Here is a 72,089-nt window from a genome sequence, read left to right as displayed (position 1 = left end):
GTTCGTATGGTAGATAGGTCTTTAAGGGCCACCCACACACTTTTTAATCAATGGTGCAGCTCACGTCACCACAACAACAGGTGAAGCTCTTAGTTAACCACCTTGCTGCCCTCCTCCTGCGTCGACCTCCGGTTGGCTTTCAATCTAACAAGAAATCTTCAATGGGTGATAATTAGGATGTTTCAGGGCTCTCAGTTAGATTTATTGAGTGCTTGTTTACATTAACTTACACTAGTTAAAACAAATGCAGATCATTAGTGGATTCCTGCCAATCCTGACTAAATCCATAAAAAGGTCAGTACGTTGAGAGAGACATCCTTTCAAATGGGATGAAGAGCCATTGTGAGGTGTTTCAAATCAATTTGACTGATTGCATCTTTTCTAAGCGGTTCTTGTTTACAAGGTGTGCATGCATCCCTGTGTGGAAACTTCATTAGGGAGACCTGACTCACTTGTTTAGACGTCATGACTTAACACACACACACACACACACACACACACACACACACACACACACACACACACACACACACACACACACACACAATGCTTTATCAAAGGAAAGGCTAAGCTGTTGAAAATAACCACTTTCCTTTCATTGGTTAAATGCCAGTACCATACACATTTTATATAATGCCTGTGTTATATATATTTTCAAGGATTAACACACAAGGACACTGTGACAAGGATGAAACACACACACAGTAACTTCGGGTAAACTGGAGGATAATTGGAGACACCAATTAATCACTTTTCTTTCTATGTTTATTTTTCTCTTTCAATTTGCAATGTCCTTAAAACATGTTTATTCATCCTGCCTTCGGTGTTTTTAAAGGGCCCAAGTGACTAAACAATGAGTAAGAGTTGATTAAAATTAAAGAAAAGTTTGAAATGGCAACAAGTGCCTGTTTACTTTTTTAAACTAGTGCAAAATACAGCGCAGTTACCATGCAAAGTAATCAAGATAATGTCTGATTAAAATGTATGAAAAGAAAATGTAGTTCTTGGAATCTTTTTAATTGGGAAAACATGCTTTTCTTTTCCAGGATGTCAAATGTAATTCTTTGTCCAGTCAAATCCAACAATAACAATAAAAAAGGCCACTGAATCATGAGATTGAGCACCTTTTGTAATGACAACAGGGAACAAGCTCAGCTAGGGTGAAGTCATCAAGAGAAGCCTTGTTCATATTTCATCTGTTTTGTATCATAATATAACAGTTCATCACAAGGTCTAGGGCTATAGTGCGCTGCATAAACTGGAACAAAGGTTGCTTTTCAAAAAGGTTCTCTACCTTATGTTAATGTCATATAATAAAAACGTCAAATACCCCTTAAAAAGGGAGTTTACTTTCTGGGAAATCTGTTACCTCACCCGATGACTTATCACACGGTTTGGAATCACTTCTCTCCTCCTTCCACTACAAATAAATCATGCCTTTCCCATCTGATATTCTGTTGATTCACTGTTATGCATTTCTTAAAATGTAAAATGTGTTCTCTGGCATTTTATTATGCAATGTTTGCATGACTTAAACTAAGTGTCAAAATATATTCAAACTTTTATTTTAACAGTTTCAATACCACATTTGTACCACTTACTACTTTCAGCATCTTTTTATAGTAATACTTTGATTTTCTGAATATCATCTGCATACATTTTCAAATTAAAAGTGCTGCTGTAACCCCACATCTAGAAGAAGTGAATTATGATAAAAACAAATATTTAAGAGCGTGATGCTAGTAGAGTACCAATGGTTAAAACAATAATGAGAATAATATTTAAAACCTGGACAGTCTGAAGTGAGAGTAATTCACTCTACTCCCTCAGCAACAAGTGCCAAAGCCTCAAAAGATTAAACCCACTTAATCTCCATGCATCCAGTCCTCTGCAGGTGGTGTTTGTTCTGCTCCTGTTTTTGAGTTTGAGTCATTACTGGATATGAATGCTGAAACAAAAAGAGCATGAACACTTAACGACTTCTTTGATGGATAACTAAAGGTTAAAATCAAAAGGAGATGATGTAATTCATCTCCCTGTTGATGCTGCTGCTGACTTCCACCGTTTAATAATAATAATGCAACCCCCGGACGAGGCTGTGCAGTGTGTGAATCACTGTCTTACAAAGACTCTGCCATTTAACCAACTGTCATGTATACTAATATTATCCTCACATCAATCTGAAGAGGTTTTAAAGACTGTGGAGGCAAAAGACAGATTTTTTCTCAAGCAAACATTCTTTGCAGACAAAGTCGGAGAAGAGATATTTTCCTGATTTACGTATTTTTCCATCTTCATCAAATGTGCAAGCTTATTTTGTTGCAATGGGAGGAGTTACCATTTACAAATAAGACATCAAGGGAAGAGTGTGGAGCTGAGCATCTTCCCTTGACTTTAACGATGCTTATTTTGTTGAGGTTTAGATCATTCTAGACCTTTCAAACGGCACTTGCAAAATAATGAAAATTAAAGGTCCCCTTACTCGCTTGAACTGGAACTTTCAACTATATCGACAGTCTAAAAATGAACATATTCTATGTATAATGTATGTGATTTTAAAACAATAGAGGATGGCGCAGAGGAATAAGCTATATTGGACTTTGGCTGCACAGGTTTTTTTCTTTGAACTGGATTTCTTGTTCATTATTGAATACCTCTAAATTTTCCCCTTAAACAGTGAATGTTTATACTAAACGTTAGGAGTGGTGGATACTGGGATTGGGCTCCAGTGTTTTGGTTCATTAAAATAGGGTTGTGTTTACTGTTCTTACACAAAGAGTCCGTATAAACAGCTTCGTCAGAGATCTGCCAAAGACCGTTTCTAAGAATTCCCCAGCACGACACTGAAAATGCCAAAAGAAATAAAAAACAACAACAAACAAGCAAATAAAAATAAACACACAAGGCCTTCAATATGAATGAAATGTATATTGCCTAGTAACAGCGTTTGCAATCCGCTGAGCATCTTGAACCCCAAACATATTGTGTATTCAACTTTCTGTCCAAAAGAGGATCTCTGAAGGCAGCATGTGGTCACTGTGGTCAACTATATGTGATATCAGCTCAAAATAAAATAACTATGATATGAATATGAGTACATTTGAACCATTTATATGTCAGAGGTTGCCAAATGTTTACATTTGCGTTCCATTTTGGAGTTATTTGTTGTTTGTGATTTACTTAAATAATAGAAATAAAATGCCACCTACTGTTAAGGCATCTCCACCGTGCAATATAAAGAATCTGTGCAATACTAACAATCAATCTTGTGTGTTTATATAATATTTTAGTTATTGTTGTTTTTTAACGTTTTATACTTTTTTATTATACTTGTTTTGAGTTTGTTTTTAATTATGTCTCTTATTTGTTTGTTTGCACTATCCACTCTGCTGCTGTAATCCTGCAAATTTCCCTGCTGTGTGACTAATAAAGGATTATTTTATCTTATCTTATCTTATCTTCTATTTATGATGTCCTCTGTTGCTTTCCAAGAGCATCACAGCTCAGCCAAAGCTGCAGAGTAGGATTTTACATGTTCTATTTGAGATGTTAGTCCAACAATAGGCCACCTCGCCTTGAAAAGAAAATACTCGCTGTACCTGTAACCTTTTACAAACCAATTACAGATTTTATGTGAAAAATGTACAGCCTTTCTTATTCTCCAGAGCAATCCACCCGGCCTCAATGTCAGGTTATTCAACTGTGCGTCATGAATAGGGTGACATAATTTCAAATTATTGCCGGAGTGGGGAGGAATGTCCCTTTTGGAAAAAGTGTGTTGCCTTGATTCATCCCTTACGTCGTAGGAGGAAGAAGCCGAGGTTCAAAAAATTTGGAAAGTTGAGTTTTCTCCAACCATCCATGTGAGGCAGCTGTTTTTAATTTTGAGTTATCACAATGGAAGAGCCGTTTAGAAAAGTTATTTATTTTGTAAACTGGAAAAGTGTGGCTAAGCGGAAATAAAGAGAGAGAGATATTTGTGGTTTCACAAATATCTCTCCGGCTATATGGCCACAACCTTATAGCTGGTAGATGAAATCTGCCTCTCATCATATTCTGAGACAATTTACACGCTGGCTTTTAAAAGCAAAGCTTAACAAGTCAATGAATGTCAGGGCTTTTTCCCACCTTCACCTCCCAAAACACGAGCTTCAGAGAGGAGCTTTTCTGGTTTTAAGCCAGCCGTAAGGATGCCTTGGGCAAACGGATGGACGCTGCTTCATCACACACAGATGTGTACATTATTATTCCAGTTTAGAAATGTATCTATCTATATATCTATCTAGTCTATTTATCCAACACAGCCTATGGGGTAAAAAGGTGTCACAGTTGTAGTGTGACAGAAAGATTATGATATAGAATTACTTTATATTTGATTTACAAATGACAGATTTACTTCACTGATATACACATCCTTTGTCATTTATATCTCCTGATTGCTTTGAAACTATGTTGAGCCAATACTTTCAACACTTGTGTGTAATCTTCTTTCCCTTTTTCAGCTGTTCGCAGCATGCAATGTGTTACACATTTTCTCCATTACAGTATTTTCCACTATGCTGCAGCCAAGGCTAGAGGGGCCCAGGTGCAGGAAACCTTTATAACATTTATAAACTAGATCGTGACCCGGTGACTCTCTTTAAGAAAGGACCACATAATTGAATAATGGACGACACATCTCATTGTACTATGCACATTCTAAACATATTTGCAATTGATGTGTAGGTGTCAGAAGGTATGTGTGTGTGTGTGTGTGTGTGTGTGTGTGTGTGTGTGTGTGTGTGTGTGTGTGTGTGTGTGTGTGTGTGTGTGTGTGTGTGTGTGTGTGTTGTTTTATGGCTCTGACTCCCTCCTCATTAAGCCTGTGAGAATGTGCCTATCATTAACCTTCCCCATGTTTAATGAGCAACACCCGGAAAGGAGGGGATCGATTGGTGTACTGTCTTGGAGCGGGGGGGCTTTCCCCTCAGTTAAATCCCTTTTTTAGGTGTTGAAAAGGGGGAAGTGACAGATGACGGCATGGAGAAAGAAAGCGAGCCAGCTGATCGAGGTGGGCGGTGCGGCCTATGGAGAGGGGAACAGCAGAGGAGGCCCTGTGGGATCTGATGAGGGGCGAGGTAAGCTTCACTTCTCCTCCAAGCTATGTAGGTCTTCTTAGTTCTACCTGATTGCAGAAGTTATCGTGCTAGCCTCCTTTTTATACAGCTTCAAGGAAAGATACACAGCAGAGTTTGATCATTAGCTTGGATCAAATGGTTATTTGTGAGTTGGATTTATTCATTTTGTTTGATTTGAACTCTTATGTAATTTGACCCATTGTGGAGAGAGAGAAATAATGGCGTTGCCCTTAAACTGGTTATTTAATATGTACACTGAGGCATTAGGAGCCATCTTTTAAAGACTGCACTATTTTGCTCCTAACTTGGCCTCTCTGCACGTCGGCTACTCGCTAACTCTTGACTCCTGGATCTGAAGAGGGATCCCCACCCGGACCTTGAATCAGACACCTTAAAGCACTGGTGGACTTTAAGAGACTCTAGGCCTGGACTGTTTTAATTTATTTTTATCTATTGTATTTTAATAAAAATGTATTTTTAAAAGAATCTAAATCTGTGTGCTGTCCTGGACAGAGTACTTCCCAGTAGAAATTCGTAAGGGTTTCAACGCTGCTACATAAGCAATGGACTCAGTGAACTTGGGAGCTTTTTGGGTCCCTTGAGATCTCAAAAGAGTTTGAAAAATACACCAGATTATTCAGCCAATAATGAGCAAGACAGGCATGGATACATATTTATATTTCTGGTCTCCAAAATATGTCAAAAACAGCTGAGTCTTTAGATATTCATTCATTGAAACAAAACGCTTAAACTGCTGAAGTCAGACAGGAGTCGCCAATCAAGTAAAATCCAGCACACAGCTATTAGTGGCTTGTGTGGCCTCCGTATAGGTGTATCGAAGCATCAAGGGAATGCAGCTCTGGAGATTTAAGCTGGGTCATGATCATTTTAGTCAACTAACTTTTAATCACAATCATGTCAGAACTGACTGAAACACAAAGCCGACCTAGGCTAAATCTGACCAGATTTAAACTAGACGGCACACAGAAGCGTGCAAACATAATACAGTTGCTCCGCATGAAATCATTCTAATAAAAAACCTAAGCTTATTCAAGTCCGACGCCAAGTGTTTAATGTTGCAGATGTTAATAAATGCTGAAGACTCCCTGTTCGCCTGGACCTCAAACAAGCCAACAGTGTCTGATCTTTTCAGACCAGAATGTTATCACACACAATTCCACACGTAATGAAAAAGATAAATGCAATCAATTTTATGAGCCGTATCCGTTGTCAGTCGGTTGTATTTCCAGCTTAACTGTCTGCTCTATCAATCTTGAATTTACAGGTTTTTAGAAATAGTTTAATAAATCAAAACAGACTGTGTAAATCATGTCAGGTTTATAAATGCAGCTCTCAACATAAATACATCTCAAGTGGAATATACAAAGCATGGAAAACTAATTTACATAGCTCACCAACTTTTGACAAATAGTGCATAAAGCATTAAATTGCTAGTTTAACAACCCCCCCACCCCAGAGACTTCCCACAGCGTGCAATAACTGACTAAAAATAATGGAGTGCACAATAACTTTGGCAATAAAAATGAGCTAACCAAGAAAGCTTATAAAATACAATAGATCTTCAGCCCTCTAGACCACTTCCAGTATACGTCACAAATATTACATTTTTATGCTCTTGCTGCTGCTGCCAGTAATCCAACCATCCAAAACATTTAAATTGTGCTTTATAGGAGGATGCCAACTATAAATGACACATACAAAAGGAAAAAAAACACCCTACTGAGTTCCTCATTGAAAGTCTCATAACTGCAATATCAGCGTTTAACACTCCCACAGCATCTCCCACAGGATATCTCAGGAAGCACAGTCCTCTGCCTGTTTCCAAAATAGAAAAGGAAGCCTGGCAGAAGCCTGGCCAGAGTGACTAGGAGGTTAGTAGGAGGCAGATGCAATAGACTTAGTCCAGGTTTAACAAAAGGTATTTTATTTACACAAAGCTGGCACAATGCTATACAGGTAATGAAAAATATGAACAAAAAGAAAATTTAATTTGACTGAGCGAAACTCTATTTAAAGCCATGTAGCTTACATTGACTTAATATCACACAGCTAGACAGTGATTTCCATCACCTGTAAAAGCCAAAAGCATCTGTTTGGATAAACCCTTCCATCAGCAGTCATAGACTGTATCATTCCTGCATGTAAATCCAATGCCTCTTCTGAAAAAAGGAAAGTCATAATAAGGTAGGGTAGATATTCTTTAAAAGCATTTTTGTTTGAAAGTCTCATTACATCCTGACAGCAATCAATGAACCTCATTCCTCTGACAAAAAAAAGAAGAAAAGAAATCAGGTAGCAGGACTGTAATAGACCCATCCAATCATGTCAATCGGCCCAAATGTATTGATCGGACAGGCTACCTGTCAGTCTACCTACCTGCACGTGCACTCATTACTCGTCACCGGAGTCTTTTTATAAGCTGCTAGCTTGACAGCTGTGAGTCATAACAATAGCTCTGGTCGTTGTTTACATTCTTTATGATATATTTACATGCATAATGATATTTTTGGAGCATTTGGGCTTATTTTATCATTTATCAGACCAAGATCAGTCCTTGAAGTGGAAAAAAATATAAACTTTATTCTATACTCAAAGGCATTACTATTACTGTTAAGTATTATATATAATACTCATAATATCACATATTGAGATAAAATGGGGAATGCTTTAGATTCGCACAGTACGATTCTTACCAATTTAATTTGTTGTGAGTTGTGATTGTTTTTTGTACTGACTGTGTACCAGTCAGCCGGCAACCTGGAGGTCTGAAAAGTGAAGCCACTGAGAAGGGCCCTAAACTAGCATCCTCTCTAATAGCCAGCAGGGGGCGCTCCTCTGGTTGCAAAAAGAAGTCAGATTGTAAGGAAGTCAATTAGAAAATGATTATTTTTCTAGATTGATTTATTACCTCAGTAAATATTGTAAACATGGGTTTCTGGTCTCAATCGGTAGTATTATGTTATACAGCATGATGATCATTTAGTAAATTAAGGTTCCATTTAGAGTAAAATAAAATTAGGGCGGGGCTACCTTTGTATTGTAAGGACACTATCTCGGCATTGTCCGGTCTAGAAGTTGTCTGGTTTTTCGTCTTAGAACTTTAACCTTTCACAGTGTGTTTTAAGTTCATTCTAACATTTATGTTGACTAAAAATGTCTTATTCAGCATTCGGCTGTACATAGCCCCCCCTTAAAAAGATAGAGACGGCAAAAAATGCAGAACTCACGGCTTCAAAACAGTAGTCAACAAACCAATGGGTGAAGTCACCATGACTACGTTCACTTCTTATATAGTCTGTGCTTATTAATATGAGATTTTCCACCCTTTCCTTCGATTTTCCAACTGGTGTAAAATAAAACTAGAGCCAGTATATTTACACATCTAACATAGGGCTTCGGTTGCATCTGGTGAGACACCAATGAGCAGCCTTTATGGCACTGCATGGAGTCTTCCTATGCTGGGTCATCCTAGAGGGCACTTTAGCATGTTTTCTCCATATAAGAGCACCTAAAGGCACAGCAGATTAGTTTTCTCTACTGGAATGGCTCTCTAGATTGCACCTTTTCACATTTTCTCTACTGGAAGGGCTCTCTAGAGGGCACTTTGCCATGTTTCCTCACTTCAAGGACACCCTAGAGGGCACTGCAATATGTTTTATCTATCATAGGGGAATCCAAGAGGGCACTTTTGCAATGTTCCTTCGGACATGGAGGTCGCAAGGGGAGAGTCGCTTTTCTAGTAGAATATTTAGGTGAAATTTTGTGAGTTCTGCCTCTGTCAATCTGATGGCAAAATGCATGTGATACCGTCTGAATACCGATCAATTCTGCTTATTGCCATTAAATGCTTGTAAGAATGCACATTTGTTAGTGATGAAGCATGCGTCATTAAATATTTATCTGAATTTGTTACAAAGTCTAGGTTTAAAGATAAAGGTCATTTTACACTGCAATTGCTTTAACATTTAAGACAAATAATTAATATATTGGTTTTATACATTTTTATTATTCAAATATTTTTATCTGGTTCAATAACTTTCTGAACTTTGTAACCATATGATTTTAAGTGCCACTTAAAACCAATATTGTTTGATAAATACATTGAAATAATGGATGCTGTAAGTTGCATTTTAGCCACAAGAGGCTGCAATTTGGTCACAAATAAGTCAGGGTCGTCTTTATTCCGCTGGGGGTTGAATTGTTATTTTTCACTTGCTTTATCACTGATCATCATGCAATTACATACAAAAACACACAGACATGATGCTGTTTGTTGAATATGTGTTAATTTCACAATATACATTTGTTTTAAACTTGTCTAGCTAAATAAATGCTTAAGAGTAACTTCTGAGAACCACAACAAGTTATATATCTTCTCTTATTGAACATCACACTCATCCCAAACAGAAGACCACTTGAATACCTGTTCAACAAAAAAGTTAATGTCTTATTTTTTGTATTTATCACTCTCCTGTGGCACCATTAAACGTCCCTGTGATCCCCTTGCACTAAACAGGGATTTATAATTTCCTGTGGTATTTATAGCTTGCTTTGAAAAAGGTATAATGAGATCACTGTGGACTCGACTCACAAGGGCTCATAACAGCATGGCAGCAAGTGGGTGACAAGTTTTCAGCAGCATATTAAATTACATTTTTAGAGATTACTTGTTTCAGTTTAAGATAGCAGGATTTAATACAAACATTAAATTATTACAGCAACAAATGATCACTGTTATGTACGACCGAATATACAAAATGTCAATGATAAATACTCTATATATATACTTACTTTCAATTCAACATGAGGGGTTTTTAAAGGCTGATTTCAAGGTATTTTTTGGACTGAACACAGTGATGCTGAACAAGTCTAATTGGCAAAACAGGAATCATTTTAATATATATATAATACATGTATTTCACAACCTACTGTAAGTTTAGATACAAGTATCGTGTCTTACTTTCTCATGTATTAAAATAAACTATATATTGTTTGAAATAAATTTGCATATGCATAGCCTTCTGAAGCCTACATGTTGTAAAAATGTATGTTATGCAAATAAATTGCCCCACCGAGGCTGTAACTCATCCAGGCCAAAGGGCATAAAGGGGGGGGGGACATAAATATGTGAGGGGACCTCCTTTGTTCGACGTTTAGTCACCTCTGTGGCCCCTGTAAAACCATTAAACGAGGAGGACTTCTCCCAGGAGCCCAGCATTCCTCAGATTCCTCCGGTCTGATGTCAGAGCGGAGGGGACGGCATCTGGACCAACTGCTGCCTTCAAGGTCCCCGCCATGGCTGCGACCTTTGAGCTCTGTTCTAGGTGGGGATTTTAAATTGTTTAAGTGAGATAATCAACATGTATAGGCCTGCACATTTTTTTGTAAACTTGCTTTCTTTTAAACAATTAGCAGCAAGGAGTTTTGCTGATGTGTAATACTGCGACAGTGGGAATATAGTAAAAATGAAAGGCATTATTTGGGTTTTGGGATACAAGGAATTTGTCTAGGTGATTGATTGGTACGTAACAGTAAACACAGTGCAATAATATAAGACATAATTCAAAAATAAAAATATGAAAATGTACAAAAAAATATGGTTAAGAGATAAAATAAGATAATCCTTTATTAGTCCCGCAGCGGGGAAATTTACAGGATTACAGCAGCATAGAGGATAGTGCAAACAAGAGACATAGTAAAAAAACAAGATCAAAAATAAGTATTATAAATAAGCAAATGAGCAATAAAAAAAACAGTAAAAAACAGTAAAGAATCCACAGCAACTGAAATATTATTATTATTATTATATACAGACAGAAACTATAATAACTATTGTATTGCACAGTTTTTTTGTATTGCAGAGGTTTTTAGTGTCATGTGGTCTACTGGGACAAGTAGACCAAGTGTAGAACAAGTATATTTAAAGAAAAAAATGTAAAAACTATAGCAAAGAAGGGTATTGCGTTAGACTTTAAGGAAGTTGTTGTGTAATTAATGACTTTCACTTACAACTCCTCTTACACATCAAATCACACAAGCGGCTGCAACTCTTTTGGCTCGTCTTAAAACATAATGCGGGGCCCTGTCTCACCGGTTCTGAAGCCTATAGCCTATATGTGAATTAGCCGTTTTCATTCAACAGATATCCCAGTAATAAACAAGAAAGCAAAGAAAAGTCTAAAAAGCCATTGACATACATGCAGAAATATCTATCTTCTTCCTAACTATAACTTCATCCTCTTTTGGCCCCTTGGGAATTTGTGCTGCGACCCTTTAAGAGGGTCCCGAACCATTGCTTCACGCCCCCTTTACACTAAAGCTCCAGATTTCCGAACATTCCCTGCTGCTCTTGAATGCAGCATCTGCTACTCTCTCCCCCTGTCCTGAACGCCTCCATTGGACTTGAGGGACCACTACTATAAACATACCGAAGTCTCTACGAGAGAAGAAGTCCACGTCGTAGCCATCCGCGTCCGCGTTAGGTAACTTTTTTGCGAACTTTTTTGTGCTCCGCGAAGAAGGAAAAAAACGAAAGAAAAAAAAAACCGTGGGAGTAGAAGCAGCGACAGGAGTGAGTTTGCAACATTGTGTCTGAATGTTGCGCTCTTGTGATTAAAAAGTTTTTTTTTTTTTTTTTTTGGGGGGGGAGAGATTCTGGACTTCTGCGTTGGAACTTTTTTTCTCCCAAGATCAGAACCGATATGTGGATTATTCTGTGTGCGCTGTGAGGATCAACGCCTTCGAGCAGAAGAGGAGTTTCTCCAGCGGGGAGCAGAACACGGCATGTAGCGCAGGATTAAGGGTGAGTTGTCTTGTTGCAACAAAAAAAAAAAAAAAAAAAAAAATCAGAAAAAGAAAAATCAATCTCTTCCAGGAGAGACATTTGTTGTGCTTTTTGGTGCTTTCCAAAAACCTCGAGACAGTCTTGGAGTAGAAGGAAAAAAAAACCTTTTTTAAAAGTCTCAACGAGTAAATGTAGGCCAAATGGCCACGTAGGGCAGACAGGGGATCCCAAATATTCCCATGCTAAACCCCCACCCCGGTCCTCCTCCAGATAAACACACATTAAAATACAGACAGGGCCCACAATCCTCCTCTCCTCTGGATGGGATGTGGACTGAGGAATCTGAAGAACTAAACAAACTGCAGTGTGAAGTTCCCCTCTGATCAGAGCAGTCTAACATATTCAGTTTAGGCCTACTGAAGTCATATTAATACACTGGGCTAAAGGTACTTTATGGAGCCCTCTGCAGGACCCTCCCCTTGAGATCCAGCTTGGACATCTCTTAGAGAAGGCAAATGGCACATGCAAGGCAGAGTTTACTTCACCTGTATGATCTACATCCTACTACTACTACTACTACTGCTACTACTACTACTACTAGAAATGACGAGTGTACACTGAAAACAAACCTGCATCAACAGAAGCTTGTTGACCTGTTTTTGTTACTGGACAGATGATGGAGTCACTCAGGTATGAACAAGAGACCGAGGGGGTGCACATGCATGCACCTCAGATGTGATAAATGAGCCTGGTGATGATGTCATTATCACTTTTATTGTGCCCCGCTCACACACCCTGTGAGCGCACTGAGCATACATGTTTTTGTGAGAGTATGTTAAAGATGTGTTTGGACATGCAGCTTGGACTACCAACATTACAGTAAAAAAAAAAAAGAAAAGAGGAGAGTTCTGTAAAGGCAAATATAGCATATCTGCAGGAGGCGTAGGCCGTACACACATACACGTATATACACACACATCTGGCTGTCTTTATAAGCTCAAAGGCATGCTGTGTAAATTATATGGTGCCAAAGCAAGTGGCTTGGGAGTACACACCACTTTTAAAACACTGGTGGAGGATTTAAAGGACCAAAAGTCAGAGCTGTAGGTTCCGCCTTCCTCCATGCTCCTCATCACCTCACGACGAGGCTGGTTTAAGAGTCGAGAGACAAGGACGAGGGGTGAAATATCTTATATATGTTTTTTTGGTTCTTTCCACAAAGGCTGCACTAGTTGTTGTCGTCCATGTCCTGTGCTGTCTTATTTGAAAACAACAAGAAAGTTTCTACGTCCCAAAAGCATGTTTTGTTTATGTTCACGGGTTAAGATTATAAGAAGTGTTTACTGCATAATGCCTGCATGTCAAAGGAAAAGGGGCTATTGTTTGTGTAGCCAGTGGTCATTTGCGTGTAAAGGCCATTTAATTGCTATTAGGGGGAACATACCTTTAACTTGGTCAAGTTGTTGTGATGCAAAGGTTTTTCAAATAAATGATAAAATAAAACTTTTACCAGTCCTTTTAATATGGGCAGGGTGATTATTCATTATGATCATTTATCGTCTTTCAATGGAATATGGGGATAAAATCCTGTGTTGAGATATGATACACCATGATGTCTAACTTAATAATAATAAGCACATACAAATTCAAATTTCTTTAGATAAAGCAAAAGTGCCAACAATTGGTGGTTCTAGCTTCTCCAATGTGAGGGTTTCCTGTTTTTCATCATTGTAAATTAAATATATTTTTTTGTTTTTTGACTGTTTTTCGGACAAAAAAAAGCAACTTTAAGATGTCACCTTTGTCTGTAGGAAATTATGACGGCATTTTTCACCTATTTCTGACTAATTGCTAATGTCATTAGTTGTACCCGTAAATGCAATTATTCCTCGTGATTGTTGTGTTAGTTGTAGGTGTGTCACACAGTTCTAATCATTAAACAAATAGCAAAAAAAAAAGTCACACTATTCATATGAAACAATGTGATATACAATATTATGCAAACTGGGTTAATATAAGTGACTGCGATCAGAGACTATTCATATGAAACAATATTATGCAAACTGTGTGTGTGTGTTTGTGTGTTTGTGTTTGTGTGTGTGTGTGTGTGTATTGTGTGTATTGAGACTTTCAGAAATGCTTTTGTCAGAGTTGTGTAAGTGCTGCGCTCTCTGGCAGCCCGGCTGACAACAACAGAGCCGACAGCATGCTGCAACTTGCCCAACTCTCCCACACTCCACCATAGGCACCTTCCAGGTGCTAGTCAATCAGTGCTGGCCCCGCCCCCCGACGACAGGTCATAGCCCTCGAAAATACTTTTACCATAATGTGGCTCACATATGGGCTTAACTGTAAATAACACATATTTTTCCAAGAGTATTTTGTGAGGAAGTCTGTATGAGATTTACCACGCTTCTCTTTTCTCCTCATAGAGCATCAAGCAGAGACATTTTCCATTTGATCTCCAGTTTAAAATGTGTGAATTTTCCTTCCGTCACAGCCGTTATATACGTGTTGGATACAGCCGGATGTAAGCAGTAGCAAACTGTTGCTGCTTTCATAGGCCTGTGAACTCTGTGCTGTCGAGGACCCTGTTAGCGTTAATGCCTCTGGGTTTCAGCTGTGAGAAAAACACTCAGTGGCTTTTTGGTGATCGAGCATGTGTGTGTCTGGAGTTGTGTTTGTGCGTATGTGTGAGTGTGAGTGTGATGTGGTTCCCAGGGGGAGGGGGCATGGAAAATGTGAACAGCACCGCGGTTTGGCTGTGGCAGACGTGGTGGCCGACAGTTGATGGTCCTGTGTTTCTGTTGTTGAGGCCGCTATCAGCCTCACTGTCTGTCACTCCCTCGCTCCATCCTCCCTTCAGTCCTCCCCTCGCCTCCCCCACCTCGTCCTGACCAACTGTACCAACATGATAAGAGCCTGAGAAACACCGGTGTTGCACCTCTTCTTCCCTTCATGCCCCGCTCTCCGTAGCCTCACTTATCTTGAGCCATTTCTTTTTTTTTCGACTGGGTGTTGGGACACTCGCTGCACTCTTTCTCTCAGTCATATCTCCAAACTCTCCTTACCCTCCATGTCATCAATCTCCAGATTTCACTGCCACAGGATGAGTCGGCGTCTACGTCAGTGTTGGTTTGGAAAACCAACCGCTGGCCGGTGTTAAGCTGCATCCCTCTTTGATCCGCTCCACCGTTTCATGTTCTAGTGGCAGTGTTTAGATTGCTATGCCGGCCTGAAACGCTGGGCATTCCCTATCTATTGCTGTCAACTGTGGCACAGTACTGCAGCCCATGAACACATATTTCTATTATATTCCTGCAGTTCCTTTTTTTTGTATGATATTTATGGGTGTGCATGCAACCAGACGCAATCACTATCAGTAATGTGGAGCTGAAAAATCACGTCATTGCAAACCACTTGGATACATGATAGGGATGCATCCATATCGTCTATCAGGTCGATACGGTCTCAAATACCTGGATTGGATATCGGTAAACAGGGCCAATCTATTTAATTGAATTATATGATTATATACTATGAAAAAGATATACTACAATTTTAATTCCTTTTTAAGGTTTGACTGATTTGTTGCTGCATTAAAAAGGTTTACAGTTAATAGTGATTCCTGTTAATTTTGAATCATTTTTTTTTACCAAGTTGCTATTGCATTTTAATAGAAAATAACAATACAGTATATCTATTTCTATATATTTATTAGTTGCGTTTTGTTTAACAACTGATCCCAGTCACTTCCACACAGTGAAACATACGGTTTATTAATCAACATTGGTATCAGATTGGTACTACCAAAAACATTATTGCTGTCAGGCCTGATGAGCTGGATCGTGAGTCGGGGACCAAAATGTGAATAGAACTTCATTTTGCACAGGAGGCTACAAGGAATTTGCAATATACAAAGCACACGGGCCTTGAATCAAGATTTCAGGCCAAGTTATCGTCTGCAAATGAAAGATATAGTTTATGTTTTCAGAACAATCCTAAATGCATGCCATTTTTTAAATAGGACTCGATGTTGCACAGTATGAAATGTCTGTAAACTCAGCTGCTGAATTCAAAAGAATGAAATATGTGGGAATTTGCTCTCCCTAATACATAAATATTTTACATTTCTTAATTTTGTTTAACCTTTAAGTGAAGCTTTGATGATTTCTACCCCCAGTTGAACCCCTTGATCTGTGCAGAAGTGTGTGTTTGATAGATGTGGAGACAGGGAAGGAGTGTGTGTGTGTCAAGCTACAGACGAGGCTCCTTCACTGTCTGGATGTCACCTCTGTGCGAACACTCTGCGCTGTGTGTTTGTGACCGTCGCTGTGCTCTCTTGTAGTAGAGAGAACGTGTGCATGTGTGTGTGTTTGGTTGTGTCTTTGTCTCGGAGACGGAGCAAGAGAGAGAGAGAGAGAGAGAGAGAGAGAGAGAGAGGAAAATAAAATAAGAGAGCTGGAAAGTGAGGAAGCAGATGCGCTTGTTAGAAACACACTGTCTGACCGCCTGGCTCCACCATCTGTTTGCAGCTGCTAATGTTGTGTGTGTGACAGACAGTGTGTGTGTGTGTGTGTGTGTGTGTGTGTGTGTGTGTGTGTGTGTGTGTGTGTGTGTGTGTGTGTGTGTGTGTGTGTGTGTGTGTGTGTGTGTGTGTGTGTGTGTGTGTGTGTGTGTGTGTGTGTGTGTGACTGTGTGGAAACAAGCATACAGTATATTGTGGAAAATCTAAGTTCATTCCTTTTAAGTCGAGGAAACGTAAAGGAAAAGTCTTCTGTGATTTTTTTTTTTTTTTTTTTTTTTTTTTTTTTTTTTTTTTTTAAACAATGAAAGAACACACACACACACACACACACACACACACACACACACACACACACACACACACACACACACACACACACACACACACACACACACACACACACACACACACACAAATGCATGGCTCAGACAGAAACATACATGGCCAGAGTGTCAGATAACAGAGGGCCCTGATGGTGGGTCCTTCTGTCCCTGAGGCATGATGGGAAAAACAATTGCTATGTACAGTGGAGGCATGTTCCTTTACTGTATGGGCCTTTTCAAATATTGTGCAAAATAGTGAACTGGGCCGCAAGGTTCAGGCAGGTCAAGTCTGATCCAGGGTCAGCTCCCAGAATCTGCTGTTTCTCAGACAGATTTTGGCTGTATGTGTCCAGGAATGTGTGTAGACTTCAGAGCATCTCACTACTGAGCTCTACGGTAAGCCTGTGGGGCAAAAGAGGATCAAAGTCCAAAGAAGATTTTGGGGGGGGAAACATGAGACCTAATCTGTCTGTTTTGGATAAGATGTTTCCTTATGTTTTAGCTCTGTTTGGTCACCAGATATGACCATACAACAAGTAAGTTCTAGAAACACACGGTACAAATTTCCCCGCTGCGGGACTAATAAAGGATGATCTTATCTTATCTTATCTTATCTTATCTTATCTTATCTTATCTTATCTTACATACAGTAGAAACAAATTGTCTCATTAGGAGTCATCTGAATGACTGCAGATTCTCTGATTTTCACACTATTAGTCAATTAACAGATTAATTATCAATAATTGTTCATTTTGATTGATCTTTAAGTCATTCATCAAAAAAGCCAGATATTCTCCAGTTCCTGCTTTTAAAACGTAAGAATTTGCTGTTTTCTATGATTTATATTATTTTAAATGTTTAGATTTTTTTCTAGAATTTTTATATTGTGTCTTTCATTATTTTCAGCATTTAATGGACTAAATGATTACTGAAGAATAGCAACTATATTGATAATTGATTTTTAAGTAATTTCTAAAAGTAAAAAAGACCAAAATGTAATTCTGCCAGGCTCTCAAATGTCGATATTTGCTGATTTTCTAAGCTGAAATAAATACAATTAGTGTCTATTGTCAGAAAAGCATCCTGAGCACATTAACTTTAAATAATTCTTGATTAGAACTCCTGCTATGTGAACCCAGGCCTGGCTTAAGATCGTCGACCAAACTGTAAAAAAAAAAAAAAAAAAAAAAAGCTACGCTGGAGGACGAGTATTTACGAGCTGTGAAGCACTTAACCCCTTTGTTTTGCTACAGCGCTCATGTGTAACAGGAGGGGAGGAGGAAGAGGGTGGTGTTGGTATTTCAGACAGAGACAAGCAACAGAGATCCGATTGATTGAGTTACACACGCTACACTTGCGTCCCCAGCTCTTGGCGGACTGCGTCTAATGGTCTTAGCAGTAGGCGACAAAGTGCTGTTTTGTTCCCGCTATTGTGTGGATGTGAATGGAGCAAAGTGACAGACGGGCTGCCCTGAGAGAGATGGAGCACACACACACACACACACACACACACACACACACACACACACACACACACACACACACACACACACACACACACACACACACACACACACACACACACACACACACACACACACACACACACACACACACACACACACACACACACAGCACCCAGACCAGCAGCTCTGTGCAGATGCTTGAGAATTGTACTTGCTGGTCTTTGTGTCATTGTCATTGTAAAAGTAATTATAGTCAAATTAAACATTTTGGGTGATGAGCTGCAGATGAAAAGTAATTTTCTTGCGTGACACTGCATCTCTGGTTGTTTTACAGCAGTTGTTTTGGTTTGATTTATTCCCGTATGTGTGCTGAATCCACACCTGACTTCGGTATAAAGATGACTGGCAACAAAACATCACTGCCTGAGGGGGAAACCTGGATCAACATTGATCTTTTAACTGATTTTATGTCCGTCACTTGTCAGCTTGTCATAACATTAACTGACTGTTCCCATTAGTCACTGTTGCAACACCCGTCACCTGCTCTCAGTTCCCGCACGGCACAGAACGCAGTTAACAGTAACGACCAGGGGAAGACTCATCAATCCATTTCCTTGTTATTTTGGAAACAATTACACAATCCTTTTATGTAAATCAGAGGTGGACAAAAGCTCTAGCTGGTCGTCAAAAATAACCACTTTTTCTGTTGGATTCTATCAACTGTGGTTCGCTAGCTAATTAAGCTAACATTAGCTCCAGGAAATGGTTGAAAACATAATCTCTCGCTGACTTTTATAATGTTTCCAAGGGATTTCTTCTTTAAGACAAGAATAAAACCTTTTTTTTATATTCACTTAATGCCTACAAACACAAATTATGTGTTTGTAGGCATTTTGTGTAATGTTTGCTGAGCTGACTGGTGTTTAAACTTCCCCAAAGTCTCCAAAAAAGCAGGACAGAGCTGATTACATTAGCATCCAGGAGCTGCTTCTACACATTGGTGAATTACTACACATGTGCTTGTCGTAATAAGGGCTTTTTAAGAAGGTAAAGATATGCTCCTTGGCCTAGAAAGTAACGCTAGCCAGCTATCAGTAGCCTACTGTTGGTAGTGACCTGGCGTTACTTCCTACTGGACATGCTAATGACTGCGGCTTTTGTAGGCACAGATTAACATTCAGTTTAATAATTTCCTTACACTTTTGCTCCTGTCTTGGTTTAGGGATAAATGAAAAGGCCGCCTCTCAAACTCTTTAAATGCTGTTTTTGTATTAGTATACAACAACACACCCTGCTTTGGTATGCACAGGAATCCAAAGCCTGACAGGTCTGCCCTGCTGTGACAGTTACTAAGCATTGATTGGACAATTGCTGTTTGGGGGAGTGGTTTAACCAATGATCAGTCATCATGTAGAAAAACTACTGTCTATGATGATTGACCTCTCTTTGTATCAGCCAAAGACACTTCAGCAACTACGCTAATAACAACATACTTGAAACTATTTATTAATTTATTTACAAGTTTATTTGACGGAGATCAGCTGTTATAAACTACTTTTAATACTTGAAAATCTGATGCATAAGATATAGCTAAAAGCTAGTTTTCATCCACAGTCACCGGGCAGGTGTACAATACAGACAACAGATACAATACAAACAGAAAGCCATCTTTGTTTAAATTGGTCACAGTTTGTAACACACACCACACAAATAATCAGACGCCTGGCTGACGGAGCACACAACGTCGTTTGCTTTTACATATGGGAGAACACACTTATCTTTTTCTGATTTGCTCACCTTTTCTGAATCGACTTGGTGGCTCCTGCACGCTAAACATCTTTTAAAATCCAGTCTTCGCGCAATGTGTTTGAAAACAGTGCTGAAGAAATTATATACTTGTGTTGGTGTGATTAAAAAAAGCCTTAACCTTTATACCAATGACCACTCTAGTCTAGAGGGAATAAAGAAGTAAACACAACAAAAGATGGGAATGGTTTCATATATATTTAGCCAAAGCTTGCTTTCCTGAAAAAGAAAAACAACCTTCTTCCCTCAGTTTTCCCTCTCGTTTTTTCTCCATGCCACAAAATTACAATGTGCAAATTCATATACGTACACGCCGTTTTTTTGCACGCTGGAAATAAACACGACGGTCGGGAGAGAATGTTGCTCTAGCGCTGCAGCGGCGTCGAGGCAGCGTTTTTGTTGTGTAGAGGAGTGGGCTCGGTCCTCAGCTATTGTCTGTCTGTCTGTCTGGTTTTACTCCACCACACACTTCCAACCATGCCACTGATTACTAGTTTAGAGTTGCACTAACTGCTGTCTGGTCCTTTGGCTAACCTCTGACGAACCTGGGGTGTGTGTGTCTGTGTGTGTGTGTGTGTGAGATCCTGTGTGTTTGTGTGTTTGTGGTGTGCTCTGTCCATGCATGTCTATGTTTGTACACTACACAGTGAAAGTATGTGTCTTTATTTGTGTCTTTGTGTGTGTTTTTCTGCGTCTGCAAGCTTGTTGACAGTGATCTTGCAGGCCTTGTGTACTTGGCCTTGGGAACGCTTCTTGGGGCATTTTGGGGAGTTTTTTTTTACCGCCAACCTGTGATGTCACTTCCCCTAAGCTCGAGGGGAGGGTCAGAGGGACTGTGGTTTGGGTTAGCTGGCGAGTTGGGTCACATATCCGAAAGCTAATTCATATAATTTGTGTGTGTGTGTGTGTGTGTGTGTGTGTGTGTGTGTGTGTGTGTGTGTGTGTGTGTGTGTGTGTGTGTGTGTGTGTGTGTGTGTGTGTGTGTGTGTGTGTGTGTGTGTGTGTGTGTGTGTGTGTGTGTGTGTGTGTGTGTGTGTGTGTGTGTGTGTGTGTGTGTGTGTGTGTGTGTGCCCAATAAAAAAGCCAAGATGATGCCACTTTACGGTGAGCTGTCTCAGATGGATTCAGGAGTAAGGAATGTGTTACGGCTTCCAAAGGGGCTCGGCTGCTACAACAAAACAAGTGTGATTCAAATCGAATCAAACAACACGGCTGTAAGTCAGCCAGTCTGTAGCCATTTCATTCAAGACTTGCTCGCTTGTCTCTTTTCTCTCCCACTCGCTCAGCCTTGTCACACACACACACACACACACACACACACACACACACACACACACACACACACACACACACACACACACACACACACACACTTTCCCTCCTTGTGGTGCATACTTGCGTCAGGTGTGCTCTGTTTTTCCAGTCAGGGCAGAGAGGAATCTGGGCAGGGGTCCAAGCTGACTATCAACAGCACATTGCCAGAGCCCGGGACAAGAAGCAACACATCCACTCCATCTTTACTACTCCTCCTTCTCCCTCTCTACTCCTCCCCCCCTTTTTTTCCTCTCCTCTCCTGATCACTGGAGCGTTGTCGTGCTGTAATTTTGTCTTTACATCTTTTAGTTTGTGTGTGTTTTTTCCCCTCTCTTGCATCCATGTAATCACTTTCATGCACTTTACTGATGTTTTTGTAATGGTTTGCCAGTTTTCTCAGTGACTTTTCTCAGTGGGTTTTTTTTATGGAGAAGAGGTTGTTTTTTTCCTGCTTAGGAGGTGTGGAGCTATAGGTGTGGAGTATAGAAGCTCCTGTCTAACAAGGCTAAAAAGTGGCCACCACCATTTAAACTTGCACCGCTTTTAGCAATCTGAATTAATTTGCGTTGACAACATCAGCATTAAACCTTTTGTGTATCAGGTTTATCTTGGGAGAAAAGCTTTTTTGGTTTGACTAAGAGTGGCGTACTATATAAACACGGAATACTAGAAGCGTGACTATATAAATATAGTAAATATACTTGTGTTTGTGTGTGCCTTACTTCAAAGCTCTGTCCTTGTCACGGACATGAAAGCTAAGAACTGATGTCTAACCCCGAGGTGTGTGTGTGTGTGTGTGTGTGTGTGTGTGTGTGTGTGTGTGTGTGTGTGTGTGTGTGTGTGTGTGTGTGTGTGTGTGTGTGTGTGTGTGTGTGTGTGTGTGTGTGTGTGTGTGTGTGTGTGTGTGTGTGTGTGTGTGTGTGTGTGTGTGTGTGTTGGCCTGTCTTCCTCATTATGTTGAACTTTTGTTGGAGTAATTAACAGTTTTATGAGTTTCCTATTGACAACATAAATTGACATTTTCTGTTTTATGGCCGTGGCTGACAAACAGCGTGTCTGTGAAAAGCATCTGTGCCACCACCGCATGTGTGTGATCCTACACACTACAACACTGTACGCTTCAATGTCTGGCACTGTGCTGCTGTCGGGCAGAGCGAGGGAGAGGGGGGGAGATAAAAAGGAAAAGGAAAGGCCTCCCACACAGGCAGATATGAGACTTAGGAGCTCCATTAGTTCCTTTAAAGCCAGCTGCCGGGTTCAGATGGATGTCTGCGCTCGGCTGTTTGATGTCCATTCATCCATAGCCTTACATCCCTGCCTCTGTCTCCTAGCTTTGCCTGACGCTGGGCCTCATGGGGCTGGAGAGAGAGAGAGAGAGAGAGAGCAGCTGCCATAACTATAGGATAAAGCTGTCTGCTACCGTGTGATTCCTGACTCTGCTAACATTGTGGCACCGCTGCTGTTATCGCTGGTGATTCTGCTGGTCTTATCTGTTTTGTTTTTTTGTGTCTGTTGTTTATGGGGGGTAATCAGGATGATACTACTGGGAAATATGATGTTGGAAGGTTTGATAGGAGGAATGTTTACTGATGAGAGCGACATGTAGTTTTGGCGTTCTTGTTGGCTCATAGGTGAAAGTTTAAAAATAATCTAAAAAAACTGCCTGTAGATATTTTTCCAAGTTTCTAGTTGACTAACCCATCTCCTTTTCATCTCTCCTCGCAGCACCCGTTCATCCTCTACTTCCTCATCGTCCTCCTCCTCCTCCTCTCCGGACATCTTTGGGAATGGGCCAGAGCCTTGCCAGGGTGCATCTCTCCACCCGGTGGTGTGGCTGGCGTCGCGCAAGAGTGAGGAGGGCAGCGGCCAGGTCCTAGAGCCTGCCCACCCCCTCTCTCTGCTTGCTCGCTCCCAAAGTGACTTTTGACCTTTGACTCAGCCGTGACCTCCTGCCAGCCATGCCCTTCCGGCTGAAGCTGCGGCGCACGCGGCGCTACAACGTCCTGAGCAAGAACTACTTTGTGACACGGATTCGCCTGCTGGACAGCAATGTGATTGAATGCACTCTGTCGGTGGAGAGCACGGGACAGGAATGTCTGGAGGCGGTGGCCCAGAGGCTGGAGCTACGGGAGGTGAGGAGGAGCGTGTCATTATGTGACCCACGTACATGCTTGTGTTAGACGGATATGTCAGCTGATAGTTGGTTGGTTTCTACTTGCAATCTGTGCAATTTTTTTCAGTTTTTGAATAAATTCCTAACACGTAAAGGCAAGATGGAAGAACTGCTAACCTTGTAGGTGCACATATCAAGTAGTAAATGAAGTGTTTAAGTGTCAAAGTGCTGTTGAAGAGCTTATCATCGTACCGAAAAACACAATGCTGAGGGACACGTTTACTTTTTTTAGGGCTTACAAATGTTCTAAATTTCATGGTTTTTCATGCATCCTGCACGGATAGAAAAACAAGTAATATTGACTCTTAACACTTTTAAACATTTCTGAATGCATTGTCAGATTGTGATTGTGTGTGCTGGCCACGCGTCTCTCCCCACACCCTGAGTGTGTCTCCCTGCACTCTGCTGTCCCCCTTCCTGCAGGGTCCTTGTCTGTCTCTAACGAAGCGTGGCTACCTCTGTCCTCTTTTCTCTGCAGAAGAAAGAGATACTGCTCATCCCCCCCTCCTCTTCCTGTCAGTGCATTCTCTCTGTGTGTGTGTTGTCTCGTATCCCTTTTTTTTTTTTTTTTTCTGTCGCCTAATTTTCTTTACATTTCCTTCATCAAGGTTTAACCACCACCTTGCTCTGTACTCACACAGGTATGCAGCTTTGCATGGGGCTTATTGTTTGTAAATGGAGGTGTTTTTTGCGTGTGAAAGGGCAGTTTGTTCACAGATTGGAGAAAGAATGTGAGTTTGCTTGACGACTGATTGACAAGGTGAGACAGAGGAGCGGTGTACATGTGCGTACTCACGTAGTGTTGTGGTATTTGCCAGGTGTCAGCGATGTTATAAATAAGGTGATGTGACACCTAAGCTTCAGCCGGCGTCTGCCCCGGTGCGTGCACGCCATTTGAGGACACTATCAGAATGTGTGTGTCCATCTGAATTTGTTGTTTTCATCTTTTATTGCTGTACCTGGGGCCTTGTCTGTTTGCGTGTGTGTGTGTGTGTTCTTGCAGCTGCAGCTTTACTACTTTCATTACAGTAAAGTAGAAGCACGCAGACAGAACAGGTGTGCTTACCTCTTGGTGATATGACACATACACACACACCAGTGAAACGTCATTGTTTTATTCTAAATTACATGGTTGGCAATAAGTTGTATGGGTCTAAATCTGGGGGGAAAAAAAATAGTTTGACAAACTTTGTGAGATCTTTCATTTAGAAGACAATCTCAGGTCAGGGGCCCGTTTAACAAAAGCTGTTTGTGAGTGCTGCTTACACACCGATTGCAAATGGTAGCATTGTCATGTTTCTCCCCCAAGTTGCCGGTATATTTGAGAGTCTTACATGGCTCTGACATGCTCGTGCATGGGTTGCAAGTATGGTGTTTGTTTTGATGAGTAAAATCCCAATCGAAAATCCCAGAATGTTGAAACCTACCCTAGATGCATAGAAACAGGCTACTATAGGATGTATAGCCGGCATCTAGAATATCAGTAACATCCCAAAATCATATTGTTATTCTTAGTCCAAGTTGAGGTACTTGCTAATTCTTGAGGTCCAAACCGGTTACAACCCTCGATCTCATCTGCTTAACAACGCTCTTGTTTGGACCAGTGTTGTAATCAATACAATATGTTTTCGAAGAACAGTTTCATGTGAAAAGGCCTGAGTTGTTTCTGCTCTTTATTCAGCTGCATTGTGTTTAATTTTTCAAATAGCAAATGGATCTCTAGATAAAATAATAGAGTTTTTATTGCGATTTAGTGAGACAGGATCACTGCCTGTTTCCTCTCTCCCAGGGTAATCTTACCGTCAATTGGTCCAGTCTAATATTTATGTTTAATAGAGTTCCGCTGCTGACGTCAAAGGTTTGATCAGATTTGAATGAGAATGTGCTTGTTGTATTTCAGCTGTCCATTAATATCCTCTCTGCTCTGCTCATTTGTCCCCAATGTATTTCTCACCTAATTTCCCATTTCCCTCCTCGACCCATTTCTCTCCAGCCTGACAACTCTCTATTTCCCATCCCAATACTTTGTCTTTCCCATCTACTCCCATTTCCTCAATCTCCTTCCTGTCGCCCCCAGTTGTTCCTTCCACCTCTTTATCTCTCTCCATCCAGTTTACGCGGCTCATCTTTTCTCTGCACCCTCCTCGCCCCACCACTACTCTCCTCTTTCCTTTCCTTCTTGTCCTGTTTCCTTTTCAGTCATCTCCCTCCCTTGACCTTGTGCACCACATTGACCTCCTCTCTCTGTCTCTCCCCCCCACCCCCACCCCCGGCTCCAGACCCATTACTTTGGGCTGTGGTTCCAAGGAAAGACCCAGGCCCCGGCCCATCGCTGGGTGGAGCTGGAGAAACCCCTCAAGAAGCAGCTGGACAAGTTTGGCAATGAGCCACTGCTCTTCTTCGGAGTCATGTTCTACGTGCCCAGTGTATCCCGGCTGGAGCAAGAAGCCACCAGGTAAAGGGGTCTCCAAACACCACTTACAGTTTGTTAATGTCAGACACTAACGTACTCAATGTGGTTACTTTATGCAATTATAACTGCTTCAACTTTTTCTACTTAAACCATCTCATTTTGTTTTCGGTAATACAACCATATGACCATCAATGTGCTTTTCTATCTACTTAAACTGTCATCTCTTAACATTTGAACATCAGTCTGTCAGATACAGTGGAAACAAATGGAAGAGTTTATTAACTGCACTACCTTTTGTGCCTTTTTCAATATATTTCCCCCTAAATCTAATTTTCCAACAACAACTGCATGACACACTTATGATTAAAATGTGGAACATGCAAATCATATAGGCACTACTCAAATTGATCTCAAGGTTTCAACATCGTCATAGTATTACCCACAGAAAACAGATGAAGATTCACCTCTTTTATTGCTAAATGAACATACCAGTGTACCGTGATGTGTCCTGATAAAATATATCAAAAGTGCAAGGGTGAATTGTATGTTTTTTTGAATTCTTCTTTGTTTTCTATGAGCATTCACAGAAATTATGTTAGTTGATGAATCGTACAATGCAGAGCCAATTTAGTCATGTCACTGCAGTTGTGGTCTTGAAATATAATCCTGAGTCCTCTTTGTCTAAGACTGAATGAAAATGCGATTGATTCTGAGACCAGACCTTTACAAAGTGGGCTTTAAACCAAGTTTTGAGACCAAGAACTATCTCGAGTTCTACACCACTGCTGGTCTCATCTCTGATTTGTCCAGTAATGTGTCCACTCATGGCTATTGCAGGCAACCAATCACAGTTTAGCAGGTGGGATTACAAATGGGGCTGTCATCTCCCTACGTAGCGAGCCGGCTACTTGCATTAATGAAAAATATAACAGAAAAATTGAGTGCATCCACACATCATTTCAGTCAGATTACGAGCTGCTGTGTGTGTATGTGTGTGTGTGTGTGAATGAGAGAGTGTGAATGGGCACATAAGCTAGCTGTGAAAAGGGCATCCAGGGGTCAGTGTGTAGTGGACAGTCTGCCATCTCAGATTCCTTCTCACACTCACACACACACGGACACACACACGGACACACACCCTGCAGGTCTGCTTCGCACTGAGCTGGTGAATTTGCGGCTTCTGCTTTGCTGGATGTGGGAAAGGTCGACTGCAGGTCACAGCTTGATGTTTTGACACTGGATTTAGTTTTAAGGTGTGTGTGTGTGTGTGTGTTAACCATTTACGCTGCTGAATTGCCTTGCTTTTTTGAAAGGCAGGACTGGACATGCTTTTTCTTTGATTACATAGAAAGTAATGAAATCATCGTGTATCAGTGACGATACACTCACGGCGTGCTTGATATGAGAAAGAGAGAGTGTGTGTTATGCAGAAGTCAGGATCTGCTCTGGTAAAGGGATGGTATTCCAGGAAACCCCTGTGAGCTTTTTGGGTGTATGTGTGTGTGTGTGTATATATGGGGGTTATGGGGTTGAAGGGGTTATGATGGGGCCTTAGGGGCAATTTAGGGAACAATGGCCGCCTCTTTTCTCAAGCCCCCTCTCTTTCTCTTACAATCCCTCTACATAGTGTCACCCCTGCTCCTTTATCAAGAGCAGATCTCCACATCACTCCAGTCCCACATTTTTTCTCTCTCTCTCTCTCTCTCTCTCTCTCTCTCTCTCTCTCTCTCTCTCTCTCTCTCTCTCTCTCTCTCTCTCTCTTTTCTACTCGTCCCTCCTTTTTTCTTTCCCTCTTTCTTTTTTTTTTTGTTTGTCAGGAATGTTGGCACAGCCGTCCAGCGTAGGAGGCGGACCACACATTCCTCCCAGCAGAAGTGCTGGGGGTAAAGGGGCTGGTGTGTGTGTATGCACGGCAAGGGGGGGGGGGGATGTCTGGTTTACAAAACACACACACACACACACACACACACACACACACACACACACACACACACACACACACACACACGCACACACTCACCTCATACACCTCCCCCCCCCCAAAGAATCCTCTCAGAAGCCAGCTGCAGCCCTGTCAGAAGAGTTAGTCACAATACACCACATTGTAAGAACATACACGCTCCCTGAGGCAAGCTGTTCAGAGAGACCCATCGCCTTTTTCTTCACATCAAGTTGAAAACAATCTTCACAACTTATTTGAAGTTCAAAACACACTTTTTTTCCTTTCTTTTTTTTATCACCCAGCTCTAATAAAGGGTTTGAAAAAATCTTTAAAAGCATTCTTTGCTCTTAAACCGTCTGTACTTTCCTTTGAGGGCTCCATCAATGCGTGGGAATGATAACAGTTACAACTGATTTTTTTTTTTAAATGTAGAACATTTATTAAGTTAAGGTTGATTTGGGTCAAATCCATTGAAGCAGGGCTCTGTTTTTCTTACACACCTGGTCTAGTGGGGGGGGGGAAGGATTCAGGGAAAGAATGACAGAGGCAAAGAGGGAGACAAGTGGGGACAGAGAAAGTAAAAGTTTGGCAGTAACACATGGCTTTTGGTTTGTTCCTTGTTATTTAAGTGGTTTAAGCTCGCTGCGCGCATGTGTTTCTGCTGTAACTTTCACAAATGTGTCCGCATAGAAAATTATGTTTTAGCTTGTGAGTTAAAACAGGGTAGGAGTGAGTGGATTTTGTTTATGGGACGCTGGTGCTTTGATTTACTGTTTCACAAAACCCTTTTTTAGGAAAGGTGTTTTTAAAATTTAAATGCTATATCCTACTTTGTTACTGACCTCAAAATGCGTGTTACCAACTGATGGGTTGGTCTTTGGTTTAAAACGCCTCTTCTGTTCATTGTAACAGCAATAAGATTGTAAGAAAAGAAAACATGTTCAAAAATCATCTTAACTTCTTGCCAGGAACCAAAAAGACAGAGTGTTGACTCAGCCTCCCTCTGAGTAAATGAGATTTACTGAGAAGGTAATGTGAGTTTTATATAATGTGGTCAGGTCTTTGAAGTTCAGTGTTTGACTGATGTGTAACCTGATACCAGATCTCCCTCTCTTCCCTTCCATCCATTCATCTGTTTCTCTTTCCCTCTCTTCGTCTCTTCATGCAGCTGTGAAAATTATCCAAAGCAGGGGGCTAAGTGTGTGTGTGTGTGTGTGTGTGTGTGTGTGAATGTGTGTGTGTGTGTGTGGGGCGCTACGTATTTACACCAATAATCCAGTTATCAAGCAATTAAGGCATTATTGCAGGAAAGCTGGAGCCCATGTAAAGACTATTCTCCGCGGCAGTTATGCAATTATGCGCATAGTTGCAGTTATTGCTGCAAGATACACTTTGTAGAGTCCTTAGTATATAGTCAGATTATGTTTTTTCCTTGTTTTGCAACACACATTTTTATTCCAATTGAATCTGAGAAAGTTTCTGCATGTTTAGTCGATTAATGTCATTTTTAGATAATTGGCATTGGCCCGTGCATGTGCTCATGAGACAGATTACTTATTTATTATAGTTTTTCACTGAGCCAACATCAGGGAGAGCCACTGCACTAAAACTGTTAATTTAGTTTTTAAGTATACACATTTTCATTGTCTCTCAGAAACAAGGGGATGCTGCTATCTGGGGATAAATGCTGCTGGTAAGTGTACTTAAACTCTATTTACTTATTTGTTTCTTTTTACAAAGTTAAGTTTGGATTTGGAGTTGAACACTGCCTTTGACTTTGTAACAGAATCTGTAACAGAATCTGCATTTCTAGCCAGAATAGTCCAAGTCAACATAAACATCTGAGTAATGCCTCGCACTACTGCTCACAACCATATTGTTTTGACTGCTTTGTGTGTGTGTGTGTGTGTGGGTGTATCATCCAGAGTTGGTTGCACCGTGTTTGACCCCCAAACTGCTTTTTGCACTTATCCCAGACTACATCCTATACACTACCCACTTGTAATTAGATATCCTGTACCCACTCCTTTCTTTTTTCTTTGTTAAAATCACCTCTTTTGATTTTATCCATTTAACCACACACACATCGTGCAGACGGTTTGTGTGTGTTTGAAACCTTCTGCTCCTTCTGTCTCACTTAAAGTGGCCCAGAGAGAGAAAGTGAGGAACCTAAACAGAGAGCTGTTGACCGGAGCGAGGCCAGCTGGCCTCAGCAGCCCCCAAGGCTAGCAGCCCCAACAGCCTTGAAATCCTAGCATTGTTCAACTAGTTATCACTAACACACACTCACACACACACACACACAGCTGTACTCTGTTGTGCCCCTTGCTGATTCAACACATTTCAAAGTGAAATCCTACTGCCTCCCACACAAGCTGTCTGGACCCATCCAGGGTTGAGGGGGTGGTCAGGGTCATAACACTGCAGAGGTGGTGGAGGAGGGGTTGAAGCATATGTACACACATACACACACACACACATTCATGCATGCATGCACATATGCTTGCAGGCCTGTTGTCCGGGCCACTTGGACATCTGGCAGCATGTCTTATGGCGGGCTTGAACATGCGTGGGCATATAAAGGGCCCTTTGTGCCTGTGTGGCTGCCTGGAGTGCCAGCGGAGCGCTCTGCCATGGTGGAAGTCACAAGTAACTCCTAGTGAGGAAAGCTCTACCTCATGTCTATTTGTGTGCATTCACCTGTTATTACAGCATAGTGATGTCAGTCTGACATGCGTGCCAGGTGTGTGTCATCGTTAGGACCTCTTCGTATGTGTAGTCTTACAAGTGATCGCCTCGGTAACCAGAACACGATTAAGGTTGGTTATTAGGTTCTATTATATATTTGCTTTAAACGACTCTTCAAAGGATAAATTCACCCAAATTACATAAACACACACTTATCTCCGCCGGTGTCTAGTCATGTAGACAGTTTGGGTTTTTTAATAGCCCCAGGTTTTTTAGTTATGTGTTTCCGCACTGATTTCTTTTTTTTTTAATCAAGTTGTCTTTCCAGAGACATCACTGTCAACAATGTCCATCTGAACTACCAAAAAATTATCCCGCAAAAACTTTTGACATTGTGTTCTGTAGATTATACAGACTGCAGAGTATTCTAGAAGGATACAAATATTTTCAAATTCATTTTTCAGTGATTTTAGTGTAGATTTTAGTTTAGAGACAAAGACTCAATCGCCGTTAGAGAATAGTGGCTATCGTATGTTCATTGTCTGTAAAGTATTAACATATGTGATGACACCATTGTTTTTATTTTGTATAAAAGTGATACATTGACCTAAAATGAGTGGTTCACTCCAAATGGATGTATATCTTCCTGTAATTGAAGCCCTCAAGATGCATCATTTGAACTTTATATGTGGCTAATAAGGATAATTTCAAACACAAACATTTTCCATACGCCTTTCAATGTTGTTTTAAGCGTCATGCATCACCCAAGGCTTCACTTTGAACTTGCATTGAACTTAAATATATGCTGATGCAGGGTTATAATCAGGAATAAATAATAAACTCCCTTTTCTTTAACTAGCATTGTGTGTTCAATCTCACAGTTGCAACAACTAATGTAAAAAAATGTCAGAAAAATTTAAACCTAACAATATAAGTGTGGCTCACTTATGTTATATGAGAAAGGAAGAAATATGGACAAAATAATTGTTTCCTTCATAGTTCTCAAGGTAAATCTGATCATTTATCTACCCAGTAAACCAGAGTTCTTGCATTATTATACTTTGTAAACTCAGATAAATGTCCGAATTACAGAATCAAGAGCTGGAGAAAAGGCTTTAGGTAATATATATGTTATAGATTTCGAAACAAATATAGAAAAATTCTTAACACGCCTTATTTCTGAGAGTGCTCTCCAAGACTGTCAATTAAAATCTTGTTGTTCCACTTATTAGACAATTAGACAGACAATTGTGTAATTGTCTTGTAATTAAAGGGTAATTTACCCTTTTCGGGACTCTGAAAAGTATTCAATTAAAACCAACAAAAGCCAAAAAGGTTTGTTCTGTTATATTTTGTGAAATTTGCACTTGTTCATATGAAGCGTTTGAGTCTTCTCTTAACTGCCTCTCACTGTCACACTTTCACTTGTTCATAGTTATTTCAACAGTTTACCGTCCGCCTCTCCACTGCTGGCCTCACATATATATAAACACCATCATGTTGTTGTCGTTGAACCTCAGAATGAGAACCAACCACCGTCAACCTCAACATTTCCCCGGACCCCATATGGAGAGCGCTGGGAAAACATGGAGACTTTGTACAAACAAAGTCCACAATCATTTGAATGGTTTTGTGTCCCGCGAGGCTCCTCCCCCTCCACACCGCATCAGGCTCCTCCCACCGTTGCAGCCGCAGAGGTTGGGGTTGGCTAATTAGGGGGTTGCCACGGGAACGGAATGGCAGCTTAGCCAACGGGTGTAATGACAGGGTGAGGGAGGAGGGCGGGGTCAGATTATAGGCCTGGGAGTATGCTGAGTGGAGCTCAAAAAAGAAAAAGAACAAGAAGAAGTAGTGGTGGAGAGAATGTGAAGAAGAATATGAACATGAAAGATAAAAACAAAGGAGGGCATGAAACGCTGAACCTACGAGGGTTAATTAATAGTTCAGAGGGAGCTTAACGGTGGAGCTAGTTTTACAACTGAGATGACACAGGAAAGAACATTTGTTGAGGAATTACTTCAGAAGTATTGGTGTTTGAGTGTTAGAGAGAATGACTAAGCATGTATAGCTCAGTGGTTCTCACATAAGAGTTTGTGTACTCTGGCATAGACTGTTTAATTCACCTACAGCTTTCTGACTGCGCGCGCCTACGTCAGAAAAGGTGTCTCGCAGCCCACATTGGAAAGACTCAGCCAGTGGTCACTATGGCAACAAACAGGAAGCGGTGTGCAAGTTTTTTACGCAGCTGAGCCCGGTCACCCTGACAATTTTTCTCTTTCCTCCTGTGTGGCCACTCCATCCTCCAGAAGACAAACATCCAGCTGGACTGTGGCCCAAAAGTGGACAAAAGGAGCTCAGAAACTTAAGGAGCTCAGTGTATTTCAGCCTCTGGGTTTTGGGACTTTTTACCACATTTTGTGAAAGCTGCAGCGTGCATCATCAGTGGGCTCAACAATCTGAACTGTGTCATCATATCAGCTTACACTTGGCAAAACCACCACTTCCCAAAACCGCAGTGCAGAGTCCCCAGTTTGCCTCACATTTGCACAGCAATTATGATACTCTTCTTTTGTCCAGCTTGTGTTGGTCCTACCTAAGATTAAAACTCCTTATTAGTGCCAACTCCATGTCACTTGCAAACTGTTTGACACAACTTCACATACCTATAAAATAGTGTTGTTAAGCCCCTACTGGTTTACATTTGGCATTCATCTCAAGTCAGAAATGAGTCACTGGCATTTCAAATAGAGGTGATTCACTCATTCCTCACATGGATTCTGCAACAGGCTTCTCTGGCATTGTTTGAAACGGCTAAACGCTGTTGCCAATACTGTCTTGACGCATACTTTCTGTTGCACAAACCAGAGGCAGAAGAGCACGTCTCTGTGGTGTCTCTTTTAGATGTTTGCAATCCTCCAGTTGCTAATGTGCAACGCCTTGAGCACAGCTCTTCTTACTTTCTTTGGATAGATGTGTTGAACCGAAACCCATCATGTTTTCCAACTCGATTTTATATAAGTGGTGTTCAGAGACAGTGTGGCTAGCTGGAAAAATAACATTCACCACCAACCAAATTCTGTTCAGTTTCTGAGAGCTAATAAGAGTGCCTGTGCTACCACCCAGCTCGTCAGATGTTTGGTACAGTTTAGCTGGGTGAGGCTCTGTCGTATGAAGTGTCTACTTCTAAGACTACGAGTCTTCAGTCTTGATAGCGACTCTTTAATGCTGTACTTAGTCACTGCCAAAGGCTAATATGTTAACAGTGACAATGCTGATGTGTAGCAAGTGTAATACCTAACCATGTTCCCCATTATAATGAATTGTATTAGCATGCTAACCTCGCCATTAAACACAAAACCGATAGGAAAGTCAATGATTTCCAAGTATTTTGTCATAAACCCAAGTATTTGGACCTGATGTTGGCACTAGATGAAAAGTCAGGAGGATAACCAAAGTCGTTGCAATTCATCCTGAGGGCGACAAGTCAAATTAACTTCTGACGCCAGCGTGACTCTACATTATTTCATCTGAATAATGCTTTCTTTCTTTTCTCTCTCTGTCTGTCTTTCTCTCTCTATGTCTGTCTTTTTCTTTCTTTCTTTCTTTCTTTCTTTTTCTTTCTTTCTTTCTTTCTCTCTTTCTTTCCTTACTTCTGTCTCTCAAGGTATCAGTATTACCTGCAGGTGAAGAAGGAGGTGTTGGATGGACGTCTCCACTGCACAGTGGAGCAGGGGATCAGACTAGCTGGCCTAGCAGTGCAAGGTAAGACACACACACACACACACACACACACACACACACACACACACACACACACACACACACACACACACACACACACACACACACACACACACACACACACACACACACACACACACACACGCATGAACAAACATCTCATGTGAATTATCTACCAGAGGGAGACAGGCGGCACAAGAGAGAAAGAGTGAGCACAAACTCACACTTTCTCAGGTCATCTCGACTTCACTACCTAATATGGCTGCATACCATTGGGAGAGCCCAGTCCACTTGAGTTCCTTTGGTATCAGTCTTAACACACACGCGCACACACAACCTCCATACTCCATCTCTGCGGTCTTGTTCCTGGGTGCTGTCTGTGTCTCAGGGGGAATGTAAACAGACAGTTTGCTTATCGCTAGTTCCAAGGTTAGCCTTAGTAGCATGAGGAAGACGCTTATCGGTCGGGAGGCGAGGATCCTTCGCTTCGCCTCCTTTTGTCCGACAGACAGCAGAACAGTACTTAGGATGTGATTAAAGGCCCTATCTGAAGGCCTGACAATGTTATGGAGGCTTGTGCAGGTGGGAGATTAGTAGTATACTAATTAGTTAGCTAGCTAAGCTACTTTTTAGTTACTCTGAATAAAAGACTATTGGCCAAAGTAGAAGTATACAGAAAAACCTCCCCTTTTAGCCACAATAAAATAAAAAAGCGTAGCAATTTTTTTGCTTTTTTAGCAATAAAACATTTAGCATTAGACTTGGTAGCAAAATGTGACGTAGAACACAGCAAACAAGAAAAAAGAAAATAACCTTGGCATTAATTCCAAAGATTGTAATTATCCTTTCATGTTATCCTCATGTTTTAACATCTTTGACACACACATTTCTTTAGGAATGTGTAGTTTTACCGTATCTTATAAACTATGGAGATAAAAACTTTTAGGATGAAGAAAAACAAAAACATGTGCAATGGTCAAACCATCTGGAGTGTGAATGTTGCCCTGCAGTTTTTATTGTTTCTAACGTCTTAAAATATGAGTGAGCACAACGACAGACAATACACATTCAGCTAATGTGATTTAAAAAAAAAAAAAAAAGATTATGGTCATACACATTAAAATAGACTTTTCACCTAAAGGATAATCAAATGTATGTGTTTGTATTTTCTAGCTGACTTTGGAGACTTCACTCATTTCATGTCTCAGGACTTCCTCAGGGAGTACGTGCTCTTCCCAGTGGTGAGTCCTCAAACCTTCACTGTTCAAATATGTGTGTTTGTGTGTGTCTTTGTGTGCTGCCTGAAGGCACACATTCTTGTGTCACCTGTGTACCTCCTCCCTCTGCATACCTGATTGACAGGCAGAGAAAATAGAGAGATAAACATCCAGTGGATACCAAACATATTACATCGATGGAACACTATGTTACTCTGTTACATTGCCAGCTACCTGATGTACAATGCTTCACCACTGACTACAGTTTAGACGTAAAACAGTTTGACAGGGTGGTTGAAAGTGTGTAAGTGACAGCTGTTTAGTGAATTAGTTAACTGTTTCTTCACGGTGACCTCTCTGTCTTAAATCACCTGTTGCTTCTCTTTCCTTTCATATTCGCCTCCTCCATCTCTTATTTGCTGCCTGATGTTTTGCTCACTTCTTTGTTTGTCCTCAGAACTGGCCTAATGGAGACGAGGTGCTGGAGGAGTGGACCCAGAAAGTCGCTGAGGAGCACAAGAGTCACTGGTACTCCTTTGTTTCTTTTCTTTATGTATTTTAGTTGGTTTGTGGCTTTTATTGCCCTCATGATACAGCTGGATAGACAGGAAAGGGGGAAGACAGATGGGATGACATGCAGCAATGGGCCGCAGGTCAGATTCAAACCCCGGGCTGTTGCAGTAAAAAAACTCAGCCTTTTGTACATGGGCCGCCCGCTCTACCATGTGAGCGTACCCTGTCTGCTTTATTTTATGGTGTTTGTACAGTCTTGAACATGTGAAAAAGATGCTTAGTACCAGGTACTATATCTGTCTGTACTTTCCAGTCGAATGCAGACCGCTGAGGCAGAGCTTCTGTACATCAAGGAGGTGGAGAGACTGGACGGCTTTGGGCAGGAGAGCTTTCCTGCAAAGGTAGATGAATAACAGAACACCCCCAGCCTCCTACACAAACACACACACACACACACACACACACACACACACACACACACACACACACACACACACACACACACACACACACACACACACACACACACACACACACACACACACACACACACCAGTTTATTTGAATGTGAGAAGACTTTACTTAGTCCTTATGCTATTCATTGTTCTTCCACAGGACAACTACACCAACGATATTTTCATCGGTGTGTCCTTCATTGGGGTGTTTGTCAAACACAGAAATGGCAGATCCATCATGCTCCACAAGTAAGCCCCCCATCCTCCATGGCATTTATCTATTTTTGTAGCTTGTATGATTTTCTTTTTTTTCTCTTCATCCTAACAGTGATCATGAGGTAGCAGGTCTAAAACGAACATATGAAAGTATAAGAAAGTATGATGAATTTGTGTGGGAAAATTCAATCCTTGTGTCTATTTGTTTGTGCTTCCGTGTGTGTGACAGGTGGAAGGACATTGGTACGATAGCGCACAACAAGTCAGCCATCACAGTGGAGATAACAAGCAGAGACGACACCATCATTTTTCACATGGTGAGTGTTGTGTCTGCGGTACACTAACACACACCCACACACGCTTTTTTACAAGGTTTCTAGTTGGAAGTTAAATAAAAAAACACATTCCTGGACATCCAGAGTTAAATACACAGGCAAATTTAGTCTTGATTTTCTATAGATACAACTTCTGTGTTAATGAAATATCAATGTTTTTCTCTTTTTGTTTGTATCTGCAGGAGGATATGGAAATGGCCAAGTACATCGCTCGTCTTTTCACGGCCAGACACAAATTCTACAAACAGAACAAGATCTGTGCAGAGTGAGTCTCAAGGCCACCGGAGAGGCCAGCAGACAGCCAATCAGAACACTTATATCACATATATCCTAAATTGTTTGCCATTACATTTTTAAAATAGAGATCACCAAGCTTTCCAAAGGTTATGTTAAAAAAATACCAAAACAAATTGTATAACGTTAATCTTGAAGTTCATGGTACTGTCAGTTTGTGAATAATCTTTTATGTTTGTTTCTCTCTAGGCCCACTCACTCACCTGCACCAATCAGGAGGAGACCCACTTGGACCCCCCGCCTATCTCTGGTAACATCATCAGCCTTTGCTTGCTTTGATACGGTTCATTATTACTGGTTATTTATATGTGGTTTGACACTGAATGAGACCAAAAGGCAGGGGACAAAGGGAGAATTTAGGAGGGAAGAGAGAAAACGGCCGTGGTTAGAGATCTGGCCCTGCTCTCCCACTCAAGGCTGCACTTAATTGTGCCATGGAGACTTGGTTTTAACATGCGTTGGTGGTGTGGTGGGGGTTGTTGGAAAGTTTGCAAGGGTGTTGCTTGGTCTGATTTCCGTTGCGACAATGAAGCCAGTGATTTGTGCCTCTCCCTCCCTGCTGGCCAGACAATGGAGAGGCTAAATGTGGCACAATAGCTGTTCAGTCAGTTCACTCGAGGGCTCAGTTGTCTGTCTGGAGAACCGCAGGTACGGCTGGTTGACAACTCCCAAGCCCTAGAGTAGATCTGAGTCTGTCACCTTTTATGTTGGTAAAGATTGCAATGTGACATTTTTTTTTCAAGTTTATTACGAGGCTGTTACAATACGTGCAGCTTGTAATGATATGCACAATTTAATGGAGTATAAAAATGAATTGCTTCTTCTTAATTGCATTGAATGTGTTTCTTCATTCAGCCGCGGCCCCAGTCCTGTAACTTCCAGACGATGCATTCTCAGTATGGAGAGCATTATCAGGACACACAGAGCTCACAAGGTACGTGGAAAACACAGAGACACACACACACACACACACACACACACACACACACACACACACACACACACACACACACACACACACACACACACACACACACACACACACACACAGACACACACACACACACACAGACCAACGCATTAAGAGTCATTTGAACTTCTCCAGTTTTACTGCTGTGACTGCAGTGTGATTTAAGATTTTAGCCTCTCTGATGATATCTGATTCATTTCAATGGAGCTAATTGTGTCTTTCCCATCAGACATGTGACTCACAGGCCGTTTGTATTTTAACAATCTCCCAGCCAATTAGAGCCCAACGTTTGGGGTGCAGAGCAGTGACCTCATTTCGTGCTTCAGTCTTTCATTGACTTGTTCACGCACTGAGTCGGCGTTATAATCCAAAGAGCTTCACTCATGTCGGCTTGACAGTAAAAAAGAGCGAGTGGAAAAAAAATAAATCTGGGTGTGCTACTTTGCGTGGGTGTGAGATCATTTTGTAGTGTGACCTCAGGCATCACACTCCGTTTGTGTGGACGGAGATTATGTGTGTCTGCCTGCTTGTGGGACGGAGATAGTTTCACATGAGAGAATCCTCCATTTGTTTAGTAAAGAGGAATGACCACTTTCTCCTTCATTATGGTGGGAAGAAAATATTCCAAATCTTTCCTGTTCCAAGTTGGTTAACTACCGGGAGGACATTTTCAGAATTCTTTCAAATGTGGTTGGTACGCAGTGCACCGGACCCAAACAATGATATTTTTTTTACCAAATAAGATAAGATAAGATAAGATAATCCTTTATTAGTCCCGCAGCGGGGAAATTTGCAATCAGAAATCAGAAACACCTTGAGGGGGGTTTACTGCTTATGACTGTAAATCAAAACACCTGAAAACACCAGAACCAACTCCAGTTCCCCCAACTTTAGGTTTAAACTAAAATTAAAATTTTGGTCCCCTTTTACCTGATTTAATTTATGTTCTTTCATCTTGATTATCCATTTGTTTTGTTAGCTGGAACACTGTCCTGTATGTTAACTATTAAAAAAACCTTCTTCCTCCCATCTTTCGGTTATTAGACAGTATCTTCCATGACGACCCCTACTACAAGTCAGAGACGAGTCTGGACCGCTGCCCGGCGGACTTTCCCTTTCGTAACGGTACCGTGCCCAATGGAAGCATGTACAGCAGCCCGAGCCTGAGCTCCCTCAATCATTCCCAGACTTTCGTCCCGCCCTCCCCCATGTCCTCCAACCTCAGCATCCCCAGTAGCGAGCTCATGCGCCCAGACTACATCCCCAGCCACCGCCACAGCGCCATCATTGCTCCGTCCTACAGGCCCACGCCCGAGTATGACGCTGTCATGCGGCAGAAGCGACGCATGCTCCCCGCTCACCATGACCTCCACAGCCAATCGCTGCGCAGTCTGAACATCAGCAATGCGTGTGCTTACCGCCAGCCTGAGGCTCTGGTGTACAGCCAGCCAGAGATGAGGGAGAGGGGCCCTTATCATGGCCTGGGACCAAGCCCGGGACCTTACGGCCAACAGGTAGAGGAGAATTCTCTGTGTTTGATTTTGTTCAATTTATCGCTCTTGTCTACATCTAACACTGTTTTTTTCTTTAAATGTGTGCCTTGCAGATCAGTTATAGTAAGCCAGTGTCCCATGGCCCTCATCAGGGAGGACCGGCCAGCAGCCAGGGCCCCTGTCATTCACCCTGCGTTAATGGCGGTGGAGGCGGTGGCGGGGGTGGAGGTGTAGGAAGCTCCATCTCTCACACTGTCAGCACGCCTGAGCTGGCGAACACCAAGCAACAGGGGAACAACGCGGGAAGCTATGCAGCTACAGCCAACATGCTGAGAAACCACATGTCTCGCCCTCCTCCGCCTTACCCTTCCAGCTCCTTCCGCCCGGCCACCAGCACCCCAGACCTGGCCAGCCACCGTCACCGCTGCATGGGGGGCAGCAGCCCAGAGCTGGTTACCCGCATGGTGCAGCTGTCGGTCAAGACCTTCCAGCCGGACAGCTCAGCCGTGGTGCATCAGTCCCTTCAGGAGGTTAGTGAGCCATTAACTGCAGCTGCTAAGCACCGCTCCACCCTGGGCAAGAGACACAGCATGGAGGTGATCAGCAGCATGCGAGGGGGTGGAGGAGGAGGGATGGAGGGCATTGTGATGAAGGGCATGAACGCTCCCCTTCATCGGAGGAATACTCTCAGAGAACATGTGATGCCGCCTCAGCCTCAGTCCATTCCTCAGCCTCAACCCCCTCAGCCACAACCCCAGCCTCCACCTCCATCTCAGCAGTTACAGGAGTTGCCCATGCAGATGCCTGCCCAGAAATCACCCGAGGCTTCTGCGACACCACCTGGGGCCGTGGCCTATCAGCATCAAAAGACTCTCTCCAATGCTACGATGCTCATACACAGCAGTGAGAGTGAAGAAGAGGAGGAAGAGGAAGAGGAGAGGCCTGAGCTGGATGTTCAGATCCCAGGTCTCAATGAGGACATCAGCATTAGCGCTCAGCTCCAGGCTGCTCTGGCCAAGCTGCCTAACAAACCCCCACCAGAGTACCCTGGACCTCCCAGACCTTCTAGCAATGCTCAGATCCGCACCCACAGTCACAACCACACTCACCACCACAACCACAATCAAGGACCACAGAGCAACCAGGGACCAATGGACCCGAACCAAGCCCAGGGCAGAGCGTACAAAGCTGGGCAGAGCCCAGGTGGCGGCGGGCCTGGATGTGGTGGTGGTGCAGGTGCGGGTGGGACACTGACCCGAGGGGACCAGGGTGGGGTGAACGGGGCGGTTTTAGGTCCATCCATTTCAGAACCAGACCTGACCAGTGTGAAGGAGAGGGTGAGGAAGGAGCCGGTCAAAGAGAGGCCGGTGTCGGAGATGTTCTCCTTAGAAGACAGCATAGTGGAACGGGAAATCGCTCAGAGGGTAAGACGATCCTTCAGTTAGTCAATCCCTTGACTCCTTTTATTTTATGTTAGTGCCAACATATTTTTTTTAATAATAAGTGCTATTTATCAGTGCTGAAATGGTAAGGTAAGGTATCAAGGTAATTGATTAGTCAATTGACAGAACAATGCTCGCCCAAAACCGACAAACACTGGTGCACCCGACGTTTCAGATGTGAAGTATTATGGTTTTAGTATACTATTGCAAATCTATACAGAATATCTTTGGGTTTTGGACAAATTTACAAGATGTTTGGGCTTAAATAAATTGTGGTGTGAAGTCAAAAAATGACTTCACAGTTTGACAAAATCCATTAAATGTTACTGTGTATAGGCTTTGATTGTATCAGTCAAAATAAACATGTAATTGTTTATTAGTGATGGTATGAAAAACAAGATGCCAGATCATGTCATATGAAGTCATTCAAGAGAAACTTCAAAGCAGCACATCATCCTGTAATAAACAGAAAGACACCCAACATGTTGATACAGTTTTAAATATTTCAGTCTGTTGTTTGCAAGCTAGCTTCATAGCTCCTGATTAGCAGTAATCCGGGGTTCAGCACCTGAGAGGGTAGCACTAGGCTCTGAGTCCCCCCAGGCCGCTAAAACCTTTATAAATCCCTCAGATTATTATTTGGGTTTGGGTGTTCTTGTGTAGGACGGCTCCATGTTTAAGGCACAAACATTTGACACAGCACCAGAGTCCAGGTGTAAATGAAATCATATAATCGCCTCACTTAGTTCAGATAGAAGAGTGACCTGGTGTGGCCGGCTCTCTATAGCTTTTTTTTCTTCTTCAAAAAGTCCAAAGCAGTTATCCCCCAGCTGGTTTATCTCATATCTAGAGGACACCCCTGGTGACCCCCCAAGCTGTTGTTTTGACTGTCCCACAGGGTAGGAAGGAGGCGGAGCCGTCCTGGGGGTTTAATAGCATCAGAGATTAGGTGAGGTAATCCTCCGAGGAAGTAGGGACCCGGCAATGTGGGTCAGAGTTTGGCTAGCGTGTTAGAGAGGAAAAAAGACAGGGAAACAGAGGGAACGTGTGTTCTGTGAGGAAGAGGAGGCAAAAAAGGTAGGTGGGGGAAAAAACAAAGCTGAAAGAATGAAAAATATGTGAGAGAGGACAAAGGATGAAAGCATCAAAAGGAGGGTGAAGTGTGATGGAGACGGAGCTGTGAGTCTACTTTTAATAGGCTTTACATTCAAGGCTTGTTAGTTCACACCTTTGGACAGAATACAAGAGGATTGGTACGGACAGGTTTGCCCTACAAACAGGACACACACACACACACACACACACACACACACACACACACACACACACACACACACACACACACACACACTCCCCACCCCCTTTGAAACACTCACATGTGCATGATCACCGCTTCGAGGCCAGTGCAGGTCGGTCAGTCTTGCGATGCTGTCGGTACCTGTAACCTTGACACCAGGATTTTCTTCTCTCTTGAAGACGCTGGAAAGACAGAAGATGTCTGTGGACTCCATGAAGAGGCCGCTGATGATGGCCGCGCTCAACGGCCTCTACGTGGCCCGAATGACCGTCCCCGAGAGTCCTGCAGACGAAAGTGCCAAGGCTGCTACTGACGAACGGGTAAGATGTTTGCTTTTACTTTGTAAAATACATGTGGAGTTGATTGAATTTCTAAGATTTCATATGTTTAATTGTGTGTCACGAAGTACTTGAAAGATCAAGCAAATGCCATTTTTTTTAGTTAGACAATATGTGTTGTTGATTGATAGATGCATTTTTTGTGTTGCTGCTACATTTCAGTAGATTGTACTCTGCCCAAACATTTTGGGATGTATAATAATATGAAAAGTTTAGGTTTTTAGGTTTTGTTTATGTATAAACAAAACAAGCTCACGATTACTGAAAAGGTTTGTGATCAAACCACTTTTTTTAATACTGAAAATATAACACTATTCTGGTTTAAGAATCTTTTATCATCATCATCCATCGTTAAAGAATAAAAAAACTGCTCCAAGCTACAATGTAAAAACAATTTTCTTTTTATGATTGGAAGATTAACGTCAGACCTTTTGACTCACATTTCTCACCTGTTGGCAGTGATAAAGAAAGCTTGGCTGAAGGTTGTTGCTGTAAAACTCATAGACAGTGTTTATTATCGCACTATTTAGTGCATTTCATTTTTGCAAATCCTGTCTGTCGGCTCCCTTTTGAATATGGAGGTGTGAAACCCAGCCATTGTCCTGACTGTTGCTAAGCTAAAGGGGGCAAGCCCTAAGTGGGCTGTGGAACGCGTGGCATGGTGGTGCTTATCGCCTCTAGGCCCGTTGGTATGTTAAGAATGTGACCCGGCAGAGAGCGGGCGAGCCACACAGAAAGGGATTGAAAAGAGAGCGAGAAAGAGATGCTGCCCTCTCAAACATGACTGGCCTAATAAACATGTGCCCCCATTAGAATGAATGCCACCGCTGCATATTTTGCTTTTTTTTTTTTACAGCTGTGTTGATGCATCAAACATGCTTTGAGTTCCTTGATGTTGAATCAGTATTCAGCTGTGATGCTGACGAGAGTTTAGAAATGTAGACGTATATTATGAGGAGATTTCTGGATTCTTCTGGTCTGAATAGTCTCTTCGGTGTGGTGGAATGTAAACGAATAAAAGCCCCTTGGGAACTGAAAGAGAGACCTCTGAATGATGTGAATGACTAACACCCCCCTCCTCCTTCTTTCTTTTTCTCTCTGTCTGTCCAGTGTAAGACCTTGGAGTTGAAGCTGGAAGAGGAGCGGGTCTTCACTGAGTATGAGCAGGTTTCCAAGAAGAGAGCAGACTGTGTTCTCACCACAGCAACTCTGCCGGAAAACACAGAGCGCAACCGATTCCGTGACGTTGTTCCTTACGAAGAGAATCGGGTCGAGCTTGTGCCAAATAAAGAGAACAACACGGGCTACATCAATGCCTCGCATATCAAGGTGGGCTCCAGGGTTCAAGGATAAAATGTTAAAAAGTGTAAAAAAAGGAATCTAAGGGGGTTTAATTACAGTTATCCTGACTTTTGATCTTAATCATGTGATGCTTTCACTGTGTTAAATCATGAAAGGTAGGGAGGTCTTTTGTGTATGTTATATCGTCCAATGAAAGCCATTCATGTCAGCTTTTCATGAGCCAATTAAAAAAAGGCTTTGCCACAATACCTTTTCACAGGAAATCCTTAGTTTTTTTCTTAGTGATTTATCAAGCTCTATTAGCTTCTTTCACAAAGCAATACTTGATCGGTAAGTTTTTTTCAAAAAAATTAAAATCACAGTTACCTTGGTTTTCATTGGACAGTGGCAATATTCATGACACATAAATCAGTTACCGATTCTAATTTATTCCACCTGGATTTCCAGAAAATTGTGTAAAGAAATGCAAATCAATGCGCGTTAGTTCTCGCAAATTCTCCAGTTGGATGCCATTACACTATTGCGGAAGAGGAGAACACAACATTACGATTTCATTACACCACCAGCAGTCAAGCCCCAAGTTGTGTAATAACAATATAGATGACATTCCTGTTTGTTTCACGAGACAGTGTCCTCATCGCTCAACATGGATCTTATGTTTTCAGCCCCGCCAATTTTTTGACTCTTTAGAGGACGTTTAGGTCATAATTTGTTTGTTTCCCTTGCACTCTGTTACATTTTTGCCTTTATCGATACACCAACGTTTCCCTCCTCAGCAGAGCGTAAACATTTGTTTTGTGAAAATGTCTGCATTTTTTTAAACGCAAATATATAAAATGTGGATGAAAACGGATGCATGGAAACACACCCATAGATGGATAAGATAATACAACATTCGATGTGTACATTGTTTACATGACGACTTGGATTTTATGATCCATCGGTTTTCATTGTGAACCAATCAGCAGGGTAAGAATGATATTGACTGGTAAAAACAGTCAAATTAAATAATAGAATATTTCACAAAGTGTTTCAAGTTTATATGTTTGGCTCAAGTTGATTACAGTTACCGTTATAAAGTGCTTTTCTAACACCCACATCATACACCATAAATTAAAACACAGAGCATAAACTCGACACTTTCAGCTCGCTGCTAGTCTTTGTTGTGGTCATTCCTAAGCAGCGAATGGCTCGGAGGAGAGGATGAAAGGCAGCTGTTGAAGGCTGTTTGGGCCTTTAAGCTCACAGAGCTTGTGGAATTCCCAAAGAATGTGGTCCAAACTCCAAACCCTCTTAAGTCAACCTGAGCTGCTCTCACTAGCGTTCTATTCATGCTTAGTTGCAAACAGCGTGTGTGCACAAGCTTGTGTGCATGCATGAGTTTGCATTTCACCAAAGCGGCGCTGAATCGCTGCCTATCACGGTGTAACCCTCTTACTTTCCCTGTCGTTTAAGGTGGCTGCCACAGAACAAAAGACCTTGTTTATTCCCTATCCATCTCTTAATACAGTGTTTACAGTCACGAGGTGGCCTGAGGAATTAGCTGGGACATGTTCATTATGTAATGGCACTCCAAAATCCATGTGGTTGGAGTTTATTGAGGATGGGAAGTTTTTCCAGTGCTGTGTGTGGCCTTGTGATTATTAATGAGGGAAAGCAAAAAGAAAGCCAAAGAAAAGGGGTTTTAAAAAATAGATAAAAGACTAAAACTGTGGATTAAATGGATGTTTATACTGCCCTCCAGTGGTGGATGAGATTATTGTCTACAAATAAATAACATTGAATGTATTTTAAAGTATAAAGTCATTCTTTTTGGCAAACGTGAGGTTTTTTTTTTATTCAAATGTGGTTGTTAGTAAGCAGTTTAGCTTGTTTATTCATGTCTAGGCTGATTATTATTTGCACTGCAGTCACTGTAATCTCCACCTGCACTAATTGATTCTTTATACGTCTGTGTGTGTTTTCCCAGGTGATGATCAGAGGGGAGGAGTGGCACTACATCGCAACCCAGGGCCCGCTAGCTAACACCTGTGCCGACTTCTGGCAGATGGTCTGGGAGCAGGGGGTCAACGTCATCGCCATGGTTACCGCTGAGGAGGTACACACACACACACACACGGCACACGCAGATGTGGATATTTTTCAGCGGCAGACAGCTGGCATCTGCCTCTGTGTGGAAAAACAGCAGGACAGTGAGTGTGTGTGTGTCAGTGTGTCTTTGTCTCTGTGTTAATGTATATTTTTTCTATCTTCATCCTCTCTTCCATCCAGGAGGGTGGCCGATCCAAGAGTCACCGCTACTGGCCCAAACTGGGCTCCAAACACAACTCAGCCACGCATGGCAAGTTTAAGGTGACCACCAAATTCCGCACCGACTCGGGCTGCTACGCCACCACGGGGTTAAAGGTCAAACACCTGCTGTCTGGCCAGGAGAGGACAGTCTGGCACCTGCAGTACACCGACTGGCCTGAGCAGGGCTGTCCCGAATATGTCCAGGGATTCCTCTGTGAGTGTCGTCATTTAACATCATCAAGTTTGTGTGAAATTTAAGACACAACAGAAAGTGACTAAGCAATCAGTATGCCTTCATTAATGAATGTCTAATTAAAGGAATGTTTTGACATTTTGGGAAATATGCTTCTTCACTTTTCTGCAAGATATCACACTCATGCCTGTGGTAAACATGAAGGTAGATCCAGCAGACAGTTAGCTTAGCCTAGCACAAAGATTGAGAGCAGTGAGAAAAGCAATTCTGACTATCTCCAATGGTAAAAAAAACAAAACTGACAAGCAGCTCTAAAGATAACATGTTTTTCCTCAGTAGTTAATCCCATACAAAAAAACCAAATTTTTTGGGGGGTTTTACCTTTGGATAGAGTCATGCCATCCGTTTCCCCTGCTCACAGTCTTAAAGCTAAGCTGAGCTTACCTTCTCCTGGCTCTCTCCTCATATTTTGCAGACAGATATGACAAAGGTATTGACATTTGTATGTTAATGCCATGCCTGTTAAGAAGCCAGGTGCTATGAAAAGATGTTATCATACAACGAGTTAACAGCTATAGCGGTAAATCGCATTCAACAAATTATCTCTTCAGCCTAGCAGACATAATACCCGCATCTTACCGTTGTCTCCATCATCTTTCCTGCAGCCTACCTGGAGGAGATCCAGTCTGTAAGGAGACACACCAACTCCATGCTGGACACCTCAAAGAGCCTCAATCCTCCTGTGGTGGTTCACTGTAGTGCCGGGGTGGGTCGCACCGGAGTGGTCATCCTCACTGAACTCATGATCAGCTGCCTGGAGCACAATGAGGTGGGTGGACTGTGCACTTACAGGGTGCAAGGAGTCAGAATGGGCTGTAACGTTTTTGTCATTTTTAGGATCACAGCTTCTCTTTGACAAGATGTATCACAAGTATCATATAAATTGATACACAGCTTAAGTTTTTGGGAGGGTAAAACATACAAGACAGTTATTTTGTAAATCAATCATCATGCTGCCAATGAAGAAGCAGACTGTGTGACTTAAAGGGCCAGTCTGTAGGATTTGGCGGAATCTAGCAGTGAGGTTGCTGATTGCAACAACCAGAAACTTCTCCCGTGTGCCAAAGGCGTAGAAGAACTGCTGTGGCAGACGCAAAAACATGAATGGTCCTATAAAGAGCCAGTGTTGGTTTTGTCCTTTTTGGGCTACTGTAGAAACATGGCGTTGCAACATAACAGACTCTGTGAAGAGAACCCACGTTGTATTCAGTTATAAACGGCCCATTTTAAGGTAGCAAAAATACAACGATTCTCATTTTCAGGTGATAATACACAATAAAAGAAAAAACTATTACATTTATGCCAATAGACCCCTAAATCCTACGCACTGGCCCTTTTTTAAAAACATTGTAAGCAGAGTTACTTAAAAGGTACACCTCATTTGCCAAAACATACACGCTCTCAAATATGCAGACCAGGTGAATCCAGATATGATCCCTTTATTATTTCACTCAGTGAATCCTTTGTAACGAGACAATGCAAATACATGTGACAGGAGGGATGGTATATGGACCTTTAATGTTACTCTAAGTTTATTGAGTTTATCTTTTTCTAGCCAACAAATGTGTCCTTTTAACTGCACAGAATTTGTTTTATAGTCGATGCCCCTAAAGGATTGTCTCTCACTCTCCTCATCTCTTCTCCCCTCTCCCTCAGCCCGTGGAGGTTCCCACCATGTTGTCAGGGTTGAGGCAGCAGAGGATGCTGATGGTGCAGACCATTTCCCAGTACACGTTCGTCTACCAGGTCCTCATTCAGTTCCTCAAGAACTCCCGCCTCATCTGAGCCGGGGCCGCTGACCTTTGTATTTAAATGCCATCGCAGAATGGCACCAGACAACGACAATGGTACTTCAAATTAGCATGAGGACTGTGCAACAGAAGCAGGTAACTGATGGTTGGAAGCAGATACAGAGATCATGTTGAGTTTTCTATGTGGCAGTTTATGGAAATTCTGATGGATTTTCATATAAACTCACGTCAAGGGAGGAGAGGATTTGTGTTGGCCTGTACAAAAATTGACGGCCATTTCTCCTAATATGTGTATGTAGTTTTTTGTCCCCCTGGGTTTAATTCTTGGACGTGTTCCTTCTGTTGGAAAATGTATGTATGTGCGTTTTCCCGATGCAAGTTTTTGTGTGATTAGATTTCTTAACAAATATCTTAAGAAATTAAATCTCAGTTTCATTTTGGATAGATTGCCTGCCTGCTACGTTTCTCATTCATTATTTAGCCATTATCAGAAATGGCACTGTGCTGCATGAACAGTAAGTGGCAGCAGTATTATTACTATTTTCTATACTCTGAAAGAGTTTGCCAAACAAAAGTATTCTTTAAATCACTGTTCTAAATTGTCGCTTTTATTTTAAACAGAGTATTGATTAATACAGCAAATATTTACTTCAACATTGTAACAAATGTTTTTATTTATTTCTATCAAAATTATGGTCATCTTCGCCATTGAACGGAGCATTGACAAGCATGTTGATCCTTGTCCTGTCAAATTTTATTTTTCATCTTTGAACTTGTCTTAATTTTCACAAAGTTTTTCAGAAAACCTTCTTTTTTCAATGTCAATGGGTTCGCTCCCATTTTCCTGGATTCATTTCTATTGAGTTCCTCCTCCACATGCAAACACACATAAACTGCAACTCCCTATGTTCTAATGTGTCTTATCACATTTCTTACCTTAAAGCATTTCAAAAGTCTAAAAAGTGTTTATTCAATGAATTGGAGATAATTTATAAATGTATCATTTCACAGTTGTATTCAATAGAGAAATGTGTCTTGATACTACAAATACTGTATACACTGAATCATTGTGCCTTATTGAAACATGAAACCAGTAGGAGCTGACGGCCCTATCTTTGTTTTAGGTTCTGGATGGGTTTAGTAAAAAAAATGTTTACCTCCAAAGATTAAATCTTTAAATTGGTATCTAATAATTTGTGTTTTCTTATAAGAATAACTTAAACATTTCATATAATTTACCTAACTCTCAGTTAATGATTTGACCGTAGGAGAATACTGATGTCTTTTTATTTTAAGGAAAATAATATAAAAGTGACATAAAAATATGCAGCCTTTAGTATCTGATCCAAGCCCAATAGATTACTATGTTGCCATGTTCCTCGATCCCATTTACTAAAATCACACTCTGAAGAATTTCCTTTTTACATGTTACCTTAAATATTTCTTTTGTTATTTTTTAAATCGTGATGCAAAGCCAGCCATGTCCAACGTGACTTTTTACGTAATGGGCATGTGAAAAACGATTTCTACAAATGTTTTATATATTTTATTTTTTTGACTTGGTACCCTAAAAATACCGCAACATAATAAACTATGCATGCATTTTTATATTTTAATGTATATATTCTCAAATAAGTAAAAGCTTTATGCTCTCTTGACATATAAGTGTTTTGTTGCACTTCTGTTCTCTTTGTGACAGTATTCCCTCACACGGCATTCCACTGTTTGTTTATATTTAATTTTTCCCCCTTAATTTTCTTTTTTGGCAAAACTCCCAAATACCTTTCAAAGTATGTGTACATATGTTTTGTATATGCGTTTTCAGTGCATCAAGCCTTTTGTTTTTCTGTCCCCAGACATGTATGAAGCTGTCGTACTTGCTTATTATGCAATAAAGCCTTATTTTCTTTAAGACCGTGGCCACAAGTTCATTTATTTTGGATTTATTTGAAATATTTCCTTTTGTTGGTAATAATGTGTGGGTTTCCCAGTACTGGAGACATGGTTTCGTGCAGAGCACTCACACAAGGTGCCAATGCAAACATAGTTCTCTATAACAGCCCTTCATTGTGATTGGGGCACATTCTGTAGTTTTAATAGGAACCTTGTGGTGAAGCAGCTGTCCTGATTGGCTGACAGGGATATTGTTGACCCCTACACACGTGTCAATCACTCCACTCTGATGGATGACAGGGTCCAGCTGACGTGTCAGTCACAAGCCAAGACAAGAATTAAATCATTAACAATTTGGGATAATCTTATGCTCAACCTCAGTAAAAAAAACTGTTCACAATGTCAGATTTTCACATTTAATATTAAGTACATGCTTGGTACAAACATACCTTGCATTCAAAAAACTATGAAATTCTTGCATACACATCACTGATGTAAAGAGTCCAATATCTGAAAAAATCCCCAAATACTTTGCATAAAAACATGAATGCTCTCTATCTTTGCTAAAGCTCCTAATCAAAGGAGTGTATGTAGTCCCTTTGGACCAGCCACGTTACATCTCTTCTTGACTTTCTCCTCATTTTCGTGCCATCTCTTTGCGCAACTCTGTCAAGTAGAAGTGATCCTTCCCATGAGCCACCTCCATTATGGCCATTGCCTGTATAAACACAAATAAATATCATTTAACAGCATTGTAAAGCATACAAGTATGTACCGGATTTCTAGGTCTGGGTATATCAAACCTCACTCCCTTTTTGGTACCAACTGAAGCTGTATCTGTAGCACTGCGTATTGAAAAATGTTGGCATCTAAATGCTCGATAATCGTTAGTTGTTAGTTTCCTATTTAATTTTCACACAAAATTTGCTTAAGAAGAAGGCTTCTTTTGTGAAATCAAAATATCTTTATATTCTTCTAAGCAAGGTATTGGAAAAAATATTGTATCTGTACCAAAACTAATATAGTTAACATTTAAAATGATACCCAGTATTTACTGTAATTCGGTTAAAAGTGTGATGTAAAAGGTCAGCGGTGCATGTTACCTTCTTGAGAGCGCCGACGCCCGCTGAGTGCCTCTCTAGGCCCATGTACAGTCGGCCCAACTTCAGATACATGGAGGACACATTCAAAGAGTAGGGTGGATACAACTTGCTGCATTGGAAAAAGAGAGCATACATGCTGATTACACTTAAAGCATTGCTTTTAAAGAGCAAAGTAGTTTGATGATGGCATGAACACTGACACAATGTTTTTCCAAGGTATTGATATCACAATAAGACACAGAATTAAATGTCCTAAAAATACATCTTCCACCTGTACTGTTCATTGCAATGATGAAGAAAAAAGAAGGTGAAACAAAATGTTTGATATTCTTGATCACCTTCATACCTACCTTCATATTTAGACAAATTCAATTTTTTTCCAATAATGGATGGACTCGCAAGCGACAGATAAAAAAAGAGGTAAAATTGAACAAACAGAGGCAAAGATATCCCGACTTTTAGTTCCTGATATGGTTCAATCTCTAAAAAACACTGGGACCTACATTTCCCTCAATGCAATCTATAAACGTCTGTTACTTAGTTACATTTGGTCTCATCACCTGTAAGGTTTAAGGATCTTCTCGCCGTATCTGACTGCTCCTTCTGGGTCCTCCATGAAGAGATAAACCCCCATGGCCTGGTACATGATGTGGAGCATGTAGACATTAGCGTCATCAAAGACGGCTCCCATCTCCTCCAGGCTCTGTTCACACATCTCCAGCAACTCACTAGGGGGTGCCACAGAGTCAAGGACTGTGTCAAAACAAGCTGAGGTTCTACTGAAACGGCAAAACGGCCTCTGATCCTATAATCAGATGTTTTAGAGTCTTGAAAGCTACTTTGCAGAAGAATAACGTCTGCTTAAGTAAAACTTCAGAAGAATTAAACCTACCTGCTGGTTCCCTTGAATAAAATTAAAAGTGCAGATGAATTGTACATCACAGAGACAGGGTTACTTAGTGAAAGGATATTCTTTATGTGTTTGACAGCCCGGAACTCTCTGATAATCTTCCTGGCGTACCGCACCATGTTGCTGATGACCTCTGGCTCTATGGGGTCCCTCCGCTTACGTACTTTCAACTTTTCCTTGTCCTAGAGGGGAACAAAAGACAGGGAGCACGATAGTCAAACAAACAAGGGAGATGTGTTTCAAAATTTTACAATGCCAGTTCTATGATTGTATGATTTTCTCTTTTTTCACTCAGCACTTCTTGCCTTGGACTTGGTTTTACAGTCCTGGCAGTCACAGGTGAAATAATAGGACTCTCTCAGCCTGTTGTTGCGGTCGTCTGATGGATAGAGGAGGTCTATGTAGCTGATGAGCACCTAGAGGTGATACAAACACACAGCACATGAGAATCCTAAACACTGGTCGCAAACACTATGTTTCATTGCCGTTTTTCTTCTTGTTTTAATGTCTCAATTTGCTGCCAGATGGATTCTAAACTGCAGGTTAGAAGGTCAGTCTTAAAATAACCCCACTCTCCTCTTAAATCAGCTGCTGCAACCCCCCAATACCACACACCCGCTACTGCTACAGCGTTGACTTGACACACTGACAAGTAAACTGTCATGGCCCGCAAAGTTTACACCAGCAGTGATGCTCATGCCAAAGCCTTCACACTCCAGTCTTCGCCTTTCAATCTCAGTCTCCAAGGCTTAGTAGAACCACAAACCTATCGAGTTTGTTTCAAGATCTAACGGAGTAATTTGACATTTTGAGAAATATTATTATTGATTATTTGCTATCTAGTTGAGAGTAAAGGGAGAAGATTGATACCACTCTCATGTCGGTACGGTTAATACAAAGCTAACTACCGCAGCCTTTTAGCTTTTCTTAGCACATAGACTGGAGACAGAGAACAGCTAACCTGACTCTGTCCAGAAGTACTGTAACAACCTGATCCCCATGGAAAGTAGCTAGTGTCTTTTGGTTGCCTGGCAACCTTATGCCAATGACAAGAATCCAGGAAGTTACTGTGCCTAGCAAATAACCCCTGTAAAATCCCAAAATGTTAAAACCAGTGACATAATGTGTTAATTATTTAGCTTAAGAGGTGCTTGTAGAAAATGTTGTAGTCTTTATGCTAAGCTAAGTCAATTCTGGAGAGTGGTATTTTACTAATTCTATTACCAAAGCGAAAGGCACATTGCCAAAATGTTGAACTATTCCTTTAACTCAAGGTGGCAAAAAACAATCACAAAACAATGCCTGACTTACACATCTTTCAAATTTGATCAATCCCTGTGTATTAATGTAGGATTACAAGTTAGTATTGTATCATTTCAACATAACACATTTACTGTTCTTCACAAGTTTGAATGTTATTTTGTGATTCTTCTTTGTTCGATTCGATGCGCACTGAACCAACAAATTTGAATCCAAATTGAGCTCACAGACACGTTTCACACACTCTTGTAAAAACAGCTCCCTTCTACACACACACACACACACACACACACACACACACACACACACACACACACACACACACACACACACACACACACACACACACACACACACACACACACACACACACACACACACACACACACACACACACACGAGGAAAATAAAACTGAACCCAACCCCCTCTAATGGCAGCTGTCCCCTTTCCTCACTTCATCTCCAGGCTTCATGTTGCGCACCGCCCGGACCTCCGCCGCCGTCCCGTTATATGTGACTATGACGCTGGGAAGACAGCTGTGGTTTATCAGTGCCACACTGTGAAGAGACAGACAGAAAGAAACAGATAAGAATAAACATCCAGCTCTTTACTTTCTAACAATGGATAAAGTAGGAGCAGAGAGAAAAGTGCCAACTCATCTACAGAGGCCATGCTGGTTCCTGAAATATGTTTGTGACCTTACTAGTACCTGGGTGGCAGCATGGAAATAACTTAAAAAAGAGCTGAGGGGACAAATTCACCCTCACACAGCCTTTAAAAAAAATACTTAACAGCCTCAGCCACAGCAGGGAGCCGATTTTACCACCACATGACTAACTGGAGAAGAAAAGTTGTCTTGCTAGAAATTGACAATCTGGCCTCCTTGGATATCTGTTACATGTTGCTCTGAATGCTCACCTTGTAAACATGGCCAAATACAGCCAGTTGTAGCTTTCAGCATTCATGGAGTAACATGGCTGTCCTTTACAAACTTTTTTTCAAAAACAATGACTGCAGTCCAAGTCAAATGACCAATGTCCCAAATAAAATGAGGGAACTAAGACATATCCAAAGAAGCCAATGAGAGAAAAACACTAAGACACTGAGAAACACAAAATAATCTGTGCATGGAGGGGAGAGTGCCCTGTGTATTATACTGTGCCTTTACATGCTTTGTTGAAACAGTACAGAATGAAAATGTTGTGAAATGCATGTGAGTTTTCCTTCTTACTCTGGGTAGATTGCAGTACCCATGTGGGACAGTTCATCATCCTCTATAGTGAAACCATTACAGGCAACCTGTTGAATAAATGGCACAGCAAAGAGAAAGAAAAACGCAAGTGCATATTACTTAACTTTTTCGTTTTTTTCATCAAATTATATATAAATCTTATTTCGTCTTAAACTCCAGTGGTTGATGGGGAAGTCATGGACAAGCACATTGTTAGTATTTTTGATAAAGATAGAAAAACAGTGTTTGTTTGTGGTACCTGGGAGAAGAGTGTGAGAAGGTCTTTATGGTCAGGAAACTCCACATTTTTGGAGAAAAAACGATGCAGTCCTGCAACATCTGACTCGTTCATCTCTCTTTTCTCATTATCTACGTCCTCCACGTCTGTTACAGGAGGAGGGATAGATACTTTGATTGATCAAATGTGTATTTTTACCTTGTATTTACAAAGCCTAGTATGCATACTCTTTAGCAAAAAAAAAACCATTTGGGTAATTTGTAGGAAATTGCATCTGCACAAAACAAGTGAGCAATCTAGTGCCTTGCTGCTAATTAAAACTACCTTTGTCCAAAACTTGCACAGTTTGTCTTCCAAATGATTATGATTTACCATCTCTCACAGTCAATCTCTTTGCATTGTATGCATGGTGCTTGTGACTGGATATTCAAATTAAGCATTAAGCTGTGAACCTGTTTCATATCTGGTTTTGAAGTGATTTGAGAAACACCCAATCCAAATAGTAGACACACACGCACACGCACACACACACACACACACACACACACACACACACACACACACACACACACACACACACACACACACACACACTCACTCACTCACACTCACTCACTCACTCACACTCACACACACACACACACACACACACACACACACACACAGACAAACCCATAACATACAAATACACAGACAAACCCATAACCTTAACCCTAAATCTAATTCTAACCTGAACCAGCCCTCAAACACTGAAATGCCTCACCCCATCCCTAACCCTAAGGATCACAGTATTACTAGGTACAGGTTATCATATTGCAATTAAAACTAGCGTTGGTAATGTATTTTTGAAACCTTTTGTTGTTATATTTGTTGAATTTCTCTTTTCAACCCGACAGCAATCAATAAATAAAATGCTCTGACAAACAATCTGAAAAAAAATCTGGTATCTGTGGCTGTCGCTGGGCCGTTATAAACCTGTTGAACTGATTGTCTGCCTGCCTGTCTTCTGTACCTACCTGTCTTGTGTCTAACAGTATGCACTCTGCCATTGCACTCACTGCGTGTCACCAGTTTTCAACAAGCTGATAGCTCAACAGCTGTGATTACTAATAATAGCTATGTATGTTGTTTACGTTCATAATGATGATTTGGGGGAATTGGCTTTGGACGGAGGTCTGCAGGGACAGACTGTCAGTGTCACAGACTTAGCAAGCTTATTGTTAGTTACTTTTGGAGCTAATGCTGCTAGCTACTTTAATTGGAAAATAGTTGACAACACAGGGCTGTTTTTCTTTTGGTTGGATACTTTCAAAATCAAGCTTACTCTTGCTGGTTTTTCGACCCAAATTTTTGGACAAGTTCGCACATACTATCTGTAGCAAAGCAGAGATATCATCTTAATTTCACACTTTTGTCTTCCTTGTCAAAACTTGGTGCCTACAATACCCATAATGCAACCGGACCACCAATAGTCAGGTTGGAGATTTGGGCGTGTTATACTAGTAGCAGCTAACACAGCCTTGAGCCTCTAACCTGAAGCAGAGATGAAGAGCTGGCTAACGAGGTCTGTTAAGATCATTTTATTTCTAACCCTACACCTCCAGATTTTGTAGTCTTCAACCCCAATGGATGCGGACTCAAGTGACATCATTTGGGTCAATTATTCAGTATTCACGCTCCGTCTGGAGCCAAAAACTTTAGGGAGGGGCAATCCACTCACTCCAAAATCTTAGAACAACAAGGAAGGATATATTAAAAAGCCTTTAACATAGTAGCTATATCATTAAAAGAGCCAAAATGTTTAGTCCACTGTAGGTCTCCGTCAGGGCATTTGCCCTATGCCACTGTGATAAAGGCTTTTTATGTACCCTTCCTAGTTGTTCTAAGATTTTGGATTGCCCTGAATGCCTTCCTGATTATCCAGATTTTTTTCCCAATTTTCCAAGAGCACTTCACACGTTTTTGATCTATGGTTGAGGACACAGATCAACCAGTTATCTCTCTCCACAAAAGGCTTTATACAAAAAAAAAAAAATCACATATGCAGTAGCACTTCCCAATGTCTTTAAATAGAAATAGATTTCAAAATTGCCAGAGTTCCCATTAAACAGCATACGCTTTGTTTTTATGCCACATACACCATATACTTTTATACATGTGAAATTATTTAAAATCAAGGAATATTGGTTGATATACTTTTATATGATTTTGAACTGAACCTCAACTATGAGTTCTCCTGAGATGACTAATTCGATCAAACACCATTTGACTTACAGACACTCGGTCAGCGCTGTGTGTTAGTCTAAAGTGCTCCTTCCCATTCAAGTTGTTACACTTGTTACGTTGTCGAATGGCATTTTGCCCAACATCTATAGGATATATATAGATGAGGCCAAGGGTGTTTCTCTCAGTCTAATCTAAATGGTTTGTGCTTTTTTTAAGAGGGATATCTAGTGACCCTTAGGACTGGAGTACAAACTCAGAGTCTCTGGACACTTAATGCAGAATCTGACCATTTCCAGGTGGGTTTATAAAGGTTTTTACCAAAGAGCAATCAAAGTCAAATCACAAACAAAAATCATGCATGTGTGTTAAAGGACAATTACTCACGTGATTGTACCTCCTCCATTAACAAGATCCTTTCAGAAACACATCGTTCTTTCTGAGTTTTCTGTGGGACAGCGCCATGATTAACAGAAAAAAATGACCTCAATGAACCACAGTTCATGCCAGGAAAAACTCAAATATGATGTGTTGTCTTTTTATTAACTGTCCAACCTTCTTTGCGAGGATCCGGGCCACCAGGCGAGATATCTCTGACGGGCACCAGTTCTCTTGGAATGCAATCATGGCAGAGCACTCCAGCTTGTGCATGGCCCAATCTCCTTTCTACACACAAACACACAACCCTGTAGTTTAAAGCCGATTACATTTTTTAAGATCTAAGGTAGGTAGAGCGAACTATTTAGAGTTTAGGACCCACCACAACAATGTTTACCATGCAAACAGAACCATTCATTGACTCTGGCTCTTCTCCATTCTCTGATTTAGTTCATCATTACCCATGGTCGTGACATGCTTCTTATACAACATGCACAGAAAACTAAATAATAGGATGGATGAAAAAGGGGTAGAACTTGTAAAAAACCACAACAAAAAACTTCTTTACTACTGGTGCTACTAGTGGGGCAAAAATGTTAGATTTTGCTTGAGGATGACATCAGAGAACAGAACATATTGTTACCTAAAACACAAGGGTTCATCCCCACAGTGACTATTTTAGGTCATATTAGACTCCGCTTTGCACGTTTAGCTCTACATTATCAGACCTAGCTCAATGTTAAACAGTCAAAGCTGTTTTCTTAGAGCTGCGGTTAGAGCTACATGCTAACATTGGAGGAACAGGGATTCAGTCATTTGTTTTAGAGGTATATTATCATGAACTGCTAAGGACATTACATTTTGCATTTTGGTGGTGCAAGATGCAAAATCAGCAATCACCAAATCATTCAATGTCAATCCATCCAATAGCTGTTTAGATATTTCACTCTTGACATAAATGTCAGAACCGTCCACAAGCAAATATTATCATTGCTTGAGTGAATCTGATGGTTTTCCAACATAAAGTAGTTGTTGTAAAGGAAATACCAGCATTGTTTTGAGCTCTCAGCTACAACACAAGGTCCAATATCTGTCACAGGAATCATTACATTACGAGTCATTCTGTCCCTCCCCCTACTGTGTCCTACCTGGCATTTTGAGTTGCAGTAGAAAGCTTTCTTGCACTTCCCACATCTTGCCAGATTCTCTTTCCTATGTATGAAACAAAAACAGGGTCTATTAGCTCATGGATAGTAAACAGCATCTGATTAGAAAGTTACTCAAAGATCCTCACACTTTTATAATTTACTTTTCCAGATACACAAACAACACTCAGACATCAGACATTATAGCTCAGAGTCTATCAACCTGCATACAAAGATCAGTCTGCAGATATCAGACTTCAATGCTGTGGATGTATCTGCACGTGAGTATACACTTGTATGTGATTATCTAGCTGCTTGAGTTTGCATGTGTGTAAACATCCTGCTCCGTTACTCTGAAACAAGAATCAGCAGTTGCTGCTGGCCCGTCGTAACTGCTGCAATGAAGCGCTTTCAAACATTCTGTGGTATTAATAGAGCTGACCTTATGACTGACCAGCTGTCTCTCTCCACCACATTGAAAACTAAAGCAAAAGTCCACCCATTTCATTTTAAAACTGTCCTTAGTCAGGCCAAGTCCTGCAAGCTGCTCGGTGTTGAGTGGACATGATCGGCTGGGAACACACTTCCTGTTGTAAAGTGCAGGTGTTACCCAGCATTGCACGCCGCTGATTGATATTTACGGTGGTTCTCTTTACACTTTAAAAAGTGCTTTCTCCTGAAGCTGTGTTTTCTAACGTACAGCAGATTGAACGGCTGTCTCAGGATCATAAAATGTTTCCTTTTTCACGTTTTTCTGCCAAGATGTAGAGGTCTCTCTGAAATGAACAAGGTCATGGTCTATTTATGCAAGACTATATTCATATTTGAGCTAGGTTAGGCTGGATTGCTCTAGGAGGACACAGCTAAAGTTTGGATTAGTACTAAGTTCAGCAAAAGGGTTACAGTGGATACTCGCAAGTGATGCTTTTCAAACTTCTACTTTTTGTCACCTGATAGTGACAATATAAAAAATGTCACTTTACAGAATCCAAACTGTGCACATAATTAGACTTCAGCAACTTTTCAGTTTAAAGTCAGATCATTTAAGCAACAACATTTACGGTTTCAGAGAGGATAATGTAAATCATCCATAATGAACCTTAAAGAATCTTCCTAAATAAAAAGACCTATTTCACACCTTTGCATGATTGATTGTATACTGAATACTGATAAATTGATTTCTCAACAGTTGAATCCATACCAACCTGTAGACCATAGGACAAAGAAAATTTTAAACACTAGATTATTAGATTATATTGTATCTGAATGTTATTACTATTTCTAGGCTATATCAAATATACTATTACACATGCAAACAATCAAGAGCTAAATTACTCACCTGGATGGTGAAAAAAACATTGTCAGAACATGATTTATGATAGGACCATTAATGTAAGCTGTGTTTTACTTTGAATTTATCTCAGGAGAACATTGTATTTATGATGACTTTACTAAGTTATCACCCCATAAACAGTTTTAAACACATTAATAAAATAGAGTGTGTGTTTGCAAAATAGACCATTAGAAACATTTTTTTTGCAATTTAAAGCCCTATCATTGATCATATGTAATGAGGTGTTGCAGGATATGCAGACAAAAGTTGGGATGCAGGCAAATTGAACTCTTTATGAACTATCAAGTGACCCTCAGAGAGGAGAGGACGTTGTGACAGCATGCAGGGATGAACATAACCCGTCACGTACCTGGTGAAGCAGGACTCACAGTAGCAGCCTCTCTCCTTCACTGACAGCACATAAGAATACGCCGGGCTGGAAAACAGCAGCTCTCCTACTTTAAAGGGTCTGGTGACGCGGAGACCTCGTCCTTTACCCGGACTGTCAAACCTCTCGAGTCCCGCTATGCTGCCCATCGTAGTGCTTTCTTCGATTGTCTTCCTCCACGATCACTCTCTACTCACTCACTCAAGGACACCGGAGTTGTCAAGTTAAGGTGGTTTTACCCTCTGAGACCAAGTGCGCCCCTGGCTGTGGGAGCGCGCATTTGCATTCAGATAATCAGGTGTGATATACTGTCGCCAAAAAAAGCCCACGATAATATATATTATTTTTAATCTTCTAATGAGACAGATTTGTGTGCAGGGACTTTATCTGTGGTTATGGAAAACAGATGCTTCAGCTCTATTCCTCTCTCTGCTGACATCATTGTTGGGCAGATAATTAATGTGTTAGGATTCTGATCATGTTGGGCTCTTAGATTGTTTGTATTCTGTGCCTTCATTTCGGATGTAAGTGGGTACATTTGCTAAAAAAAAAAAGTCATTTTTATCTGGTAGTGGTGCTTCACATTCTTTTTTATGACTTTTTTCAAAATATTATACAATGACTTTTTTATGACTTTTTACGACATAGTATACTATGCATTTTTTCTACATACTATACCAGTGGTTCTCAATCTTTTTTCAGTGATGTACCCCCTGTGAAATACTTTTTCAGCCAAGTACCCCCTAACCAGCGCAAAGCATTTTTGGTTGGAAAAAAAGATGTAATACTAAGCGCTCTGCCATCAGTGTCTGATTTATTAAACTGTCAACACTGACGATTGCATTGTTGCATTAAATTCAGTCTATGAACTTACACTTATATTTTATTGAATATTTATTAAATAACTATTTTTAAAGGATTTTTGAATGGATGCTAATTTTAAATATATTTTTTAAAAATCTCACGTACCCCCTGGAGTGCCTTCACGTACCCCCATTTGAGAACCACTGTACTATACTATGAATTTTTATGACTTTTTACGAAATACTATACTATGACTTTTTCGTTACTTTTTTAGACTTACTATACTATGACCTTTTACAACTTTTTGACATACTATACTATGACTTTTTAATTATTTTTCTAGACCAGCTTTGTTTTGACTTTTTCAACATACTATACTATGACTTTTTTATGTCCTTTTTCGACATACTATACTATGCCTTTTTTTTTAACATATTAATGTGATTATTTCATCAATCCAAAAGGCTTCAGTAGGGATTCGAACCTTGAGCTGCACTGTGAGAAATATTCCTTTAGTCATGGGGCATGTATTCTACCTGGCGAGTTAAACAACATTTTTATTTCTTTTTAGACATACTATACTATGACTTTTTTTATGACCTTTTTTCGACATACCTTATTAAGACTTTTTGGTGGCTATTTTCGACATACCATAATTTGACTTTTTCATGACATCTTTCGACATACTATACTATGTTTTTTGGTGAATATTTTCGACATACCATACACTGACTTTTTAGAACTTTTTTCGACTTACTATACTATGACTTTTTAATTACTTTTCTAGGCCAACTTTGTTTTAACTTTTTTGACATACTATACTATGACTTTATTATGACTTTTTTTTAACATAATAATGTGACTATTTCATGAATCCAAAAGGCTTCAGTAGGGATTCAAAACTTGAGCTGCACTGTAGGAACTATTTATTTGACCAAGGGGCATGCATTCTCCTTGACGAGTTAAACCACACTCTTCTGTTTTTTCAACATATTATACTATGACTTTTTATGACCTTTTTCGAACAAATATGCCATGACTTTTTTTGACATACTATACTACGATTTTTTAATCACTTTTCTAGACCAACTTTCTTTTGACTTTTTTGACATACTATTCTATGACTTTTTTGTGATATTATACTATTACTTTTTTATTACTTTTTTCGACATACTATACTATGACTTTTTTATGACCTTTTTTTGACATACCATAATATGACTTTTTATAACTGTTTTCAACCTACTATACTATGACTTTTTCATAACTTTTTTCTACAAACTATACCAAAACTTTTTTGGCTTTTTTGACATACTATGCTATGACTTCTTTTTTACTTAATATATTATGAGTTTTAATTACTTTTTTTGACTTACTATACGACACCTTTTTTTCAACAATATAGACTGTGCATTTTTATGATTTTTTTCAACATACTATACTTTGACTTTATACATTTTTCGACTTACTGTACCATGAATTTTCTTATAACTTTTTTCGACTTGACAAGTTAAACCACACTCTTTTGTTTTTACATACTATACTATGACTTTTTTATGTCCTTTTTCGACATACTATACAATGCCTTTTTAATTACTTTTCTAGACCAACTTTGTTTTGACTTTTTTGACCTACAATACTATGACTTTTTTTGTTATATTATACTATGACTTTTTTATTACTTTTTTCAACATACTATACTATGACTCTTTTTATTCGAATAACTATGCTTTTAATTTTCTTTGATTACTTTACCAATTTTTTTTTTACCTAATACAACATGACTTTTTTTTTTCAAAATAGTATACTATGAATCATTTTCAACATCTTATTACATCTTATTTTTTTTACATCCCATACTAGGGCTTTTAATAACACGTATTCAACGTATTATACAGTGACTTGTTCTAAACATACTATACAATGACTTTTTTGGACATGCTTTCATCCTTCTATATTAAGACTTTCACGACACAGTAAGCTATGAATGTTTTATTACTTTTTTTTCGACCTTCTATAGTACGACATTTTTATGACTTTTTATACTTTTACTTTTGTATGACTTTCTTTCATATACTATACCATAACTTTATTTATTTATTGACCACCTATACCATAACTGTTAAATACTTTTTTGGACATACTATCTCACAATTTCTTTATGACTTTTTTCGACCTACAATACTCTGGCTTTTTTCGACAGACTATACTATGACTTTTTTTGATAAACTATAATGTATGTACACTATATGTGTTCCATGACTTTTTGACCACATACTGTACTTTGACTTTTACTAGGCTATAACTTTTTTAAAACATGTTTTAAAAAAGTCATACCATACTATTTCATATATAAGCCATACCATACTATGCATTTTTTCATGCACCCAGGCCAAAATCCACTGTGAATAAACCTTAAGTCAACCTTAGCAAACAGAACTTTATTAACAGAATAATTGTGCACTTGCAGGCAGAACACCAGCCATAATGATTATCCAATATTTTATTTTTTACACTCGGACTGAAACTTACAGTACCAGTCAAAGGTTTGGTCACCCCTTCTCATTCAATGGTTTTTCTTTCTTTCTTTCTTTCTTTTTTTCTACATTGTAGATTAATATTGAAGACATCCAAACTATGAAGGAACACATATGGAATTATGTGGTAAACAAACAAATGCTCAACAAACAAGAATATGTTTTATATTTTAGATTCTTCAAAGTAGTTGAATGAGAAGGTGTGTCCAAACTTTTGACTGGTACTGTACATCTCAAACATGCCAAGGATGGTGTAGGTTGTGTTAAAAACAAAAACCAGCATATATAGCCCACAGTTCATCTCCACAGTGTTGATATGTAATGTAAGGTCAGATAAGGCCACCTGGTGGTGAAGGCCAAGAATATATTTGCAGTTAATGCCTACTCTATTACAATTTAATTCTGTGTTGTGCCAGCTGTGTGTTTGTAGATCAGCTCACTAAATACATTCACAAATTTGATTGTTTACCTGTAACAAAACTGGCCTTGATGCTATTATGCATTATATGTGGCACTTTGTTCATCATGGAGAGATCAGGTCAAATTAATAGAAAGAGCCCTCAAGTTCCCAGCTGGTGTCCACTTTTGTCATATTGTGCCATCATGTGGGTGTTAATGGCAAGTGCACCCTCCATTGATTGAGAAACCCATTCATGATGTATCACAGACAAAGACACGTTTTCCGACAACACTAAGTGACTTCAAGTGGGACAACCTGCTCTGTAATTACACACAGAGGTAGAAAGGGAGAACTCAGGTCAGGAACTTTATCTTGAGTAAATTGAAATATTTTATGTAAGCAACCACACAAACATGTTACGCACATGCATGTCTGTTCTCTCTTTCTCTCTTTCTCTCTCACTCTCACACACACATACACAAACAAACACGTACAAGCACAAACCACAGTGAAGATTTGTCCATCATCTGTATCTGAAGGCTTTATCCAACCTTGCCCCAGTTTTCCCCGATTTATTATAATTCCATTTTTTTCCAGTCTTTCAATATAAAGATTTGTTCCTCCTCATTTTTTAATAATGTGTAAGCAAGGGAGGCATGTCCCTGGGAGATTATGTCCTCGTCTTTGGCGTCTCGTCTTGATTACATCAGAGGAACCTGATTTGATTTGGAAGAAACCCCCATGTTCCAGTACGCGATCTGTTAGACCTCCGCACTGTACTGATTTCTTGCTTTGTCAGAGGGGATGATCTTGATGAATATGATCTGAAAGAGAGGGAGGGAGAGGGGGATTAGGTGAAAGGATTATTATTTCCAATGATGAGGAATAATAAGAAACAATAAATCCTAAGTAGATTTAGTTCTCAAGGAAACCCTGTTAGGGAAAATCAACGGAATAAGAGACAGAACAGAAAAGAGACAGGACAGACGTATTAAAAAGATGCAGTCGGCCTCATCTGTTTGGTCTGAGGGACCTTAACTGAAATTAATGAATTGTTGTTTTAAATTGTTTTAAACAAAGTTATTACTAACTTCATATATACATTTATTTGAAATTCAAAGTTATGCTCTTTTCATGTTTGACCTCATTACAGATAGCAAAAGCACTGCAAAGATTAGTTGATTAATCGAATAGTCTTTTTGACCAGTGCATTGATAATTTATCTTTTATTATCTTTTAAGAAAAACTGTTTCTGTAGCTGCAGCTTCAGCTGTTGATCAGACTGTATTTGAAGACATTCCTTCAGTCTATGGGAAACTCTGATTAGCATTTTGTGACCAAGTTTAATAAACCCAACCACCAAAAAATAGAAATAATGCAGAAAACTCTTCAAAAACAATAATTGCTAAATGCAGCATTAGAAAAGTGGAATTGTGATTGCTGTTTTTAACAATTTTCATAGACCAAATGATGAATTGATTACTCGAGAAAATAATTAACAGATTAATCAAAATATTTTTTGGTTGCAGCCAGAAACAGCTGACTATGTCCTGGGTTATGCCAGGTCTTCAATTCAGTAAATGATACTGGAAACCAGGGAAAACATGGCTAGTAGACGGAGGACCATCGTACTTCAACAGGGGGCATCATACTGTACAGACTGGGCCATTCAATTATAGGCAATAGAATGCAGTCTTTCTAAGCTTTGTACAGATCAAGATAGGTGGACTGGTTTATTGCTATCATAAGAAAATCTGTGAAAACATTTAATGTTTGCAGTATCATATTCCCTGTATATTTGTATCAATAAACTTATCAAGGGAAGACACACTGTGACGAAAGGCTTAATGTAGATCTACACTTTTACTGTCTCATAATCTATCTTTACATTGTCAGAGCTCTCTTCACCCTGCACCTCTTCAAGGATCAAAATGCATAAGCCATCTGGCTGTATTTACACCCTGAGAAGACACTATAGGTATAACTTATGACCGTACTGTTGATGGATGTACATTGTCACGTTGGGAACCTCATAAAACAACAGCTGCTAATGCCTCAATTGCCACGAGGTCGTGGACGAGGGTTGTGTGTGAAATCCAGAGCGGTTAAAGACCCTGTGCTACTTTCGGTCTTGCAGTAGTGGTGAATCAGGCCTTCTCACCTCATACCGATGACCTTGTCATCGCAGGCCATTTCCAGGCTGCTGCGCTAACTAGGGGTCATCAGCAGGGCACGGCTTGAGAGATGGACGTTGCCGTGTGTTTGCGTACAGTGGAGAGAGTTGGAACAGATTAATTGATCTTTCTGGGCTGTGTTTTTGGGAGGGGGTGCATGCCAAGACCCTCTGTAATTGTGCCTTAATTCTCCTGAGCCGAGCCCAAGCAATATACAATAAATCTACATTCTCTACATTCATCTCACTGACTGAGACAATGTGTGCCATCCCTCCTCGTCCCTTGTCAGTCAGTTAGGGAGCCAAGCCTTAAGCCTTAACCCCCCTGTCTCCACTCCTGGCTGGGGGGGGAATGTGACGCCTGCCTGGCTGCCTGCTTGCCTGCTCGCCTGCTCGCCTGCTCGGCCGTCTTAGCCCAGTGGGCTTTGCAAGCGCGGAGCCTCATCTCCCACTGTTTATCCATGTGTCTTTGCTTTGGCTCGGGCCCTATGCTGCAGACCACTGTGGGCTGAGTGGGGTCCGCTGCCCTGTGTCACCCACCTAAGCTCTGCTTTCACTGGAGGGCTTAGCGCCTCACCCCTCGGACGCTTTATGAGCAGGCAGCTGGGCTAATCTGTCTCCCTCTTTCTTTCTCCTTGGGTCTTGCCTCATCTCTTTTTTTGGCTCCTTTGGTTGTCTGTTTGTATCCTAGTTTGCTCTTAGACCTTCCAAACACTGACACTGCTGTTTCTGTTTCTGCAGTACACAAACACACTATTTCTCCAATTGTATGTCTCTATGCGACAGTTTTTACTGACTCAATAGGAAGTTCAGAAAGAGCTTGAGAGTAGGGGAATCCCTGGAGAAAGGTTTATGTTTGGTCCTGTGCTCATCAGGATAATGCAACTAAATCAACTTTGCACGACTTGCAGTTCATCTTTATTGAGATGGCTTTCACTTGTTAATAATGACTTTGACTTCCTAAAAGACTAATAAGACACGGTGAACATTTTTGTAAAAGCAAAGTTTTGTATGTGAGGCATGTTGTGTTTACTGTATGTAACACATTTTGCACCTGCTGGGCTGACACCCCTGGTACACCTGAACTGATTTTTCCAATATGTTGTAACCTGAATTCAGGGTCTAGTAAAACCATGAACTAAACAGAATATATGCTTCATTTACATAAGGTGCAACATTATTGACGCAAAAACGATCACAATTACTTTTAATGTGAGCATTTGAGGTTATCTTTGTCATATATGATAGTAAATGGAAAATCTTGGTTTTGGACTGTTGATCAGACAACAAAGATTAATCAAATAATTGTAAAAATGATTAGCTGATCGTTGCGACCCTAGAAAGGACTAGGTCAGTGTTTCAGGTGTTCCAGTGTGCTATCTGCTTGTTAACTTTGTTTGTGTAGCCTAAGCGACTTAAGCTTAATAGGATTGCTTATATTATCAGTCAAAGGAGCAATACTGCCATTGTTCTTTGGCCATTTCAAAGAAACCGTGAAACAATAACTGTATCCTGTCATGACTGCATTCTTTATTTATACCAATATGAATTGCTTGTACTGGGATATAATTCATCTGCAGTGAAATGACTATAAATAGACATATTATTGTTAAGTCTGAAAGTTTTGGTGACATCGCTGAAGTCTCTAATGTGAGACTTGAGTCATGATTTTGTGAACATAGACTGACATCACTTCACTCTGCATTCTTTCCATCTTCCATATTATCCTCCACCCTTCATCCTCCCCTTTTTCTCCTCACACCATCTCTCCCTATCCAAACACCCTCTCTATGTTCTCCATCTTTCTCTCCTCCTCCTCCTCCTCCTCCTCCGCCTGCCTTCCCTCCTCCTTCTCTTCCCTGTCCTCTTCAGCCGTCGGGCTAAACTTAGAAGTGACAACAGTTGCAGGGTGACACCAAGGGCTAAATAAGACCAGAACAATAGCTTTGCCCCTCGTCTCCTCTTCTCACCCCCTCATCTCCCCCTTTAATAGACTGCCATTGTTCTCTCTCCTCACTGTTGCTCTTTCAGGGAGTTTGTTAGCTATGCTAATGAAGGTTGGGCTTGTGTGGGTTTAGTGAGCTGGGATTTGATGCTCTTTAACTGGGCACTTTTAGAAAGGAGAGGCGGTCATAAGTGTGGCCGGGCAGCTATTTACCAACAGTCAAATGTCACATGCGTGTGGTGTCAGTGCAGCAGTGGAAGAGATCTGTTACATTTCTCATGCACTTGCCTCAATTAGATATCTGGAATAAACTGGAACTGTCATAACAAGAATAGTCAGCAAAATGTATAAAATAAAATACATGCAAGAATATGTAATACTGACACGCTAATGCACATCATATTATATGTGTCAGCATGTCGGAGTCCTTGCAGAAAGAAGGAGTCGAGTAAGACAAGATGCAGATACTACAGTAAGTATGGTGCAGTCCGTCATCCAATCAGTCAGTAAGTCTGTAAATAGCTCGGCGATGGCTCCTTTAAGCTTTCCTCTAAGAGGAATTCTCTTTCTCCTTGGTGTATTCATAGTGCCTGCCTGTGCATTGTTTCCTACAGCAGCACTGTTGCAATCAAAGGAAGTTGGCCTGCTCAGTATACGAATAGTTTCCTCTGTCCCTAGGTTTGGCAGGCATCTAAGAGTCAGATATGTGTGTGTGTGTGTGTCCGTGTGGCTGTAAGAGCAAGTGTGTGCATGCTCATTGGTATTATGTCAGGTTGTATGTTTATTTACATGTGTAATCGTATATGTACAGTGATACATCCTTAATTGTTTGTATATGTCTGTGCGAGCGTATCTGACCGCCACTTACTGACAGGTTGACCTTTACTTTGAGAGGTCATGTGACCTCACAGGTTGTTGGAGCACCGGTATGCTTTTTGGGTGGAACACATGTTACTGTTGTTGCACAATGAGATCTCCTGTTAATGACTTAAACAAAACTTCTGGTTATATTGTGCAAAAAGTAACCTCTTAGTATCATTGAAATATTTTTTTTCCACTCATTGGACAAGGACATTATAATCAGATTTGTCTGATTGCTTTATAAATGCTTTCCATGAAAATGAGATACTGGAGCCCACCTCTCAATAAAGTAATTAGCTCTATTTGAATGGAAACCATTACATGTTAATGCTCTCCTTGGCCCAATATTTTTATTGTAATTGATGGTGCCAACCAAAATTTGATTGCCTGACATTTTAAATGTCACAAGTACTGATTCAGTGGTATGTCAAAGCCTTGACCTGTCATACTTTGGTGTTGCCTCAAATTCCATTTAATTAGGGATTGAGAGACCTCGTCTGATGGGCTGCACTGTATCGCAGTTGTTAGTGCGTGTGTACTCACACACGCACTAACAAATGCATACAAACAAACTCTACCTTAAAGCTGGTTGGTTGTCAGTCATTCACACGTGCAAGCACACACACACACACACACACACACACACACACACACACACACACACACACACACACACACACACACACACACACACACACACACATATAACAAATGTTGGTAGTCCGGTGACAAAGTGGTGGCGTGGAGGCATCATCGGTCACTTGGAGTCTGCCAGTGACTCACCAAGGGCACAATGGAATTAGTGAGATTCTCCACAATGTGACAGCTTGCTCTGGCTAAATGGTGTAATAATCTACCCCTCCTCTCACAAACCTCCAGCAGCACATGCACACATACCCACACACACACACACACACACACACACACACACACATATTCACCCCCCTCCCTTTTGCCCTCCCCATACCAACTGGCACAGATAACATTGTCTTAAGCTATAAAAAAAGATTTTTTTCCCCTCCCTCCATTGCGGTAATTATTGAATTAATGCAGATGGAGAGAGACATCTGCATGTTAAAGTGTTGGCCTCTCTCTTATGCACAGCAGATGTTCCCCTGTCATTTACTCAAATTACGCTGCTTAGAAACACGGAGGGACAGAGAGAGAGAAAGAGAGAGATAGAAAGAGAGAGAGAGAGAGTTACTCGCCAAGGCGACATTGTCTTACAGACCTTAGAGTGTCAGCTACCAAATTCTGTATCTGTCCTTCAAGTAAACCTGTTCTTCCCTCGAGTTGCTCCTTAATGACAGTTTTACTGCTTTATTTGCTTTATGATTGTTATCTAACTGTTTAATTATAAAAGCAAGGCAAGTGAATGTGCATACATTTCAAACACAGAGGCAATACAAAGGGCTTTTTTTTATGAGGCAAAGGAACTCACCTGAAACACTTGAAAGCTTAGAATTAACAAAAATAAAAGCAATTAAAATAGAAAACATTAAATAATAAGATACAGTAAATGCAGCTTCAGCGCAGTAATGAGTTACAAAAGGTAATAAAGGTTATAATAGTGCAGAGAAAAAAAATGAGAGAGTTTTCATTTACATTTCAAAGTGGTTAAAATTAGGGTGCATTTAAAGTCAGCAGGAAGTCAATTCCAACTGTGTGCAGCTGAATGCTAAACATCTAAGGGACCTCTTGAGGGACTTATTTATTGCTTTAGATCATTCTTAAATTGCAAAAAAAGGGCACTGGAGGAGATAAATTAAGCCTAAATCAAATATAGGATATTTGCCAACAAGCAACCGTTCCACTGTCCAAATAGTAATCATTACCAGGTCAAAGATGTCATATTAATAGAAATATTAACAAGCTGACCTTTCATTGATAGCTTAACCCGGCTGTCGACCGCTTGACCTTTACTGCTGGTGCGGCCATTACAGTAAAGATGAGACTGAAGGGACAACATCCTCTTGAAGATTATCTGTTGATTATTTGAAGCCAGGACGAGACATGGAGAGGCACTGTGTGTGAGTGTGTCTTCATAAGTGTGTGTGTGCGTGTGTCCCAGATCAGAGATAACCAGGGGAACTACTCCTTGGGATTATAGTCCAGGTTGGTTTGGCCTCATCTCTCCGGATTACGTTGATAAAAACATTCTTGTATTATATTTTCTGTGCTTATTGTATTAATACTCTCAGGCAGTTCCCAGAAAAAGCTCCGTCCCACGCCTGCTTTAAGGTAATCTTCTTCCACTTGAGCTTTTAAAATGTTTTGGGGGGGATGGCTGTCTTTGTAATACCTATCCTCTCCCACTCTTGAGGTTATAGTTAACCTCTTGTCTTTACCCAACTGCTCTATCATATCATTCCACCTGGTAAATTATACATCTTTTAATAAATATGTGCATCTGGGTAGTGCAGGACTGGACTTGTTTGATGATTATACCCACAAAAGGTTTAAAAAGTTTTGAAGGCACATGGTTTCCCCAGAGGTATGATTTACTCCACTGTGAGGAAAACATTACACCGCCTTAGATCCAAATGTGTCTCCAGGATGTTTTATTATTGTGCTTTAATTATAGGATTTAGCTGTGTCTATAGACTTTGCAGTGATACTCTAAAGTATTCTGTAACAGTCTAATCTTCCTTTTACAAATGTAGCACGCCAGTGATTCAACCTGCAGATAGTTTGTGAATTAGTTGCTTTTTGATAAGTTGTTTGTCTGCTTGAGTCTGATAACGATTTTTTTTTCATTAATGAGTAATCTGCTGATTATTGT

General features: G+C 40.6%; 2 protein-coding genes across 2 annotated transcripts; one reads left to right on the top strand and one right to left on the bottom strand.

Moving 5' to 3' along the window:
* Positions 1–11,808: 11,808 nt before the first annotated feature.
* Positions 11,809–50,378, top strand: LOC129106915 (tyrosine-protein phosphatase non-receptor type 14-like). Its single transcript, XM_054618194.1, has 20 exons — positions 11,809–11,940; positions 23,085–23,491; positions 25,812–25,987; positions 34,240–34,337; positions 35,490–35,557; positions 35,991–36,061; positions 36,360–36,447; positions 36,662–36,750; positions 36,947–37,034; positions 37,235–37,317; positions 37,536–37,596; positions 38,202–38,280; positions 39,361–39,830; positions 39,923–41,233; positions 42,728–42,868; positions 43,997–44,215; positions 46,158–46,286; positions 46,460–46,694; positions 47,339–47,502; positions 48,390–50,378. The coding sequence occupies exons 2-20, from the start codon at positions 23,318–23,320 to the stop codon at positions 48,516–48,518; spliced, it is 3,873 nt and encodes a 1,290-aa protein (XP_054474169.1). The 5' UTR covers positions 11,809–11,940; positions 23,085–23,317; the 3' UTR covers positions 48,519–50,378.
* A 636-nt stretch (positions 50,379–51,014) lies between these two features.
* smyd2b (SET and MYND domain containing 2b) lies at positions 51,015–60,736 on the bottom strand. The gene is made up of 12 exons (XM_054618772.1): positions 60,570–60,736; positions 58,870–58,933; positions 57,899–58,009; positions 57,731–57,791; positions 55,142–55,266; positions 54,883–54,950; positions 54,106–54,208; positions 52,696–52,806; positions 52,452–52,572; positions 52,041–52,215; positions 51,481–51,589; positions 51,015–51,095 (listed from the first exon to the last, which is right to left on the bottom strand). The coding sequence occupies exons 1-12, from the start codon at positions 60,734–60,736 to the stop codon at positions 51,015–51,017; spliced, it is 1,296 nt and encodes a 431-aa protein (XP_054474747.1).
* Between the last annotated feature and the right edge of the window lie 11,353 nt (positions 60,737–72,089).

The sequence above is a fragment of the Anoplopoma fimbria genome, chromosome 18 (genome assembly GCF_027596085.1).
Source record: "Anoplopoma fimbria isolate UVic2021 breed Golden Eagle Sablefish chromosome 18, Afim_UVic_2022, whole genome shotgun sequence".
Lineage (NCBI taxonomy): Eukaryota > Metazoa > Chordata > Actinopteri > Perciformes > Anoplopomatidae > Anoplopoma > Anoplopoma fimbria.
The sequence above is the reverse complement of the archived record's forward strand: the minus strand, read 5'-3'. Positions and strand labels throughout refer to the sequence as shown.

What these genes read in the sequence shown, in the direction of transcription:
- LOC129106915 (XM_054618194.1), top strand. Translation starts at nt 23,318, where the DNA reads ATGCCCTTCCGGCTGAAGCTGCGGCGCACGCGGCGCTACAACGTCCTG. An exon ending in TCAATGCCTCGCATATCAAG is followed by an intron (nt 44,216 to 46,157) that starts GTGGGCTCCAGG and finishes GTGTTTTCCCAG; the next exon opens with GTGATGATCAGAGGGGAGGA. An exon ending in CCATGGTTACCGCTGAGGAG is followed by an intron (nt 46,287 to 46,459) that starts GTACACACACAC and finishes TCTTCCATCCAG; the next exon opens with GAGGGTGGCCGATCCAAGAG.
- smyd2b (XM_054618772.1), bottom strand. Translation starts at nt 60,736, where the DNA reads ATGGGCAGCATAGCGGGACTCGAGAGGTTTGACAGTCCGGGTAAAGGA. An exon ending in AATGGAGGAGGTACAATCAC is followed by an intron (nt 55,267 to 57,730) that starts GTGAGTAATTGT and finishes CTCCTGTAACAG; the next exon opens with ACGTGGAGGACGTAGATAAT. An exon ending in GCGTCGGCGCTCTCAAGAAG is followed by an intron (nt 51,096 to 51,480) that starts GTAACATGCACC and finishes GTGTTTATACAG; the next exon opens with GCAATGGCCATAATGGAGGT.